Source organism: Gallinula chloropus (genome assembly GCF_964237585.1).
Source record: "Gallinula chloropus genome assembly, chromosome: 7".
Taxonomy (NCBI): domain Eukaryota; kingdom Metazoa; phylum Chordata; class Aves; order Gruiformes; family Rallidae; genus Gallinula; species Gallinula chloropus.
In genome coordinates, this window is record NC_140092.1 from 15795651 (window position 1) to 15867739 (window position 72089).

Here is a 72089-nt window from a genome sequence, read left to right on the forward strand (position 1 = left end):
TATCAATTGGAAACAACATATATGCCTTGGAGATTGCCCTCACAGACTAAATTTTGTATATTATTTTGTATATTATACTTAGCATTGACTGGAAGTGAAATGTCTGGAGTTTACACTATTCCAAGTCCTATAAATAGCACAAGGAAAAACTTGCCAAGCGCATTATATTTAGGGAGATGTTATGTACAGACTAAAAATACAATAAATGGCATCAATAAAAATTTTGCACTATTCACAGATGTTCTTGAATTTATAAAAGTTGTGATACTAAATGCATTTACACTTGGGTATCAATTCAGTGAGGTTTGTCTTTGAGTAAGAGTTCTCAGTTATACAGGTGAGATAACATTCATGCTTCAGTGGAACAGAAAGGCTGGGAAGAAATGTACAATATACACAGGATCAACAGCAAAAAAAGATTTACATGGTTAAATGAAATTGATTTCACTGCAATAAATTAGACTGCTTTCTGGTGGCTAGTATCAAAGGTAATAGTGACAATGACAAGATTAGGGACCTTAGTTACTGCTTTTTTTTTCCCTAGTAACATGTGGCACAGATACCTTGAGAATCACCAGTTGTTCATAAACACTGGAGTTTTTTTGGTATGGTTTTTTTTTGTGGATTTTTTTTTTAATTACTGAAGAAATAGGAAGCTTCTGAAACTTGCAGATAATGAGCAAGCTATGCTCTTTTTAGCGACCATCTCTGGATACATTTTGGGTGAGACTAAAAAGCGAAGTGCTTTTGAAATTTTAAGCATGTGTGCAGCTTTTCTGTTGTGATATGATAATTCATAAAATTAGACGTGCTTAAATCCTCTAGTGACTTGGGCCTGCATGTTGCGATCTTTTCTGGTGAACAGCTTAAGGCTACAGAAAATCATCAAAGAAATTACAAAATGAGCAGAATTTCTATTACTTTGATCAGGAAATAATAGAAGAAACCAAAACAAGAGCTATAATGTTTATTTGAAGTAGTGGGGAGACAACTGTAGATAGTGTGTATTACATATTTATCACTAATGTTTTTCTCAGCTATATCTATTTGCATCTTCATTTTACATGAATTTTTGCTGTTCACAGAAATTGCAGGAGAAAATATTTGTGTGACACAATGTCTTCATATTTAAATGTCTTATATTTAAAAAAGTTTAAATTTCAACTGTGTTTCTTAATTAAGCCTTTGTATGTAACTCCATATTATAGAAAACACATTTCCTATGAGTTTGAAACAAATTCCTTGTTTGTATTCATCACATTTGGTGACTTTTTAGTTTTAAATATTAATTAAATACTTAAGAAGGACATTTAAATATTGAGTAGAAAAAAAATGAGCCCAGATAGTTGGAAGGGAGGAGGAGTGGATGGGACCCTTCAGCAACATAAATTAGTCATTAAACTACTTCTTCCCTTCCTGCCAGCTCAAGCACAGCCTGTCATCTCCAGAAACCTAATCAGATCTTCTGTAGGGCTGATGTCAGTCAAGTGACACCTGTCTGCTCCAGTGACACCTAACCCCAGACCAAGGAAAGGGGCAGGAATACACAGTGGGACAGTGAATCTGATGGCAACTTGACCTTAGACCAGCTAAAGCCAATTTGGAAGCAGCAGCCTCAGTTATTACCATAGGTGTTGGAGTGGATCCAGCCAGCAGCCAAGATCCCACCCAGCCACTCACTCACTCCCCTGCTTTGAGTGGGACAGGAATGGGAGAAAATAGGAAAATCAGGAACAAAAAACCCTGATGTGGAACCCCACTCCTTCAACCCAGATTCCTCTCCTTCCCCCTTGCTGTCACTGCAGGGCACACTGAGTCTCTTCAGTGAGGCCACAAGTGATAGGGGAACGAATGGTGGTGGTGTGGGAGCTGCCATCAGGACACAGCAGTTTCTTTCTACTGCTTCTTCTTCCTCATGCTTTTCCTCTGCTCCAGCATGGGCTCTCCACCAGCTGCAGCAAGGACCTGCCATGAACCACCTGCCCCTCCTTCTCCCCCTCCCAGAGACGTCATCACCTTGGCTGAGGGGCTCAGCTGTGCCCTGTGGTAGGTCTGTTGGTGATGCCTGGCACCCACTGTATCTGGCACCAGGCAGCCCTGTCTTCTCACAAATGCTGTACTTGCAGCCCATATTCTGCTGCTGCTCCCTCGAAATAAGCCTCAGATGTTATTGGTGCAAGCAGAGTGTCAGGACCTCAGCAGCTTTTAATCTACAAAAAAGGCTGAAATGCTTCCCAGAAGTAAACTTGATTCATTTGCTGACTCAGAGTGTGTGGGATAAATCATGATATCCGCTTCTCAAAACAGATTTGGTGTTTGGTGTGTTGTAAATTATACACTGCATGTGGATAAGGTTTTCATGGTTTCTTAACAGTGACTCATACCAGAAGGATCCCCCCCCCTCCTTCTTCATGCAGCTTTATTGCAGTGTGTCTGACTGCTGGGGTTTCTCCATCAGTGCCACTTATCTCTGACTTTGGTTGTTGGGGAACAGTGAGGAATCTGGGCGGCACAGCTACAGGAGGTGTAGGAAAGGCTGATTTACAGTCACCACTGATACAGTCCTTTCAGGGAGCCTGTATATATCCCCAAATAACACAGATATTTAATTCATACAGCACCTATTCTGTCTGATTTTGAGCTGTTTGAACATTGACCCTGCAACCATTTTTCCTGGGCTGGGCTATCTGCTAATCCCACTGGAGTTGCAAAGGTTGATAAAGGAGTTTGGCAGATTTGACTCTGGGGATTAAGGAACACCTGCTTAGCAGTACTGTACAGAAAAGCTGACTTGTCTTCATAAGCATTGGAATGCGAGTAATAAACCAACAGATAGATTAATAGATATCACAGGCATGAGATGAGCAGCTAATTTCATGCCCTATGTATTAGCATAAATAGTTATGATTTATTACAGGAGTCAAACCCTAAGCTCCTTTGCTGTGCAATAAAATAGTGTTTGGTGTCTAAAGAGTTTGCCTTAGGTGCCAATGTTAAACACCCACAGTAGCAGGAGGTGCTCTCTGTTGGTTGTGTCATGTGGATTGGTTTGTAACCTCAGGCTTTGACCTCAGTGTTTAAGATAATGTAAAACTAAGTAGAAAGAACTGAAAGTGCTTCTGGTTTTTAAGAGCAGAGGAAAACCATAACTGCCATGGTCTTATTCTGAAATTGTTTAGGCTACAGAAATAGAAAGAAACCACTAGGAAAAAGAAAAGCAAGACACGAAAGTGACAAACATCAAAAGGGAAAGATTAGCTTGGACTTCCAAGGGGCACAGCTGGGAAAGTAAGTTTGGTTGGGGGTAACACGATAAGCCAATCTGTTTTCCATTTCAGAATTCTGGGTTTCAACCAGTAAGGCACTAAATGAGTACTTCTGGTCTGGAGTGAGCTCATCTTCTTTTTATGAACTGATGTGGAGCTTGTGATTTGCAGATGCACTGAAATATTGACTGTTTACTTCTGGAGAAGGTAACTAAGGTTGAATGTCTTCCCAGGTCTGTTGTCCATCTGTTAGTGATTTCTAATATTGAATTACCTTGCAATTACTTATCTTCCAGTATGAAAAAACTATGCATTTGTGTCACGTATAAATTGTTTATGCCTTATTTGTAACACATTATTAATTCTTTGTGTCATGCATTTACAATTTTACTTGAAGTACTTTTTGATCTGCTACAGTAAAGCCTGTTATCTCTGAAGCTCTTCTTGAAATCTTGGTTCTGAGCTCATGTCTGGGTATCAACAATGAACAGTCAGTTTTTGGCACTCCTAGATGATGCCTTGTCTGAACTACTCAACCACCACCTACACAGATGACCTAGTAGTCATGCTGACTAAATAGAGCACCAAGCTGTGGGTGTTGTCAGCGTGGATCAGAATAACTGTTGGTATCTGGGTATAGTTCAGGGAGCCTATTGTGTTTTAATCTTAAAATATTCATATGCTTGATCTGTCGCAAGACTCAAAAATGTCTGCAGCTCAGAAACAACAATCTTCCCAACACAGAGACTTGTGGCTTTTTTAATTTCTAGGTTTTTGGGCGACTGTTTATAAGAAATCTGAACTAGCCTGATCTAAGTTCTTCTTGTAGGGAAGCACATGTCTCTTTTCATAAAACTCAAAGGGTAAAAATTCCAAGAAATGTACTAAAAAAAATTGTCCCAAACTAAATGGCATTTTCAGAAGCAGCTGTTATTGAAAATTGAGGGTAAGGCAGTAAGTCTGTGGCCAGCTGTCTACTATAGAGAAATTTATACCAGAGGATATCTTGCCTGTTGGAATGAAATCAGCAAGGCTAAGAGGGAAGGCAAAGCACAGCGATATATGTGCAGTAGTATTTTTCAGTCGGAAGGATTTACCTGATTTGTTGTTCAAAAAGTCACTGTGTTTATGTGAGGAAGATTGTTTCCTGCTGCAGGGGTGCCCGATCTCCATGTCACAGAAAGCCTCTTCGATTGCCTCTAAGCCATATGCCGGCCTTCTTCGGATTTTTGATCAAATCCTCAGACACGCACGCTGCATGTGGGATGGCCACTGCTCTGAAAATCATAAAGCACTAGCTAGCAAGCCTACTGAAGGCAACACAGAGGCAGCCATTGCCCACCTTCCTGAACTCAACTGTACTCATTTGTGAAGTATCGCCAGGCTGTACATACACAGTTATTCTATAGCCCATTGTCTAACAGACATCACAATCTGCTTGTTCCCAAAGACTATATAAGAAGCCAGAACCTGCCAGACTGGATAGCAGCTGCTTCAAATCATGCTGGCTGCCTTCTCCTTCATTGCTGTAATGGTTGGAATGCCTAATTTACCTCTAAGAGACTTCCCATTTAAAGAGTTTTGCCAGCCTCTGTAAGCAATGGGAAGGTTTTAGTTAAAATACAGCTCAGTATAAAAGCATTTATTCCCTCAGCAGCGGCTTTCAGTGCAAACTTGTTGAATGTGCATAAGTTCTTGTAGCTGCTTACCAGCCTCCATACAGCCTTTGTGGTCAGCTCTTGATTTCGCTCTGAGCTTTCTGAGCACTGCTTTACTCACACCAGTCACTGAAATAACTGGGAGAATAATTCAATGTGTCATGCATTCAGTGAGAAGTCTTTTTTTTTTCCATTTTCCCGTTTGTCAGTTTTTCTAAGCTGGCAATTTTTCTAAGCTTTGTGAACCTATTTGCCCATAATTCCTACAAATGATGCCTGGTTCGATACATCTTTGTCAAGTTATTTATGCATTTTTTGTGGTCCACATTCATGCCGTTTTACTTGGTGGTATATTGTATGCTAAACCAGACGAACATAGCTTGTAGAATGAAGATTTGCATACAAATATCCTTCAGTTGAATTGATCTGGAAGCATTCCCAACAACAAGCTCATTTCCTAGAACAAGCATGGAAAATAAATATGATGACAAAAAGTAGTTAAAATAATTTTTTCATTTAAATATTAAGTCTTAGTAGAAAAGGCATTGGCAACCCTGCCCAGTGCAGTTCTTGTGTCCTCCTAAACCCTAAGCCTAAAACTAGGGCTTTTGCTTAGTCCTAAAATAAGAACCAGAACTTTTGCCCACATGACAAAACTGCCAGGGGAGTTTTTGCAGCTCAACCCCTCCCTTTGGCATCCTCTTTTCAGACTCATGTCAACTGCAGCTCTAACCTTTCTGTCTTCTGACACTATGTCTAATCTTAACCTTTTCCCTAACTTCAGTTCACTTTTTGCCCAACACCTCCAGTGACAGCCCACTTAAAATATTTCTCATGGTAGACATGTCCCAGCATTCACAAGGGCTTCTCCAGCTTGTCTGTTCACGTGCTGGTAGGTACAGCCGTGTCTGCTGGTCAATCATCTCTGAGACACTGGCCATCTACTAGAGAAACTGTACAGTGACATCAGGTAACTCATGCCCATTTGAAGCAGAGATGCAACTTCTAATTAATCTGATCAAAACTTTGGTAATTAGGGAAGGCTGCGAAAGACTAAGGGCTGGAAGAGCTGAAAAAGTTGAGCCTTCAGGATGTATAAAAAGAGCTAAAATATTACAATAAGCAGAAGTTGAGATAATACTATTTCTCACTCCAACCCTCTCTGTAAATGTTTCTTGTACTAATTGGACTTGAAATGTAGGGACATTACAAATATGCCAGCATTTCATAAAGCTCTGTGTTAGATTTTCCATTACTTTATTCAACTTTTGTTTTCTTCCCAAGGATAACTGAAGCAGAAAGAAGAGCTTGTTTATTAGACCCATGACAATACTCGAGGCAGAGCCACCGTGGCTCCTGAATGATCAGGGAAAGATTTCAGTTGCTGATGCTCTTTTTAGGCATACAAAGGATATCCCTTCTTACTGACAGAGCACTCCTCATTCAGACAACTCCCCTTTTTCTTTTTAAGCCCAGTTATATACAGTGCAAAGTTAATTTGGAAATTAACAATAGCTATTAATATTCAGGGGGAAAGATGAATTTTCTTTTGCTGGTGCCCACCTACTAGTCGATTAATATGTCTTACAAACATATGGAGTCCTGCAGCGACTGTCAAAAGTTCTTAGATATACCTGCTCACATGCAAGGCAGAGATAAAATAATTTCAATTTCCTGAACGTAAGTAATATTTCTCTAAGAATGATTCATGCATAAATTAACCCCTGTATTGCTGGAGTCCATAGCAGGTGGGGACTACTCTATGTTATCTCATTGCATCTTTTCATGCTGAAAGTTGAGAGCCTGCATGGAAGATTTTGATCCTCCTTTATGAAATGAATCAACTGGTATTTAGTAATGAAATATTTCTCATCAGCAGGCCTGTTTCTCAGACTTCCATATTTACTTTTGTTGCCAGAGTAGCTATGTATCTACTCACTTTAAACAAATTTTTAAACTATGGGAGAGGAGGTTAAATAGCTATTTATAATAAATTCATATTAAAATGAAATCAGCAGAACATAGGGGAAAAAACATTGAATGCTCCTAACCTGCAAGTTATTTTATCTGTATTAATTGTCTACAGTGTTTGTGTCAAAAATAAGTCCATTAATAATATTTTCATAGAAATGCTTTATTTTTAATTTCTCTTTTTTCAAAAAATGTTTTTTATGATTATGCCTTCACTGACCTATCAAATACTGTGGCTAGCTATGATAACAGATACACACCATACCTATTTTAGCCATAATTCTCAACTTATTTCTTATCTTAAGTCACAAAAGAATTTATTAGGTTGTGTTAATTTTAAAGTTCTGTAAATTAATACAAGCACTGAGAAAGAATCTATTGCATTTTAAGTTGGAGACAGCATCAGAGATCTGATGGAAATCTCCCTGAAAAAACAGTTGTAATGTCATTGAAAAAAGGTTCTTACCACTAAAATGTTTGCTTTGGTTAGACAGCTAAATTCCCTAAAGTTTTTTTCTTCTTTGCTCCTACAAAATTTTACTGATCTTCTTTTAAGATTTTGAGAGTAATCTCCAATATCAGCACGTGTGACTAAAGCCAGGTCATTAGTTAGCTGGTTGAATTTTAAGCTTGTGGTTTTACAACTGAGACGATCCTGCCTCCAGTTCCATTGTGCTCCATGAAAGGCACATAAGTGCCTCTATTATTCTCATCTACAGTAGAAGAACTGCCAAAATACAAGATTTAGAAACTAGAACAAATGTCTTTAAAAGTTACAAAGGCTGTGAGGAAGCCATTTTTCTTCCTGGATCTTACACCACCTGTGTATTAGTAACTGTCAGTATTATACAGCTATTACTGCATACTGGTGCCACTCAGTCTTGCTAACCTTGCAGTTCCTTGCATGAACTGTAAAGATACAATCTTCAGTTTATAGCCTGAAGGTTCCCCTGGTATCTGACAGCCTCGAAAAATGGCATTTGCTGGTGTCCATCAAAACCTGGTGCCATTCATTTCCTATTTACTGTCATTCTGAGCGTGATTCCTCACATCCTGTGTTCTAATTTTCATTGCCACAACCGATTTCTCATAGGGAATCAGGTTATATGTTTAAGAGACGAGTTATATGAATGACAAGCATGTATTTTTGTCAGACATAATATGGATGAATACCATGTAATATTAATATCCTTCCCAAACTTTGTTAGAGTAGACCAACCATAGTAGAACAGTATTTTCTCCACAAAGTACTGAATTTTGTAGAAAATAATCAATGGGGAAAAACAAAAGAGAATTTTGGCATATAAAGGAGTTATGCATCATAGTTGGAATCTTAGCCCATTTCCTTCAGTAGCACATTCTTTAATAAAAAGGATAAATTGTTTATTTTTAGTAAAAAAACGAGGCAGTTGTTAGCACATTCTGGTTGCTGCCTAGAAAGAACTTATGTTCTGCTAAAATGACCAAAACGCTATCCTGGTTCTGGCCAGGCCAGAGTCAACCTCTCCAGGCAGGCAGCCAGCCCAGGTGAGTTGTTAGCCCAGGTGAGCTGAGTTAGCCCAGGCTGTTTCTACACCACCTGACATCACTTTCCAATAAAAGGGGCTGGTCGGGGAGGGGTGCTTCTGTGCTGCTCAGGGATAGAGTCGCTGGAGCATTGGGCTGGTCCTCAGGCCGTGGGATACTCTGACTTTCAGCCGGTAAGGTACTCTGCGTTATCACCGGGTGCAAGTGAAACTTGCTGCGGGCTGTTGTTGTTCCCTTTTAACAGAACTTTTGTCAGTAGACTGTTCTTATCCCAGTCCATGGGGGCTCTGCTTGTTTCTCCTTCAGGAATGGGTGAGAGAGAGTGAGTAGTGTGTGGTGCTCAGCTGCTGCTTCAGTAAAAATAGCCACAGATGAAGAGGTCCTCTTGGACAACAGTTCCAAATTGATACCCTGATTACAGATTAAGCTTATGAACTATGAAAAATCCTCAAGGAGATGTGTGACACTGAATACAATACTAGAGAGTTTGGGAGAGTCAATATGCATATGTAATCAAATTACTATTGTTTTTGAGGCAAAAAAAAATAGTGCCTATGATTAGGGTTTTGCCTAAACACTGCATGTCAGGTTCTGAGTGGGAGGTGTGTGTTCTGGTGGCTTTGGGCTGACAGAAAGGCAGAGAACCACATATAATAAATAGATCTGAAGTGCAGATAGATATCAATGTTTTGGTTTATTTCTAAATACAGTCCTCTAAACCTAAAAAACAAGTGTTACCAGTAACTCGCATATGAATTCCTCTACTTTTACCTTGACAGTAGCTTAGTGCTAAGGATGATGCAGATTACCTAGTGAAGTAAATAAATCCTTCTTAGCATGGTGACTCTTGAAACGGGGTGACTGGGCCTTTCTTGTGATTCCTTAAACATCAGAGATTCAAAAATGCCAAGATATAGATGTATTGTTCATCTACTGTTTGTAGGGGAAAGGATGGTCGCATAGGATGCCAGTTGGGAAAAGGCATCTTCCGGTTCCTTCTGTCAGCCAGAATTGCAAATTCTGATTACTTGGGTATGCTTAGGAGCATACCTAAATCACAATGACTTACCTAACGTGTTTTCTGATTTTTTTTTTTTAAATTCAACCAGTGAATTAAAAAACCAATTGTGTTACAGTGAGAATAGACAGTTTTAATTAAGTGCAAAGACAATAATTTTGTTTTCACCTATAAAAATGCTTCTTTCCTTGGTACTTTAAAAATCCCTTAGATGTGACTGGAATTGGATAAAAGTCATCCTCATTGTAAATGCAAGTAACATCCATCCTTATGTTATTTTTTTTTTTAGTTCAGCTTGTAAATTCTCAAAAAGCACCCTCTTGAAAACTGCTATTGCTCCCTTCTGGGGATTCACAGCTATTTAAATTTTCTTTCTTTCTAGATTCCCACTAATATGCTAATAGTAAATCTGAACCATCTGCCATGTAAACAGAGAAGTGGGTAATATGAAAAACCTTGACAGCGTAGTCTCTCATTTAACCAATTTACATAAGTTATTATTCACATAAATAAAAGTGTCCTTGAGTGAGTTACAAATTTTGTGGTCATTATGTTTTTTCCCTAATCATCTACTAACTGAAATAAGGAGACAAAACTGCAGTAGAACAGAGTGTGTTTGTTATGAATAGCAAAGTGATATTTACAATTTCAGTGGAATGAGTAAATAGATTACTTGCATGAATGCTGGGGATATTAACTTCTTAGAATGGGGAATGTACATCTGTCCAGCCCATAACTTCTGTTTGTTTTTCTGGACTACTGTGTATTTTCTGTATGAATCACTGGACAGCTGATCGGCATCCATGAAACGATGACCCTTCTGAGGTCATACAAAATCTGTGCACCTCTAAGAGAAAGACCTCACTGTTATGTTTAAGTAACAAAATATGTGTAAAATGCAGCAAGACATAGTTAATGGCAAACAACATTTACTTTCAGCCTTGAAGTCAATTGTGCTAAAAATAAAAACATCATTTCTTTGTAGATTCACTGTATGCTCGTTATTCTTGGGTCATATTAAGCTTGTTTTCTCAGATTTGTTCTGTTGATCTAAGAACTGACCTTTGCAACATCATGACCTGTGATCTGCAATAGTGACATTAAGATTGGTCAAAATGTCTCTAAACTGAAGGAAAAATAATGAAGATTGGTTTTAATAGGAGAGAGAAGTCCCTGTGCAAATATAGGAGAAGCAATACCATGCAAATGATTATTTTAAGCCAACCAATAGTGTGTTGGTCTGCAGGGGCCTCTTGTCAGTTTTTATACTGACAGCTAAAATCACATTGCATTCTTAAAATATTGACTGTGTTTTATGTGCTGTTAGGATCTTTTCAGTCACGAGAGTGAAAAGGACTCGGCAAGAGTATTTTGAATAGAAGAATTATATAGTCCTTGCAAAGAAAAAAAATTGGAAGAATACTGAACTGCAGTATTGTACAACAATATTGAAGATGAGGAATAGAAGAAGTGCCATTATCAATGAGACAAATGACTTTGTAAAATATACTCTATTTGAAGCCAACTGAATTACAAAATACTATTTCTTAAAAGGAGAAAAGAAGTTATATCCTAGGGAGTCCAGAGAACAGCTTTTCCAGTCACACATTAGTTTTTTTGTTCATTTCTCATTGTATTGACAGTCATATCATCATCTTCAGTTTATATACTTATCTGTCTCTCAGGGTCTTCTTTTTGTACACCAGCTCCATTATGTAGTGGACTGTTAATTATATTTCTAGCTTTCCTTTGCTACTCCATAGTCTCACAAATGGATCCTTTACAGGCTCAGGTAAGCTGAGGCAAGTGCTGCAAAACTTAGGTATCACACAATTGATTGTTAATTGCACTTAACTGAACAAAGTATCTGGGTTATATTTCCTTGGAAAGGAAGTGTATGAGGACAGAATTTTCATGTGTTAGGTATTGAAACATGTTTTTGTTGTGAAGGCTGCAGGTGGAGGATGTTTAATGAGGATATAGCATTGGCACACCATGGTCCTGTGATCACAGGAGCAGCTTTGTGGTCAGCTGCTACCAATGTAAAAAAATAAATGGATGAAAATGCATTCTTTTCTCTAACAGCTAAAGGTTCACTTATTCACTCAAATGATCACAACGCTATCCTGAATAAGTTCTGTTTTGAAATCAGAAATGTCCACTGTGATGAAGTGTTTGGTTTGTATTTTTACTGTGATGGAGGAATGTGATTTGCAATCAGTAACTCTGTAGAGCTTAGAACAGAATGTTGTGGAGGAGCTTGATTTCTTCAAGTTCAGAAAATACTCTGAATGGGTTTTCAACTTGTTTCATTCTAAGGAACACACTTAGTGTGATCAGAAAATATTTTCAAATATCTTCAGAAGTGGATGAAGATGTTTTAAGTTTGATTCCCCACTTGTGCCGATTCAACATTAGTCACCTCTCTGTGTTTACAGTGGGGGAAGTAAAGGCTGCTTCATCCTGTTTCTCAACCTTTGGAACAACCTTTCAGACCTGCTGCTACCATTATTTTGCATGCATATGGCTTTTTTAAATAGTAAAACATAATTATTAAGACATAATAGATGAAAGGAAGTGGAACCTCTGTGAAAAAACTTAGTGAAAATGTTAACTGATTGCTGGAGGGTGCTTGTACTGAGATTTCCTCACTCCCCCTCCCCCCTTTAATTTTCTGTTCCTAATTGTTTTTTAAATTGTGCTTTAAACTGCCCAGACAAGTTGCAGTGTATGTCCTCCTCCTGGTGAGCACAGAAACAATAAACTGTTCCACAGCTAATCACATTTCCTTGCATATAAATCTATTTAATCAATCCATTGAAAATCACACAGGCTTTGTGGTCCTCCTCTGCCAGATATAAATACTTACACTTTGTACAGGGCTGGGATCCAGAAACATGTTGCTCAGCACAAATCACAAAGTGCTAACATCAGTGTTGGAGCTGAATCTCTAACAGATGCATTTGTTATGTTGCTATGTTTGATTTTTTCTTTTTTCTTTTTTTCTCTATGCAGTGTAAGAAGGAAACATCCCCCAGGGTCTGTATCTTGGATTTAAATAAGACTCTGACATAGTCAGGATGCCTTACCTAATATTGAATACTCCTAGCTGAAATCACTAGCTCCATAACTGGCTGCCACCCATTATTATTCTTCCTGACAAAGACAGAGAGCCGGCATGCTGGCCTGCCCCCGTTATGTGTGTTCCTACTATCCCATTCATGAAATTGTAAAAGAACAAGAAGATAGTGGGTGGAAAAAAAGTAAGAATTGTAGGAATACTCACAGCTGGGGTAGTCTAGTGGCTAGTTTTGTAAGCCTCTGAATCAAATGCTGAAAGAGGAACATCATTCCAAAAAAGTGTGAGTAGTCTTCCTGTTATCACTAGCAGTTGTGGAGCAGCTGCTACAGGTTACCCTGAGATTATGTTGCCACTGAAATTGTTACCAGACCATACCCCATATTTTTCTCTGTAATAACTCATGTACTATTTGAGTTAATGATTTGCATCGATTTCATACGCTTTTAAAAATGTGTGTATCTTCCTGTTTTTTGGTAGGTTTTTGGGTCCGAGCTAGAGCAGTAGCTCATGTGCTGGTTTTCTTCTGCCAATGCCATAGTGCAGCTTTGACTGGTCCCCAGCAATCCACCGTGAAGCACAGTCTCTCCTCATCCTGTGGAGCCTTTTCCTGTATCTTCATATTCACATCAACTGCCCAGTAAGTGCAAACATTGTAAAAATTATCTGATATTTTAAGACTTATTCTGGCAGCAGCACATTCCATTATGCTCATCTCTTGTCAGATCAGTTACCATTCAGGCGAAGTGATTTCGGTTCAATTCTGTGCTAGTTAGATTCAATTTCACAGAATCAGCAGCACCATCATAACCAGTCTGGGCAATGTGAGGAGGAGAAGGAGCGAGCTCCTCCACTTTAATCAGCAGGATTCTTAAAGGCAAGGTAATCTTAAAGAGAAGTGCTGTCAGTGCCACACTCACTTGTGAGTCAATAAAACGATATCCTGGGACCTTTAGAAGAGAAGGTCATTGATTAAGCACATGCTGAAGTATGCAGGTGTGCTTTTCATTTGATGTGCCATTAAATTAGGAGGAAGTTCAAGACAAACAAAAGGAGGTTGCTTTTAATATAGCATATAAATAAGTTGTGGAGCTTCTTGCTGTAGGATATATAAATTAAAAGTGACTTTACAAGTTCATAGAAGAAATTCTATTAAAAATGTATGCAATAGAGAGTCCCTGAGTCACTTGCTGGCAGAAAAAAGAATTTTCAGCCTGTCCTGCTCTTGTGCTATTCCCAAAGGACGTGCTACTTGACATGCTTTGGAGGCATATGTTCTATGACAGACCTTTGGTCTGACCTAATACAGATGGCTTTTTGGTCTTAAGATCTTTGAAGACCTGAAAGAATAGTTGCTGAAATCAAGAAAATACATTAATTCATCAATTTTTATATACATAATTAAATCATTGTCAGTAAGACTTTACAGTTACAGAGCTTCCTTTAAAAATATAAACAAAAGTTATAAAAAATATTGTGCAAAAATCTTAAGAACCGAATGTTTCATAGTTGCTCAGTATCCTGGAGCTTCATACCTGAAATAACTTGTGTGCTTTTGCTGTTGGTAGACTGTAGTGCTTCTGCTAAGGTGAAAAGATCAGTTTTGGGGGTCCTAAACTGAGCAGTCAGCTTGGGCAGTAGTCTGGAGTATGACAGCGTATCTTGAAAGTTATGTCCTCATTCTAAGGTGCAGAAAGGGAGCTTATGAAACCCTGGGTTCCCAGTGAATTTGCTAAAATGTCTGAGGATATGGAAGTAACTTCTATTCCTCACTAACTCTTTGGCTTTGATCACACCTTGGTTATTCAGGTCTGTGCATCCTGTATGGCCTTGCACAGGAATTGGGGGTTGGAGCTCTATGATCCTTGGGCTCCCTTCCAACCCAGATCATTCTATGATAATTCCGGCAGATATTGTCACCAGGGTAGTAATTGCTAATTGCTGACAGGGACTCTACCTTTAGCCATGTTCTGGAACCTTATCTTTCTTTATTCACATCAGTTATACATGTCTTTTTCAGGAGAACATTGTTTTGATGTTGCACCAAAATTGTGTGAAATTCAGGAAGGCTTTTTCGGTTAACACTTTAAAATAAGGTGCTGTTTGTAAGCTAAACCCCAATGTGAACTCCTTACCAGTCTGTACATCAAATTTTTGTTACACGTATGCAATCATAACTTGGGGTGAGTGTGAGTCTTAGTGACATGGTATATTAAGTCATATCTTTGTTATGGGTCTTACAGGTACTTGTAGACAAACTGAAATGAATGTGCTGGAACCGTTCTGTCACATCTGGATGCAGTGTTGCTTAGGGGTAGTCTGTTTTGCATAGGGCTAAGTGAAGCTTCTCTCTCTAGCTGAAGGTCGGTGTTTGTTTTTTTTTCTTGTGGCTCTTTCAGTGTCTTTCAGCAGCACAACCAATGCAGTTACCCATTAGGGTGTTGCCAGGTACAATAATTGATACTGTCCCTTTAAATTGTTTGTGAAGAGGTTTAGCTTTAGTATGACTATAGGCTAAGACTCACCTCATCTGTCTTTGTCTATGCAGCATATGACACCTGCAAAGGAGCTAATTGTCATTTTCTTACTCATTTATTCAAAATAGTTTCTAGCTTTCTAAATTCTTCAGGGGTTATTTTGACAGCAGGTTGTGTGAACCTTATGCAGTGGTTCCTTTTGTGTTGTGTTGCTTCCCTGCTGTCTAAACACTTACCTCAATTCTGTCTGCCAGTGCTATCAAATGCCTGTTGCAAATGAAACAATTGCCCAGGAGCCAGTGAATTTTTAAACCTGTGAAGGAACAGTAGGAGCTTGATATGGCATCCAATGGGAATGCAATAGGAAAGGAAAATTATTTCTTCAGAGAGCGCTCTGCAGCTCCCAGAATAGAACAAAAGCACCATTAGCTGCTACCCACTCAGACATCACAGCTTTACAAAGAGCAGACTCTCTGGGAGAGTTTTTCTGTAGGCTCAGCAGGCAACCCCTGAACCAAACAAAAACTTTATGGAGATGTCAGGAGGTACATATGCATGCCTAGAATCAATACATTCCTTCTTTTCTTCCCGCTAAATTTAAAGGACTGTATCTGCAACTGTGAATTAGTTTCTCTGATGTTTCTGAAATAACTGCAATCTGAGACACCACAAAATGTAAAAACCAGTAACTGTCTTCAAACACTATGACAAATATAGATGTATTCTATATTGGCATCCTTTCTGGAGGCAAAACAAAGTCCTAAACCATTTGATTTTTTCTCTATCTTTTCTCAAGCAGGAGTCACTGTAATTTAATCTTGCTTGGGGCACTGACTTAGCTGTGTCCATCCCCAGATGTGAGCTATCAATAAAAATACGTTCTCCCAAGCTACTGTGATACCTTTCTGCCATGGGGATGTATTTGCTATGTCTTTTTAAGCTCTGTTGATTTCTACTGATGTCTTGTTTTTGGCAGTGTTTTATGGCAGGATCATAAGGATTGGGCCTGAGGTTTCTGACAGACCTTGGTGTCATACTTTAGGAGGCCAAGGAGTGTTCTGAGGACATTGGGGTGGTGTACCAATGGGCTGGGAGCATACCTTGTGCCCTCCTGCCTTGGTGAAGAAACTGAAAAAACCCACAGACCTGGTAATAAACAACAGAAAAGCAGTCAACCAGCCTGAGAGCTATTCTACATCTCACACTATTGCTCACTGGTTAGGGGAAAATAATAGAACTGTGAAGAAAGGCTCTAGACTATATCCCACCTATTTAATGCTATCTCTGTGTGCCACAAGTTGTTAAATTCCTTTCTTTAAATAACACTAGCGAAAGGCACAGCATTAAGTGTACTTACCTTTACAGATATCTGCACTCATGGCAGAACTCCCCCTACCAATCAGAGGGAAAACCTGCAGTGGGAAAATATTTTTTTCCTGGACATAGGTCAGGGAAAACAAGACCATATTATTAAAACATCTTCATGCTCATTATTCTCAGAAAAGAGCATAAATACAGAGATTAATGCAGCTGCAGAGCAGGCCAGGAAGCACAGATTCAGGCCAGGTACTGCATACAGCAATTGCTGCATGGTATGTGCTTGTTTTGTCATATGAAGAGATTGCTGGAGAGGGTCTTGCAGTCACTCTCTCACGCACCCCCTCACCTGGACATCTTACAGTGTTGAGGCTGTACTGCCTGGGTGTTAGAGGTCCTGGTGGATTTGAAGAGAAGATAAACACTTCTCACTGCCTTTTTCTGTCAATACCTGAAGATTCCATCCCCTGAGAGTCATATAATCTATGTCTTCCTTGATCCTTTTTCTCTTCATTAATATTGTCAAATATTACAAGTTGTTTGGGCTGTCTAAGGCCCAAGAGATCACTGATTCTGCCAATTAAGTAAATATAGGACACATTAATGCTGATCTAAACCAGCATGTAGCCTATAGCTACAAAAGAAACCCAGAATTTACTTTGAAACTAATGCGTAATTTGCCCTGTTGTCTCTACTTCCAGATTGACACACTGTATCACACTGATAAGCTGTATGTCAACTTTGGCATAGTTACATTTATTCAAAACAGTAGTAAAATGATTCCAATTAAATATGGAATGTAACATTTCTATGTAATAAGTGGCTAAATAAATACTGGAGTACAATTATGCCATAAAGGTAGAAATTGAATGAAAAAGATTAAGTTGCAGTCCAGTCAACATAATTTTGTCCAGATGTAAACAAAAAGCCTTAATATTCAGATACACAGTCAATATTCCAGAAGAAACAAAAGAAGTGAAGGCTTGGTTTTGGGGTTTTTTTGTTTGTTTTTTTTTTCTTTGATGCTACTGAATGTAAATACATCTTCAAACATCAATTCTGCAGTCTGCACCAAGTCATGTATTACTTTAAGAATGTAAGAAGAGTAAGTCAGAATGGCAATGGAATGGAATAATGAAATAATACTGATAAGCCAAAAAGTTTTAGGTTCAACATCATTAAAAAGTCATGTAGGACTGGTAGAGTACTGTGTGTTTGTTTACTATGCTGTCAGAGAGACATCAATCTGGCAGAGTAGAGCTAAAATATTCCCCAAAGTGTCAAAACAATATATGATCAAAAGGGCATTAGGAGAGGTGAGGAAGGGGCCTTCTCATTGACAAAACTGGTCTCTACTGGGTAGTTGTTTGTGGTGGATGGATTGCAAACTCTCCTTCCCTGAAGGATAATGAATCTGTCACAGCATGTGAAACATCTTTTCTAGCAGGAAGAAAACAGATACATCTCTTCATACCTAAACTGTCTTAGAATGAGATAAAAATAAATAAATGTTTTTCTTTTGTAGGAATAGTTTTCTCAGAATGATTCTGTCCTAATTGTGAACACAAAAAAATATTTTCTGTTTCCTCTAATTTAATGTTTGCTATGTTTTCAAAGATCATTTTGTCTTGTACACTGTAGGAATCTTACATTTCCCATATTAATGTATGCTTTCAGTCTTGAGGAGTCTTGTGGATTCTGAGGAGCTACTTTTGTAAATATTTTGTTTAATCTGTGGCTTTCAGATATCTACTCAGTGAAGTAACTCGGTGACACATTTGAGTGCAAGCTATCCACCAGACACTGGGTGTTAATAATTATCAAAAGTGACAGAAGTGTTTAAATGATGTGGAACCTTAATGGAACTAAGCATCACATATCTGGGAGTCAGTTCACAAGTCCGTTGTGTAAAAGCATTGTTCATATTGCTATCAATACAGGTCGTGTCTGCGACTATCAAATTGTTTATGCTTCATTGTACTTGGCTGTTTTGTAGAGGAAACCTGTCCTTTCCTGGGGGCCTTGGAAATAGATGTCGATTAAACATAGAGAAGTTCAGTATGTTGAAAAAGAAGTGTAAGCTAAGAGTACAGAAATAGTAGCTTAAGCATGTTGCCACGTGGAAGCTTTCCACACATTGCAGCATGACAAAATTGCAGTTTGGAGGGGATGAAAAACATTGGGCCCTTAAAATGCTCTACATTACTTTCCTACGAAAAAACATGTGTTGAGTGTTTTTCCTTTGTATGCGTATTTGTGTATGTATAGTTTGTCTAGCTATACTTTTCCATTAAATAAGATGTTTGGCCTTCAGATACTTAGATTTAATTGCATATGTAATCTCTCACATCTCAGCAGAAATTAAAAAAAACCCCAAAACCCCAAAGGTTCAACACTGAAGTCAAGGTCAAGGATATATTGAAAACTTGCAAGTATGGAATTCAGTCAAGCAGAAAGTCCAGATGACTATGAACTGGGTCATCTCTGTGATGAAATAACTCTTAAAGAAAAGAGGCATGAGATTATTCTTGCAACTTTGTTTTTGAGGGCTTTTTAAAGCTTTCTTTTGAGATACAGTTATCTTGAAATGTCTCTTTGAGGAAAAAAAAAACCCAAAACATAGGAAAAGGCTCAAAGTGGCTCTTGCTTCAACTGTTGAGACTGAGGAAAAATATATTTAGTCCTTTTATAAACTGGCCCAACAGAATACCAAGTATTGGGTTGAAAATGAGGAGTAGATATAAAAGATAACCAACAGTGTTTTGGTTACTTAATGATTCTCTCAAGGAAATAATGACAAGAGAAACTTTTTTTGTATATGTTAGTTCACTTGAATGGCCCTTGTGCTGTTTCCAACTTGTCTCTTTCTTTTCAGAGTTGTGATATGTGATGTCCATATTTATTTTTAGTTTTCCCCAAGTGCTTTCTAGTGCTTAGAACATTGGCAAAACATCATAATTCTGACCACTTTGGCTGCACTCTGTAATCTCAGCTGAGACCAGATGGTGAGCCTCAGCTGCTGTGTAAAACAGGTAAAAGGAAGAAAAAAAACCAAACCCCACACCCCCCAAACCTATGAATGTTAAAATATTGTTGGCAATTTTATCAAAGATATTTTCCAGACAACAGGTTGTGGGTGGTTTGTTTGGGGTTTTTTTTTTGGGGGGGAGTGGAGTGGGGTTTTTAATATTTATGAAATTGCATATCATTTAGAGCTAGAGGAGTTTGATTCCTGAAGGATCGATGATGTTATCTTTTTAGTCTTGTATGGATTTTTCTTCTTGTTTCTGATACAGCCAGTGCAGCACTACTTCAGCAGGCATACTCTACTGTACATACTTTCTTGCAACTTGAATGGTTACAAGAGACATTGCAGGGAGGACTGGGGTTTGGTTTTATAAATAAATTAGCAGGTTAAATTTACCTGTCCTTATTGTGCTTCGTTACTCTGGTGCATGCAAGACTGGAAGCAGTGCAAGGCACAAGTAAGTTAGGGGAGGTACCCAAGACAGCAGGTAGAGGTTTAGGAGGTGTCTAGGTGGAAAGCGGGTATTGTGTGAGTGACATGTTTATGGTGCAATAGAAGTTCTTGGCTGTGTTGTTTAAAGGAAACTGGATTTTTTTTTTGAGTTTCTGCATTTTTTTCTTTCTCAGTGAAGTGGAAAAGAAATTAAAATCTTAATTGATCTGATACTGGTTGCATGGCTGAAGAAGGTACAAGTAATTATAAAGGAATAGAAAATTGTAGAGCTAGAAAAACTAAACTGTAAGCAGTCACCTTCAAGTAGGAAAATTTTCTCTTAGTTCATTTAATGGAGACCCCCCATGAAAATTTGCATTGTGTTTGGGACTGTGGAATGAGATAAATATGAATATGGATTCACAAAAAACGTGTTACAAAATAACTTATTAGAGTTTGAAAATAGTATAGTTCTGGTTTCCTGTCCAAACTCTTTGTAAAGTTCTTTGTTGATGGTCTTCAAAGCCAAATGAAAGGCAAAAAATTTTGTTAATAAAAATTTTTCACTAAATTTATGATTGTAGTAGAGTAACTGCACCTGCTTTTTGGACTGAAGTGACACTACATAGTCTGAAAGTACATAATGATGAGTTGAGAAAGATCTTGATCCTCTCATAAAAAGGCTACTAAGGTTACAGTTGGATCAATTGTTCCTTTGTGGGTAGGGAGAAATAAGGGTGTGGTGTTTGATTCCTTGCTGAAAGTAAATTCTAGATGAATCTATGTTCCTTCGATATCAAACACCTCTCACTAAAGCAGTGGGAATGCCGAAGCACTCCTAATGAGTGTTAAATTTCAACAAATAATCGTACTTTAGCAAGATGATACTGAAACCAACATGAGCAGCAAAGCAACGGACCAAAGGAAATTACCATTTTACAACTGGCAGCATGTGAGACTTACAGGCTGAGCTCAAAAGGCAGTGTCAGGCTGGTTAAAGCTCATAGAGCAAGTTCTGCTTTGACCAATGTAAGCACGTGCGAGCCAGGGGCATATCCTCTGGCTGGGCAACCGTGCACAACAAGAACCACCAACCTTATGCACTGCAAGTCAGACACAGAAGTACTTGCTGTTTGCACAGCTGTACTTAGTGACTTCTACATCACATAATGCTGCCATGAGCATACACACTGGTTCTTATTGAAGCCATCACCTGCTAGTATTTGTAAGAGGGGCAACACCAGCTTGCTCTGCTCTAATCACTGTTGGAGTTGTCGTGTAGGAATTTTGTAACAGAGATATGGAAAAAATGAAATAAATCAGCTCCTGCCATTTTATGTGAATATAATGAAACAGAGTGAACAGACCAAGTCTAGAAGGAACTAACAGGCACAGTGTATCTACTTCTGCAAGTGAATGTAGCCTTTAGGAACTGCATAAAATATTTATAGTATCTTGTTCTTTATTTATCAATGCCACAAGCAACGAAACACTGCTTCATTTGACAGGGTCTCCATTTATATAGTGCTGCATAATAGAAGCAAGTGAAAGTAAATGGGCAGAGAAATAACTCTGCCTTTTGAATTGGAATTTCAATTAACAAGCAAATACAGCCTTGAAAAAAATCCCAATCTTTGAGCTCTAAATATCTTTGCATTGCATATGTATAAGTATGCATATACCACATATATCATGTTCTCAGCTGTAAGACTCAAATCTGTGTATGGTACTCTTCATTTGATCCTTTCTGACTGCTTGTGTCAAATGACTGACTTTTGGATAAGTTATTTCTGTGTAAATGTTTTTTGTGTAAAAAAAGAAATCACTTAGGAGTTTCCATCATATCATGGTGGCCATCTGCAGTTGCGCATGTCTGACTCCTATGGTTGGCAATAATTAGCTAATTTAAAAGCATGAGGAGAAGTGGTTAATGCCTTTTTTTACCCTTTTGTGACAAACTCAGAAAATAGAGCTTTGTGCATGTGAGCAATTTTGTAGATAGCACTTGCATTTCAGTTTATTCATTTAAGTGAACAACACACATTAAGGAAAATTAGAACATTTTTTGCACACTGCTTTTGTCTTTGTCATTTTGGCATAAATCCTTGCCCAGGTTACAGCATTTTGCTCTTTCTCAAGAATCTGTTCACTTGTCTGCAGATTCGTGTTGACTGATTGTAACTGTGATTCACAATTTTCACTTGAAAAAGTGAAGTTCCTGTGATCAGTCTTTCCATCTCTGTTACTTTAATGCTTGCTTTAGCTATTTAAAAAGCAAAATAAACTTACAGCCACTAAATAACTGTTGTGGATGGTCTTAACTCTGCATCATTTATAAGATGGAGCATCAAAAAGAAATAATGTTCTGAATGTAGCTTCATAAAGCTGAAATGTGGGTCTGACATCAGCCTCTAACATCAGTGCTGTGTTTTACAAGTCTCTTGGTCAAGACAGAGCTTGTGAAGATGATTTGCATGGCACATTTTCCTGAGAGTTCCCTCAGGGGGTGAGTGTGGTGTTTGAAGGAGATGAGGAGCATACTGGCAAGAAGAGCCTCTCTGTTTTACTAGATGGCACATGAGATCAGTCATCAGACATTAACCCTAAGTGAAGTGGTCTTATAAATATAGTCCATGGTTGAAAAGTACAGCACCTGTGATGTCAAGGAGAGGAGTAGCAGTGGTCTCACAGTATGTTAATGTTGGCTTTTCTGTCTGGGTATTCTTTGAAATGGACACGAACTGACATTTCATATCAAACTGGACTTCATTAGATCATACAGAGTCACAACATTTCTTTAGCTATTTATTTTGCTTCTAAAGGATTTACAAAGGGAAAAGAAAGCAAAATATCCACTATATTGTCATTTATGCATGTTTTGAAATGCTTTAAATCTTTGTGCCTATTTGGTTTTGTCTGGCTATCCAACATTTTTTTTCCTGTTCTGGCGGAAAATTATTATCAGTTAGAGATAAAAGTCTAGTAATGCACCTAAACTTTCTGGAAACTCCTCCCATAATGAAGAATTGAAGGATTATGCTGCTGACTAGTGTTTTGTAGAATGGCTTATTTAAAATAGAGCAAAAAATCCTGACATAGCTAAAACTTTAGTCTGTTCCCTGAGCTGCCTTTATGCAGTCAGTGTCTTTTAAATACTGTTATATAACTCAGTGCTCATCCTGTTTTAATAGCTAAGGCTTTTGAAACAAGCTCTTCTGACAATGCAAGAAACATTAAAAACCCTACATCTTGGGGACTTTCTGCTGGCAGGATATGTGTGTTCAGTGGTCCTTTTTTAATTTATGACCCACTGTCTTCTACCAGTGTTATTAGTCCTGGAGAGGAAACCTAAGTTATTCATATTCTGCAGTGAATAACAATGATTTTATTCTTTTGTAAATTATATGTTCATCCAGCCTTTTCTAAGGCAGGAGAAAAAAGCTGCAGAAGAGAAATGAAAGGGATTTTCTCTCCATTTGTGAAGGAGAAAAAAGAAAAAAGAATCTCAAGAGAAAATGAAAAGGTGGCAAAGGCTTACATTATTCTGGATTTTTTAGCCTGGAAATAGCTTGTGTTCTTCCTTTCCTGTAATTGTAAGAAGACACGAGGGGAAAAGGTCCCTCATCTCTTTTGAGAACAGTAGTGATGCAGTTTAAACTTAGCAGCTCTCTAGGTAACACTGTCAATCCTGCTTTGACAATTAGTGATGAAGGAAAGTGTCCTGAAGCAAGTGATATTAATATTTTAGTAGGTGGCATCCTCTCTGTTGAGTCAGTATTGCTAGAGGGCATTTCAGTGATGGTGTTTCAAAATTTAAAGCTGACAACCTGGTCCCTTGTAGCTGCTGAGATACAACCTGGTGATATTTTTACAAAGATGTGTAATAACAGGGAAATCTACTTGTGATTTACTTCTTTTTTTTTTTTAATGTAAAATGAGCTGAATACGTGCTCCTAAAGCTCTATACTCTTTCAAATACATCTGAATGTGATCTATGTACTGACAGTGCATAGCTACACTTAATTAACATATTAATATTGGATTTATATCCTTAGGCTACTAGAGAACAATTCATATGAATCAGGGATTTTATCAAGATTTAAGTAAATGGAGGTCTAGACCACAAAGAAAACACTTTGGGTAGAAAACCAGTCTGGAGGAATGGATGTTACTTAGCTCTTTACAGGGTTTCTTCCTCAAAACCTTTAATCAGATCTCTCCTTTTGTAACTCCTGCACTCTGAACTTCTTTATCTGATGAGCAGCTCTACTCTGGAGCACTTTGTCAACCTGGATTGGAGAAATGGGCATCACCTTTACATTTTTCCTCTCTTGTGAAAATGGATTTATATGTTCTCTGTGTGTTGGGGTGGGGGTGGGGGAAAAGTCACCACTCAGATTGTCATTCTGCAAATGTGGCCTGAGTTTTTAAAAATCCCATCTATTCCTGTGTACAAAGCAGCAACTGACTGTACTGTAACCATGGAGACCTGCAGTAGATTCAGGAGCTGATTTTAACTCCCATGCTTCCAACCAGAAAATGTTAGATACTCTGCATCACAGAGGTGACAGAGCCAGCCCCAGGGAAAGGCCAGTGTGGCACATTGGAGATGCTCCAGAATCAGTAGGGTCTGGATCTGTTCTCAGAGAAGACTGTTTACTGGGTCAAACTTGTTGCATTTTGGGTGAAAACAAGGAACTCCCATGGAACTGGAAAGGTCAAAAATCTCTTACACTGCTAGCTGTTTTTCAAGAATACCTTTCCTGTCATCAGGAAATCCATGATATTTTAGCTTCCCTTACAGGAGACCTATTCCCCACCCCCAGCCTCCTGCAACTTTTCCAGTGAATAGAAAACCTGCAGTAAGAATATAGCCCTATGTCTTAAAGTTACATCGGCATAAAATCTTTTTTTATTACTAGCATATGTCATGGACTGGATTCATCATGAGGTCAGTAAACAACTGACTTCAATGTTGTTGCAATGTAGGTCCATTAGATCCCATGTAAATGTTTTTTTTACACTATGGCTCTATATTTTTTTCCTTGTTCCTCCACAATACTCTTCTATCTCAGCAATTTTTTATTGAGAAACTTCACTTAGGTCAGATCAGTAACAAACTGCAGCTTTAAGTAATGGCTCCATTAGGATCTCTAAACTGTGTTACACTGCAATGGAAATAGCTTCTGGATATTCCTTGCTGGGTATGATCAGAGATAGGGATCAAACAGCTTTAAACATTGATTTAGCAGGAGAAGCTATGCAAAAAATCAAGGCTGTTTAAACAGCAGGAAATCAGAGGAGCAAATTTGAGATTGAAAAAATAATAATGACTAACTGGGAGAATAAAATAAAACTATTTTGGTAAAGGAAATAGAGGGGATGGAACATTACAGGATCTTGTCTTTGCCAAAACTGACCCACAGTATATATCAATCTTATTTTTCTATTCAGACAGCAGAGCTTTCAGCATTTGGCTTGGCTTACTCAGTATCATCAGCTCTGATGTTCCAGTAAGTGATACATGGCTGTGTGCCTCAGAATAAGAGAGATATATTGATACTTGGGGCTAATATTTCTTCTGGATATAAAATAGCTGTATTATTGAGCAGGGCAAATGATTCTTTAGAACGTCAAGGCCTAATTGAGTACAGAACTGATGGCAGGAAGAAAAGGTTAGACTTGAAGAGTAAGGCCTTTTCTTTGTAGCCACATCTACAGTTTCAATCCCAAAACTCTAAAAATACATACTCAGAGGGGCTACAGTATCGTTTTTGCCCTTCCTCTTTCATCTTCAGATCATTCTTGTTCAGCAAACCAGCAAGCATTTACTTGGTCTCTATTCTTACCTATGCACAGGAAATTCTATCTTTTGTCTTCTGTGGGTGGACAAAAGCATCTGGAGAGTGAATTTTGCGCCCACCTTTCCTCCCTGGTTCTACTCATTGTAATACATTGTGCATGGAAAGAAGGGAGCATTACATTCTTGGTTTAACAGCAGGGAGTGATTTTGAGCATTAAATGCTTGCTTTAGTAATGGGCTGTGAGCATTTGCAAGTACCACTAATAAGCAGGAATCTGAATGGAGGCTGTTCTGGCCACTGAAATAACAGCTTCACTCTGCCTACTGCCAGCTCATGTCTTAAGCTGCATGTCCAGGATATTGGTGCTACAATTGTCCTCTGAAGATGAGGTGCTCTCAGACTTTGTTCCTGCCCTGTGACACATATAGGCTAGAGATTTTGTCCTGGCCGTGGATACTATACATAAAGCATCCTTTTCTGAGAAGTCATTTTCTTTCTAATAATCCTCTGTCATTATTGACTGTTGCATGGGGCTTTTACATCCCAGATGCAGAACTTTGTATTTGCCCTTGTTGAACTTCAGTAGATGTGTCAAAGAAAGAATGGAGATTCAGAGGAAAATCAGAAAAAAATATGGAAAAATCAGATTTGAAGAAAGAGACCGAAGAGATAAATATTTTGGAAGACAGATGTTGAGAATGAAGATGATAAAAATATGGATGAAGAGGAAATGAGAAAGCAAATATTTATTTTTATGCCTGTTGCACTTTATGTTGCATTTTCATTCCGGGAACATATCAGTTCTAGGCAACAGGGGAAGAAAACAGTGTCTGTGTTATATTTCAAATCCCAGATTTTTTCTTGCAGTGGTTGAATGAAACAATGTAGAAAGGTTTGTATGTTGCCACAGGAGTCTGAAGCTACTGTAAGTTCTCTGATGGAATCTGTCAAATATAAAAGCATTTTCATTAAGGTCATGCACTTTTCTGCTTCTAGCTTTGTGCAGCTGTGGCATTTTTCCATCTGTATTCCATGTTAAAGATCTGAATGACTCATCCTTGAATTTGCCTTTGAGGTAGAGAGTTTTCCTATGGCAATGAAATCCAGCTGGTACACAAAAAATGTATATGTCACTGTCGAGGAAGAACTGTTCTTAACAGAGTTCAACTAGTCTTAATTTTATAATTAATTTTTTAGATGGATTTTATTGCTTGGCTCTTTTTTTAACAGAAGAGCATTTTTAAGTTTAAATAACAGACCAAATATTAAAAATCTATGAATTATTACTTGAACTCTTCCTAGGGAATTTCAAAGAAGCATTAAAAAGAAGAATCTAAATCTTACTTAATTGCAATTTCTTCTCTGAAAACATTAGTATTTTCTAATTGCAACTAGTTCTACTCATATATGTGAAAAACTTCCCCTCTTACAAATCGTACAAAATTCAAACTGTCATCGTTTAACCCCAGGACACAAAGTTACAGAATGCTTTAAACATTATTATTCAGCAATTAAAGGAAAAATCAATTAAGCACCAGATTAGTTGACAAATTGCACTTCACAGCCTCCCACATACTATTTTCTATTAGGAAATGCTTTTATTTTAGCTAAGTTTTAAAAAGTCTGATGTTCATTCAAGCCTTCCTAAATGTCTGTGGGTTATTAAGCTCTTTTATCTTCGTTTTCTCAGGCTCACCAATTAACTGATTTCTTTGTAAGTGGAGAAGAGACAGAGACTTGAAAAATTCAACTGTTGCAAAACTGAAAACTTGTTAAAACACAGATGGTACTCATAAAGAGTAGCAAACCAGTAAAGATTTTTGCTATTTCTATCGCAACTTCAGCATTACAACCTCAAAGCACTTGAATGTCAGAGAATGCTTTGACAGCCTGGAGCTGGAGTATGGTGAAGACAGGGTTGAATGTCTCTGGGTAAAGATTAGAGGGGCATGAAATCAGGGAGATATAGTGATGGGAGTCTACTATAGACCACCTGACCAGGATGAGGAAGCTGATGAGTGTTTTTTTTAAACAACTGGGAGAAGTCTCACAATCACCAGCCCTCGTCCTTATTGGGGACTTCAATTTACCAGATGTCTCCTGGAGGTACAATACAGCAGGGAGGAAGCAGTCTAGCAGATTCCTGGAGTGTTTGGAAGACAACTTCCTGACCCAGCTGGTGAGTGAACCAACCAGGGAAGGTGCCCTGCTGGACTTGTTTGTAACCAGAGAAGGTCTAGTGGGGGATGTGAAGGTTGGAGGATGCCTGGGGCATAGTGATCATGAGCTGATAGAATTCTTAGTGCTAGGAGAAGTAAGGAAGAGAGACAACAAAACAGCTACTTTAGACTTCCTTAGGGCTGACTTTGGACTGTTCAGAAAGCTTCTTGGTAAGATTCCATGGAAGGCAGCCCTTGAGGACAAAGGGGCCCGAGAGGGTTGGATGCTCCTCAAGAAGGAAAACGTGGTGGCACAAGAACAGGTTGTCCCAGTCTTTTGGAAGAGGAGTCGGTGAGGAAGGAAGACGGTTTGGCTGAGTAGAGAGATCCAGGAAGATCTTCAGGAAAAGAGAGAAAAATACGAGCTTTGGAAGAAGGGACAAGTGTCTTGGGATGACTATAGGAACATAGTGAGATCATGTAGGGAGAAAGTCAGAAGGGCTAAAGCCAAACTGGAACTCAGACTGGCCAGTTCTGTAAAAGATGCTAAGAAGTCCTTTTATAGATATACTAACAGTAAAAGGAGGGTCAAGGAGAATCTCCAGCACTTATTGGATGCAGGGGGAACATTAGTGACAAGGGATGAGACAAGGCTGAGGTACTTAATCCCTTCTTTATCTCAGTCTTTAATAGTAAAATTGGTCATTCTCTGTGTACTCATCCACAGAAACTGGCTGACAGAGAGGGGAAGCAGAAAAAAACTCCCGTGATTCAGGAGGAAATGATTAGTGACCTATTTGGCCAGTTAGACACCTACAAATCAATAGGGCCAGATAGGATCCACCTGAGGGTACTGAGAGAGCTGACAGATGTGCTAGACAAACCCCTTTCCATCATCTATCAGAAATCCTGGCAGACTGGGGAAGTTCCACTAGACTGGAGGCTGGCAGATGTTACCCCCATATATAACAAGGGTTGGAAGGAGGATCTGGGGAACTACAGGCCTGTCAGTCTGACCTCAGTCCTGGGGAAGATCCTGGAGAGAGTCATCTTGGGAGCTATCATGCAGCACATGCGTGATGGCCAGGGGATCAGGCCTAGCCAACATGGGTTTACAAAAGGTAGATCCTGTCAAACTACCCTGATCACCTTCTATGACAAGGTGACCCGCTTAATGGACAAGGGGAAGGCTGTCGATGTGTCTACCTGGACTTCAGGAAAGCCTTTGACACGGTTTCTCACAGCATTCTGACTGAGAAACTGGCTGCCACTGGCCTGGACAAGTGGACCCTCAGCTGGGTTAAAAACTGGCTGGATGGACGGGCCCAAAGGGTGGTGGTGAATGGAACCAAATCCAGCTGGAGGCCAGTCACGGGTGGCATCCCCCAGGGCTCAGTCTTGGGTCCAGTTTTGTTCAACATCTTTCTCAATGACCTTGATGAAGGGATTGAATGCTCCCTCAGTAAGTTTGCAGATGACACTAAACTAGGAGGAAGTGTTGATCTACCTGAGGGTAGGGAGGCTCTTCAGAGGGATCTGAACAGACTGGACTGATGGTCTCAGACCAATGGGAAGAAGTTTAACAAGGCCAAGTATAGAGTGCTGCACATGGGACACAACAACCCTATGCAGCCCTACAGGCTTGGGGAAGACTGGCTGGAGAGCTGTCTGGCAGAGAAGGACCTGGGGGTGTTGGTTGACTGCAGGCTGAATATGGGTCAGCAGTGAGCCCAGGTGGCCAGGAAAGCCAATGGCAGCCTGGTTTGTATCAAAAATAGCATGGCCGGTAGGTCTAGGGAGGTGATTGTGCCCCTGTACTCGGCATTGGTGAGACTGCACCTCAAGTACTGTGTCCAGTTCTGGGCTCCTCACCATAAGAAGGACATTGAAGTCCTTGAGCAAATCCAGAGAAGGGAAACCAGACTGGTGAAGGGACTGGAGGGCAAATCCTATGAGAAATGGCTGAGGGAGCTGGGGATCTTTAGCCTGGAGTAGAAGAGGCTGAGGGGAGACCTTATCACCACCTACAACTACTTGACAGGAGGTTGTAGAGAGGTGGGTGATGGTCTCTTCAGCCAGGTGACAGGTGATAGGACAAGGGGAGATGGCATGAAGCTGTGCCAGGGCAGGTTTAGATTGGACATTAGAAAAAAATTTTTACTGAAAGAGTTGTCAGGGTGTGGAAAAGGCTGCCCAGGGATGTGGTTGAGTCACCTTCCCTGGATGTGTTTAAAAAAAGGGTAGGTGAGGTACTTAGAGATATGGTTTAGCTTAGGATGGGAATGGTTGGACTTGATGATGTTCAAAGGTCTTTTCCAACCTTGTGATTCTGTGAAATGAATTTATTAATTGACTTATGAAATTATAGCATGCTAAGGAAATATATAGTCATTATAACAAAGCTTCTAAGGAAAATGCAAGTTTTCTCTGATTTTAATTTTGTGTGTGTGTGTGTGAAAAAATATAAAGTGAGTCACTTCTGGGAGCCTTTTTGAAAATACATGAACTCAAGAATGACATTTAGTTCATGAGTCTTCTTTAATTGATTCACATTTGCCAAAGAAATGGACTGTCTTACGGTAAGTTGAATGTCCTAACTACAGAGTTCACATCTCTACAGTTAGAAAGTGATTGAGTGATACAATAAACCCAAATGTATTTTGTTTTCTTTTCTCACAATCTCTATCTGGACAGATGAGGCATAAAACCAGTCTCATTGAGTCCTTGGCTTGTTTATAATGTTGGCTTCCTCTGAAAATCAGTCCTGAAATGTCTAAAAAAAAAAATAAATAGGCGACTATGAAAGTATAGACCTTACTCACTGAATTGTCTATCTGTGCAATTCCAGACCCGATCTGTAGTATAATGATTATCTATGGAATCTGCCAGTGAACCAGGACCCACCTATGAGATACCTTTTACATCTGGCTGTGGTCATTTTGTAGCTTTCTGTAGGGTCTGAATTGATATTTTCTGGGGAGGAATTTCAAGGTAAGATCTTGGGTTGACTCTGCAATTGTTACTGATAGTCTGATGAAAAAATAGTACAATCATGTCTAAAATGTACCATGAACCTGTTCAAACAGACCTTATTGTCAGGCTGGTATTTCATGACTATTGTTTAAATAGTTTCATTTGCCCACAAGTGTTATAATATTGGCCTCAAAATGTGAATGTGTATCACTAGACATCACATGGTGGTTTGTGAAATACCTTGGACATTTCTGAACATAACTGCAGAGGAACCCTGAGCTACTCCATCTGATGCTAGAGTGATGTTTTCAACAGCAACACCACCTTATGTGTAACTAGCCTGTATTCAGATTAGAAGCAGATGATATAAAAGCACCAGCTGAACTGATTCACAGGTGAGTTGACAGAATATATAACATGATACAACTGATCTGTAAATTCAGGAAGACTTAATCACAATGGGGATGATAATGTATGTTTCACTGCATTTAAACAGTCAGAGAAATTAACTCTATTTTGCAACAGGAAAATCTGTAGTCTATCTATATTCTCGCCACAGAGCATATACTGAATAGTACTTAAGATAAAATAGCTAAAGAGAAGGGAAGAAACCTTAGTCATGTCATTAAAGTTTTACAAAGACAGTATAGAAATTTGCATCTCAAGGCAATCACAAGGCAATGAGCACCACACTTCTGCACTCAGAAATGTCATTTATCCAAAGCTGTTGTGGAGGTGTTCAGACAGAATGAATGCAAAACCAGTGCTTAGAAAAAGTTAGGGCAAACTCCTTTTACTCAAAACAAGATAATACTACATTTGTCAGAAACACGGCATTTCTAAAGAAAGATTCCTACTGATAGAAAGTACAATTGTCACAAATTCCCAGTAGAAAGCAATTGCAAGATGATCAAACTGAACACATGGGAAAGCATACTGACCAGTATGATACATATGCAAGCCATGTGATCAAAATGTATAGATGTATTTGAACATCAAGAAGAAAGTCTACAAATCAGTAACTGGCATTTTAGCATAATATAGGTATCAGTGATTCAGGGGACAAACTATCAACTTAATTTGCTATGGTATTTCTGCCAGTCAGTATAAAAAGTCTTGGACATTCACTTGAAGTGAGTTTAACAAAAAATAATTAAAAAAATGAATTTATTATTAGAATGAATACTTAAACACCTGGGACTCTAATAAAAAAACCAACCAAACAACATAGTAGAATTATCCCACATGACAGGCTTGGCACTTGAGTTGCTTTAACCCATGATATGAATTTCTGCAGCTGTGGTCACCTAGTAGTCAGCCCTGATCCTTCTGAACAATGAAAATTTCTAAGGGAATGCTGAAAGTAATGCTGCAAACAATAATCACACAGATAAGACGAAGTCCATACTATAATCACCTGTTCAGCAATCTTACCCATTGCGTTAAGATGAGGCAATAGCAAAATACGCTGGGTCACTGGAATAATTTAGAAGAATTTCACACGGTGTTTTTACACAAAAGAGAGATTTCCCTACATAGCAAAGAATTTTGTGGCAATTATCCCTAAAAGCCTTTTGTTACGTCTTTCAAATAACAAACAAAAGAATGTCTAAGTTAAGTGAAGTATGTAGTTGGCTGTGCTAGGAAGAAATGAAAATTGGGCTCAAATTAAGATGTGCATATTTACAAAGTGTATGTTTAAGTGTAGGTGTATATTAGAGCAATATTTTAAAGCGTACACCTGCAGCAGATGGTATGTGCTGTTGTTATTTTCTTACAAGCGTGTTAAGTCCCAGATGTCTGACTATAAGCATTGACTGTGAATGTTAAAACACACGTGCCATTGCCAATAGCATACACATGCTTCCCATGGTACAGTCTTGGGGCAAGAAGGATGACTGAGCTTCACACTTTGCCCTCTTTCATTTAAAAAATGTCCTCTCTAGTCACAAAACATGATATACATTTCAGAACATCTGTTATTAACAGAGTCACCGGCGTGCCTAGAATTTTTCATGGATTTGGCGGATTTTTGCACAAGCTACAGGCAGGAACAATAAAAAACAACCTAATTTTCATTCAACTTTTTTTGTTCATTTTCTGTTTGTTTGTTTACCTTTAACCTTGTTTTATAATATATTTTGAGGTTATGAGCTATGAAGTAAAATGCACTTTGCACACACAGTAAGCCACCAACATGTACCTGTACCAGGGACTGTACCAGGCCAGGGACTCTGGAGGTTACGGCAACTCTGTTGCTGGATATGATCTTGCCTCAACAGCTTTTACAAAAATTTATGAAGAAAAGTGTGGCAGTTGCAGATCTTCTGCTGAACCAAAGCAGGTTTCTACTGAATGCAGAACTATCCTGAAGATGGCACCTGCTTTGTGGCAATCTCTGTTATCTCTTGTGCCAGCATCTTCCAAACTCAGGGAGATGTGACCTACATGTCATTTTGCTGATGAGACAAGAGTAACTGAACACCTCATCACACTCTCTGACTCTCTGGGATCTTCAGTAAGACAGAGATATAGGGAAAAATGACAGTTGTACTCTATGCAAATGTAAATAGTCTCTTGCACTAACTTGATTGTTTTGGCAAGTGACCCTCGTTTGAAAACATTATATATAATGAGCCTAAAATTACTCTTCTTTGTGTGACTATATAATCTGTACTGAATTTGCATTAATTCACCTTGTCAGTAAAGCCAGCTGAGTTTGCACATCAAGGCATCAAAGAAGTTCTGAGATAAGGCAGGCTACTTTTCACCTGCTTTATGTAAGGGGTGAATAATGTAGAATTATAGTAATTTATAGTAATGAAGTATTATTAGTAATTAAGATTGGTTCTAAATTATGGTGTCTTATTGTAATTCAAGTTTGCCATGTTTAGAGCAACAGATAACCTTTATGTTTTAATAGAACATGTGTTTGAAACATTCACTTTGCTCATAAATAAAAAACAAACCAAATGTGGTAAACCCTGTTAAACTACCATATAGTTCCTCAGAGTTCACCACCTTTATGAAGAGTTGGGTGAAAACTAGGAAAATACTATGCAGGTACATGTATTCGCCAAGTAATCTTATAGCAATATTAGTAGTAGTAACAATAATTAATAACAATAATAATGTTGACTCACGTATTATACAACTGCACAAAATGTCACATATGTGCAGAAATTTAGTTTATCCTCACAGCACTAATACAAGAGAACAGTATTGCTCTCCTTACCATAAACTGTTGGCTACATAAGTTAGTGTAACAAGTCTCAGTATTTAACACTTCTCTTATAGAGAAAAATTAATTAGATGTGATCTTTTCTCATATTTTGCCAAGAATGTGTCCTCTATGCTTACTTAAGACTCATCAGAGGATGTTTAGAGGACAGGAGAATTAAAGTGAGATTGAATTGCAAAGCTGAGATTCTAATTTTAAGTTATATGTAATCGAGGCTTAGTTTTACCCTAATAAAATCTAGAAGTCTTAAGTGGAATGGACTAGACACTTCAAACTTTGTAACCTAAAATTTAATTTCTTTTTAAATGTGTTAAAACCTTGGAGAGTTTTGTGTTCAGGGTGATTTGAGGTGGTGGGGAAATGAAAGCTACAGTTCTGCAATGCCTTTATTAGAAGATTAATGTAAAACTTATTGGAAAAACCTATGTTACTTGGATGAGGACAGCTGGGGAAGCATACTGTCACAGTCTGCCATAGAACTGTGGGAAGAAACACTCTAGCCAGCTCAAGAAAATATGACTTTTCTGAATTTTTTTAGAAGTGAGTTTGATGGAGTTGATACCTTCAACACTCAGAAAATTACACTAACCTGGAGGATTTCCTTCTTTGGTTTCATATTATAATACAAGGAATATTTATTTGTCAATGCACATGGCCAATAATGAGCACCTTGATCTAAGAGGCCATAATTACAGCCAATTCCATGGGGAATTGCCTGATTTGTCATCTGTCTGTGCACCAAAAAAGAGGAATTAAATATTCTTTTCCCTGCCCCTCCTTAATTTCAGATAAGAAAGAGTTCTAATTAAGGTTTTTTGAGTCACCTACAACTTCATATATTGATTACTAAAACAGTCTTAGAGGACTAGCTTTCTGGTGTCTGACACTTGTGTGGCTGCCAGCTTTGACATACTTTTGACACTAAGCAGATTCACTTGGGCCAGAGGTGAGTTTTGATTTGGGGCATCCACCACTTCTCTGGGCAGCCTGTTCCAGCACCTCACCACTCTGTAAAAAACTTCCCTGTAGTATCTAATGTAAACCTTCCCTCCTTGAGCTTTAGCCCATTCCGCCTTGTCCTGCCTTTCTGTACCCTTTTAAAAAGTTGATTCCCCTCCTGTTTACAAGCTCCCTTCAGGTATTAAATGGCTGCAATGAGGTCCCCCCACAGCCTTCTCTTCTCTAGGCCAAATAAGCCCAGTTCCCTCAGAATATTTTTTTTGGCTACTAAAGAGAATATTTGCAAACCAGAATTATCATTGGATTGCCTCTTTAGAACATTTGTCAGAAGCATGAAGGACCAGCGTCCATAACAAAATATGAACAACAAACAAAGTCTAAAAGCACATAGACCATGAAGCACAAAAGTATGAACAGCTTCAAAACAAGTATCATGTAACTTAAAACTGTTGGTCTGGCTGCTGGCACATTCACAGTCTCAGTTTTTAATTCATAACTAGTTTTTAGCCCATCATGAAATCCTCTTCAAAAGACAGCAATACTGTGATCTGCATGACACTAATTGCTTAACTAATATCTGAGAAGTAGGATCTCTCTCATTTTAGAAACAGGATAGTCCTGCAGTTTTTTTGAGTAGAATGAGACATATAAAGCTTTAAAAATGTGAATTGGGGTCTTGGGAGCTGTGATCAGGTCAAGAACAGACACAGTATGCATTTGTGATGAAAATCAGTAGTTACAAATAGTAACGATGACAAATGAAAGTGCATTATAGTCACAGCAGTTCATCACGCTGGGTGGGCATCCACTGAGAGAGAACAGGCAATCTTTTCTTTAGTTTCTAGAGAGGATGAAAGATAAAATATTTTAGTGTTTTGCCTGAGCTTTTTCTCAGTGAGGATCCATAAATGTATGATGGAATTCTGAGATACAACAGTGTTGGAATCAGTAGACATTCAGCCCAGCTCATGGAGCACTGACATTTCATAGACGATCAGCAAGCCCAGTTGGAATGGGATGATTGAGAAGAGTTGATAATATCTCAGTTCTTGCTGTTTGTCATTGCGTGTTGTACCAATGTTTCCTGTGACAATGGAAGATATGGTAATAGAAAGTGGGTTTTTTTGGTGACTGAACTGGACACAGAGAAAATCTGAGCTGCAGCTGTGGATTTTTACAAAGTTAGGCAGTTAAACTGGCTACCAAATAAAGAGTATGTCTTTGTTGAGTAAGTTGCCCGCAAAGTCTTTGCTGAATTCTACAATGGCAGACCAACGTGACTTTCAGACAAGATGCCTACTGAGAAAAGGTACAGTCATTTCTCTGCAGTTCCTTCCTTGCCAGTGCCACAATGTATAGTACTCATATGGTAAGATCTGTTAGGAGACTGTGACGCTTACCACTGCAATGAGTCAGGTGTCTGCCTAAGGGAGTGACAAAGCTGCAGGCAACTCAGGGAGCAGCAGAGCTCTCGCCAAACAAGACTTTTGACCCAGGAAGGACATTCAGATGAAAATGTATGAAGTCTGTATGTTGTCAGGATGCCAAACTGATTTCAGTAACTCTGATGCAAGTGCTGAGTACCCAAGACCCTTCCTTGCAATGTTGTAAATCTGTCATTTATTTAAATGAGAATTGCATTTTCTCTGTTTCTATCTCATAGACAAATACTGCAAACTGTAGATGCCACACAATATTGCAAGTCACATTTAATTTTAAAAATAATTACATCTAACTTTCCTCTTTAGCATCAGAACATGGTCAGATCTGCTTTCCTTTGAATTTTTAACTTTGGAAGAGTTCTGCTTTTGAAATAGCAGGCTCTGCTAAGGACATCTCAGTTGAACGCATCCTCATGGTGTCGGCAAATACCTTTTAAATGTTTGTCTCGGACATTGCACATCAATGCAAAAAGATCTTTTGACAACAGGTATGTAAAATAAATGGTAATACTTGTAACTTCACTGAAGGGAAAAAAAGATGATGGACTTGTTGACAGTTGGAGTCAGGGTTGCCTAGAGACCCACTTTGAATGCATTTTTCTCTGTGCCGTTTCATTTCCTCTGTTCCCTATCTGCCTTTAAACTACTGTGTTGTTAGATATAACTTTTCAACACAGGTATTTTATAAAGAAAGTTAGAAGGTAAATATTACTTTACTTACATTTATATAAGGAAACAAAAGATGAATTACAAAAAAAAGAACTGGGCACCCAACAGTATAGTAGGCAAATATTTAAAGCTATCCTGGCTCTTCAGGATCTTATCCTGGGCCTGATCCATCATGACACACTGAGTTTGAAAATGTAGAAATACAGATACTTGTTATTCTCTGGTAGTACGTGATCCTTTCACTCAACTAATATATGTAAATATATAACTACAAATAACAAATTTTGAGAAGTATAGATTCAAATTCCCTTAGGAGATGCTTTTGTGAATATATGAAGGACTTGCACTGTTAGTAACAAGCATCTCTGTTAGAGCTGACTGAGATGCTTGTTTCTGATCCATAGTTACATACTATGTTTTGTCTACTGAATCTAGTGTGTTTGTTTTAATCGGGGGTGGGAATGCTTTAATTAATGGTTTTAAAATACATTTATAGAATATTAGCAATTATTTTTAAAAATGCACAAAGCCAGAAACTGCAGTTTTAATTTCCTGAGATTTTCCTAACATGATTGGCTTTTCTTCTGAGATGTTCATGTAGTTGTATAAATTCTTGTCAGGATATATTCATGTCATTGACATTATTTTCATTTTCACAAATTTCGTATCTAGCTAGCTGCCACTTTCCCTAGAGGAAAGTCTTACATTTTGATGGTCACATTGCCAACCATGACTTCAAGAACAAGTACAGCATTCCCAAAGATTTCTTGAAATCTCAGAATTTTATTGTACATTGTATAAATCTAGTAGTGCTGCCAATTAAAATAATACTGGTCATCCATTTTGGATATAATTATTATGAAGTGATCATCACATGTGTTGTAGCCAGTTATCAAAGAGATGCTTTTTGCAAGCAATCAAGTTACTTGGTGTTACTTTTAAGCTTAGCGGGGATGCGATGTGTACTGCAATTAATCGGACTGTGCAGTGTGCATTTGGCTGCCCCTGTATGTATATGACACTCTTAAAAGTAACTGAAAAAAATTTCTAAAGACCCATGCCCTGACTACTTGCAAAGAAATGGAGCATGGTCATCCCCACAGGACTGTGCAAATACCTTGATGGCATAGGATGCCCAGGGTCTGTCTCCTGTGTCACACTCTTGAACTGAGAGATTGCAGAGAACATCTTAGTTTGAATGTAATTACTCATCCTTAGGTACTGCTCAAACACTCCAAAGTGTTTTAGGGGAATCTCCAGTCTTTAGCTGCCTTCCCATAAAATGTATGAGCAGAGTTACTCACATGATGAAGGGGCTATCAAAAAGATTGAACAGGACCCTTGTGTTGATGATTCCCAAACTAGGGTTTGCTGCTAGCAGTTTTGGAAATAAATAAAAAAAAAAAAGCCTGACCGTCCAAGGGCAGTGTCCCACTAATAGAGAAAAGAATCAAAGAATCTTTTAGCTTGTGGTCATGTGGAAAGAAGCTTCTGACAGAGTTGGTTGTTTAATTTCTGTACGTGACTAAAACAAATAAAAAAAAAAAAAAAAGAAAGCTTCTATACTCCTAGAATATACTTCATCTCACTAATTGGAGCATTGGCCTGAATTCAAATACCCATTATGCTGAATTCAGTTCAGGAATTGCAACCTACATCCTCCAGGAATACCCCATCATTAAACGATTGAGTGTAGTAGCTTGAGCACCTGTTTTCTTTCCTGTTGGATCTCTTCCACTTTATATAAATAATTAATCAGGCGTTGAAAGACTGATGTGGACCTGCAGCTCTTATATCCCAGTTGAACCTCTAAGCAGGGGCCTGTCAGCTGCAGCCAACTCCTGCCCACTTCCATTAGGTATTCCCTCTATGGAGAAAAAATGTGCTTACAAAACATTTTTCACCCGAGCGAAGCAGGGCAGTGAAGAGGTCTATTTTAAGAATCTGATCACCTAGATTATCCGGTGCTTCAAATAGGATCAAAACCCTTTGCAAGATACGTGACAGGCTGAGGCCTTCACAGAAAGTAGTTGAATCTGAGTTTGTTAAGGAACTATAACACCAGCACTGCTGGACAGTACCAAAGCTTCGTTGACTGAGGAATGTAGTGTCCATCTCAATCTAAGGAAGAAATCTTGTCCTCACTAAATAGATTTGTCTGGACATTAATGATCTAATTCAGATGATTTTATGAAAAGAGTAACTGGCTTGTTAGTAGGCAGGGACTTTTGTCGAGGGAAGCTGTTGGGTAGAAACCAGATTAATATTCCAAATTTAATTTATGTCATTGACTGATGGAAAAGCAAGTCCAGAAGTTAGAATAATGTTGATAATTTTAAACACCTATGTGGCTAATGAGTCATTATAGCATGTGAGTACATTCGAGAGTCTCAAATGAGTAGTCTGGATGACCTAGACTCTAAATTCAACTTTGTAAAGAGGTTTTTATAATTCATTTTTTTAAACATCCTGAGAAGCTTTTCTGCTGCAAAGCTCTGTCTTTCCTGTTACGATTTGTTACATGTCTTACAGCATTGTCAGACATCAGTCTGAAAACCATTGAGTAAATCAAAACAGAAAGATTTTAGTTGCTCATTTTAGCTGTCAGTGATTTGTTGGTACTGTCTTCAACATACAGCTTTTAGAGATTTCTTATTTCCCTTTTACTTTTGTGACACTTCCATGGTAATTTGGAATTCATGTTTGACATTTTTTTTTTGTAGTCTATGGATACAAGTCACATTATTTTGAAGGACTGCATTTCAAAGAAATGCTGGTAAGGAAAAGAACCAATACAATTTTAAACATTTTGTCTTGTTAGGCACCTTAGTTATAAATAAATGCTGTGGAAACACACACACACACAGTTTTCTTGGCTACAACTTCACACAGGTTAAAGATGCTTCATTTAGATTGCTAACCTCTGTGGTTTCCTTTTTTATTTCAAAGTAAGTCTGTGTATCTCTTTTAAATAGAAGTCTAAAGGTAGTATTTGACTGAGGAAACTTCAGAAACCTTCATGTTAGAAACTTAATAGTCTATAGATACCTCCATCAGAGCACTCCATAATAAAGCAGTAAATGCAGTTGAAATTTGCATTTTCTGGTGATGATTTACAAGACCATTGATTTCAGTGTGACTCTATGCAGGAAGAGATGAACCACCGGTGATCACTGAAGATCCCTGAAACGAAAATTCTTTTTCATCTGCCTGGTGTAGGTTGTACCCATGTTCTCTCTGCTCTTCTGTCTAGCTTAATCTACTTCTTTGTGCATGTGATGGAAGTCTGCCAAAACAGAGGGGCTTTAAACAGTCAGGAATGAAGAAACATCTTCCTTTTAAACAGCTAAGTGCTAAAATACTGTTACAGCAATATTTGAGTAGTCTAATGGGTTTAAAAGCTGAAACATACAGAGCATGAGGAGGCCTGAGAAGAAAAGATCTTCAGTGGGAAGGAGTAGATAGAAATAAAGGGAAAATAAAAAGCTACAAGTTATGGAAGATCCAGGCCTGAGGTTGGTGGGCCTGCCTGTGGCAGGGGGGTTGGAGCTCTATGATCCTTGGGGTCCCTTCCAACCCATCCCATTCCATGATTCTGCGAAAATTATAAAAAATGGCAATAGAGAGTAGCTCTAAACAGAAATCAGATAGAGGATGTCACTATGTCAAGAAACACTTAACATGCAAAAAAATCATCAACTCCTTCATGCTACCATTTTTAAAGGGCATCAGTTGAGAAAAAATGACACTGAAGCAGAGGTTCACTAGAGAATGTTACTTAGCAGTTGCTCTTAAGTGCAGTTCCTGAACAGATGCCTAGGAAGCAACAAAATCCACGTTTTAGATTTTATGTATGTAACTAAGTATTACCTTCTCCAGCAAGGACCAGCTGGGACTGATTCTCATCTCAGACCAGTAGAAGTCCTAGCTGGAAACTGTGTGGTAGCACTGCTGCAAGGAGAAGTCTGGGCTCTTTTGTTTGCTTTATTGGAACAGTTTATTTTTTCCCCTTTTTCACTAAATATGATAGTTCCTCTTAATTTGCATTAGCTATAGTGAAGTATATTCAAGTTGAAGTAGGCAGGCCTCTCATACAAATCGGCGCATATTCATTATTCTGAGTATCTCACCGAGCACAAATCTGTGTTTGCTTGAAATGCACAGTGATTTTTCCTCTGTTTTGTTGGCATATCAAAAATTTTAAGCATTTCTTGCTTTATGTAGAACTAATATTGAACTCTTTCCTTCTGCAACAAGATTTAAAGAAAGAACAAATTTAAATATCGATAATTATAGAACTTAGAACTGTTAAGCAGGTAAAGCAAATGTACTGTTGATGCATATTTACTCTCTGTGGGAATATTGACTTTATCATTTAATGGTTTAGTCCTGCAGTTATTAAAGCATTAACTGTTTTCCCAATAGCCATTTTAACAACTGCTTTTGCATTTGAATACTAAATAGATCTATTTTGGTTCAACCTGAAGTGACAGCTTTATACTGAAACTCTGTTGTAGCTCTCTCCTCTCCTGACTGCACCTTCTTTTCTGTTTTAGTTTATGCCATTGTTACTGCTCCTTGATCTTTTTTTTCCTCCACCATTTCTTAGAAGCAGCCCACACAAATTGTGGGAAACAAAAGCTGGAAGAGACCTTGAGAAGCCCCTTTATATATCTTCCTTTTTCTGTTCTCATCATGTGGTTCTACAGAAAGGACACAGGTATAGGGAAATTAAATTACAAGCTTGGATCACTTGAATATTCTGTGATGAAGAAAGAAAGCTCTGCTTTCCTCCTTTTTGCTGCAGGAGTTTCACTGTGGATACATGCTCTAAGGCAAAATTCCTCTTTTTCTTCCAAGGAAGAAAACCACACAGCCAAATAAAGACAACTCTGCAGTCTTCATCATGAGGCAGATAAAAAATTTGTTGGATGAACTAATTTCTAATAATCAGTTTACACCTGTTGACATATATAATGTGCTTTAAGGTCGATTTGCCAGTGTGGTTTATGTTATTTATCAATTACCTGTAGACATGAAAAAACATAATTTTTCCCCTCTGGAATCTACAAACACCTGATTTTGAGCCCAGCCAGATCGTCTCATCCTTGTCCAGTCATCTGGATTTCTCAGCACACTTTTTTCTCCTTTGATGATCATGACATTTTTAATGTTTTTATGTTTTTATAGAATGCAATGGAGAATGATTCCCTTAAAAGCTTTAAATCAGGTATTGGAAGTTCTGCAAGCCCGGTACACCTTGTAAAGCCGAAATACTAATCTACCAGTATGAATAGAGTTAAGAGTTATAAGATTTATTCTTTGACGGATTTTTGATCAGTATTTAATTTTCTAAAATGTTTCATAGTAACAATAGTCTATAAACAACAATGTTTCTGTGGACTAAGACCTGAAATCCTGTTTCCTATTGGGTAGCCATCCTCCTGATGGCTTTGGGACTGCTCATAAAATTATGATGCATCTGGTGGTAGAACAGAACTATATGAAAGTCCAGAGGAAAAAAAGATGTAATACTGCATGGTTAATGCAGGAGAGTGGAAAATTATACCAGACTTTCAATGAGCCTTGACCTAGCAACAACAATCAAGTACTGTAGTTTGTCATGACATCCGTCAGTTATGGCCTTCTCTCTATGAAGGAATATTTTCAAATCAGTCAAATACAATTATGTTTTATGAGTATATAAGTGCAGAAAAATGTCATAATTCAAAACCAGTATATTTCTCATTAACACTGTTATTCTGACTAATATCAGATGTGACTGCTGTGATTTGGCCATTTCTGGTCAATAATTTTAACTTTTCCAAATTTACATCTGAATATAATCTCACTACTTCCTAATCATTTATGTTCTCACTGTGATTAATTTGCCAAGACTTTTCAAATATGAAGTAATCATCATTTGCTAGAGTAGCTTTACATTTCTTAAATTTATTTGAAGATTTAAACTTACTAGTATCTGTTTAAATAAATTATTACAGTTTTAATTTATACTCAAGGAACTACGCATTTGTGTTCATCTGACACTTCTGTAACTGCACTGAGCTGAGGCTGAGAAATGCTTCTTTTAGGGATATGTCTTGCATTGTGTGGAGTCCCAGTAAGCAAAGCTACACTGTTCCTAGGAGGTACAGGCTCTTGCAACACTCTGTGACCCCCCTGCAATGGCTGTGGTACAGACAAGTTGGACATGGGCTGTTCTTTAGATATCTGGAAGCTACATGGACTTTTTTTAATTGCTTGCTGCCACAGTGACTTCACATAGCCGCCTAATACCTCCTGCCTTCACAGATAAACATTAATGAATAATATTTATACCTTGTGATAATAGTTTAGCTTAGGATGGCACACCATAAACAATAATAGTGTTGCAGAATGATGAAACATCACAGAATGAAAAAGATAACTGTCCTGCACAGGTGTTGGGGGTGGTGAGAGGATTCTTTCTGGCTCACTATGAAAAAGGCCGAGCAAACCCTGGCACAATAAACCAGTTATTTAATAAAACAGTATAGAAAGAGAAATACAGATTGAAAGTAGATGTTCCATACCTTGAGATTCTGTGAGCCACGCTTTCGTGCAGCATTGGACAGGTCCTGGGTAGATGTTGCCATGACACAATGCATAGGTACCAACCATGGAGGGGTTCCTCCTTCCTCTGATCCTGTGATACCTTTTATGGTGTGTGAACACCAGAACCATATATTTTCTGTTGATAGACTGGATGTTACCTCTGATGTGACACTCCCTGGTGTGCAGCAGAGCCTGGCACGGGGCACTCCAGCAGGTTCCCTTACAGTGGCTACTCATGTTAATGTATGGGCTTCTAAAACCCTGAGTAAGAGGCCTAAAAAGAGCAGTCATGGCTTGTCCAAGATCACTAACTCCTAAAACATGATGTCTTTCTCAAGGCTCCCAATAGAACCAATTGCAATAGGACGAATAGGCATCCAGAGTTCAGTCTTTCCAGTGGAATTCTGTATGTTTTTTTAAAGATTTTTAATTATTTCCTCTTATGTCACTTTCTGCAACACTCAGCAGATCAGTTATTCCAAACAGTGCAAGTATAGGTTACACATATTGTATGGGTTTGTTGGTATTAAATTGACTTTTACTAATTTACTGTGAGACACTGAAGAGTAATTTGAATGTAATCCAAACTGCTTTCACTATAACTTGCTGCAAAACATTTAATGCTTCTCTGATGATCGCATTGCATTTGGTAGGAAATTAATTGCCACAGAGATTAGGAAGTGAAGCTTTCTATCTTCAGCTAATGGTACAACAGAAAGGCAAAGTACTTGCTGCTCCATTTTCACTTAAAAACATCAGTACAACCACATCATCATGGTGTTCAGATATTTCAGTCATAGTTTGGTTCACACAAATAACTTGAATACAATATTAATATTATAAATGCTAGATATTTTTGAAAATTAAGAAGATTCGGAGTCTTAATCTCAGTAGAGCAGAGTTTAAAGAAAAAAAATAATAAATATTTTGCTTCCAAATCAACATCCTGATTCCCAGCTAACTGGTGACTTCATCCAGAAACTGAGAAGACTTCCCTACTACCAGTTGTTGACCTCCCACTTCTAGGGTCCCATATGTTTAAAAAGTAACTGTCTCTGCATCTTGAATGTATGCAGGTTGGGGGTTGTTTATAAGTTCCAAATATTTGTAATAAGTAATTTTCCTGAAAACCAGACTTATGGATTTACTGTCTTCTTATGTACTGCATCTCATCATCAATAAATGACTTTTGTAGGATAACAAGGTAATATGTAAGAAGGAGGGAAGATATAAGGACAACAAGCCTGACTTCTTCACTTTTAAATATCAAATTTGACCATCTCAGCAGCTGGTGATTGGACAATTACAGTTTAACTGGCTTTTTTATCTGTTTATTTTTAGATCTTTATAGAAATGTATTTAACACAGAAAAGTCTATATTCTATGATTACATCTCCCGATGCTGTCCAGCGAATGTACTTTTCAGCAGATAGCCTCTGATCACTGCTGTTTTAGAAAGTGCTCTGTTATTTCTATAGAGATTTTCCTTTTATTTCTCAGGGGCTGAAGAAGACATCGTGTAACCAGAAGACAGCAAAATAGATGACATTTAACTCTATTGAAATAAGGGTATTTTTTGTCCTATGCCCAGTTAAGGGCAGAAAGCCCATTCTTTTCCTCTGTTGTTTAGTCCCATGTTTTATTTGACCTTTCTTCATTTTCATTCTTTCTCCTATTGCTTCTTTTCCCCCCTCTCAGAAATCCATGAAGGACTCTGTTCTCTGTTAGTTATACTAGAATCTCATTGGCCAGGTTGAAAAGATTATTTCTTATATAACATGATATATTGTAGGTTTTCAAATATATTTCTCAGAACCACTTTTCAATGAACCCTCCATAAATCCAGCTGAGGGCAGGCAAGATCCATGTAGCTCCGAGAAAAAGGGTAAATGTAATTTACTAAAGATTCATGAGTTGTTTCCTCACACCCTGCCAGCTATTATACCCAAGTATAGTATATCTGATGGAATTACGTTGAACATGAAATAGTGTTCCTGTGGCAACTGAATTTGAGAAAGATCACCACTAGCCCCAAAAGAAATAGAAACTCTTTCTCTTAATTTGCCATAAAATATAAATTCATTTTAGTGTATTAGTTTAAAATTAACTGTAATGACAGTTTAATCTCTTCAAAGACAACATTGTGCTCCTGCCTTGCAAGATCTGTGTGAGTTTACATGCAGCATAAGCATTCCCTGCATGCTGAGGGTACAGGGTGTATGCAAAGCAGATAAGGTCTGAATAAAATTGACACAACCGATACAGTTCCACTGAATCTGGCATCACTGATTTTAGTCATTGAAATTTGCAACTGTTTGCATTTGTGTCTCCAAGACTTGCATGTTTTGTTTTGTTGTTGGCTGTTTTGGGTTTGATTTTCTCCCCCCATGAAATGCCTCGGCTTCCAGCCCCAGCAGAACAGCCACAGAGGAGCAGGAGGAGCCATATTCACAGGCCTAAGGCATCCAGCACTTGTTTTCTTCCCTTCAGGGCCAAGCATGTCCTTTGCTGTACTCTTGCCAGTGGTAACCAGGTGCTTGAGAAAGAGGCATGTCTCTGCCCTTTCTTCCTTGCTTGGACCTATCCTGCCTGACAGACACTGCATTAAGAACTGTATATAACAGACCATCCAGCAAGGGAAAACCTCAGCCTACCTAACAGTCAGGTAGGCAGGGTAATTTTCTTCTTTACCTATATTATAGGGAGCAGTGATGGAGGCAGGAGACACTTTGCCAAAGTGTGGTTTTTCCATGTTCTGCCATTTAGCCTGCCAAGTTGCTCCAGTAGAAAGAAATTTTCTACACTTAGTCAATTGAAAATTAATGGTAAACTGTATTTAAAAGTGATAGACGAAATTTCTTGGGTTGTAGTGTGTTTGATAGTTATACTACTGGAAATAATTTAAAACCTATTCATATGTAATTCACTGGGCTGCTGCCTCACATATTATCTTAAACACATGTTCTAAAAACTAAGTATGTGAATGCAGTTTATGCCTAAGGCCACTTTTCCTTGTTTACTCCTTGCCTCCCTACAAAAGCTCAAATATACCATGTTTTCTGAAATGGACAAGGTATTTAACTATCCAAAACCTATTTTCCCATCTTTAGTTGGGTTGGCAGGGCTGCTCAGAGAGAGAAAAAGCAGATGTATCTCTCTATAGCTCCTCACTGTGCCATGACTATGTCAAAGCAAGGGAATATCCCACTCCTAAGTAATTTTATCAGTAGAAATACCTTGCGGATAATACATACACTGGACACCATATTAGAAAATTGTTCTCAAAAGTATTTAAAAAGGGAAAATAAATAATTCCTCTTCTTACTTCTGACTCTACCAAGTATGTGAGTTTTCCCACTGTTTCTTACTTACCATTGCCTTTCACTTGGAATGTGCATTTCAAAGGAAGCAGATTAAAAAAAAAGTTGTTGAGGAATAATACTAAAACACATCGATCTGGAAGAAAGGTGGAGAAGCACTGATGAGAATATACTTATGGATTTAAAACTGTATTATTTATGTGTGGGTTTGGGCCAGGAACAGTATTGTCTGAAATTGTAGTCTAAGCATAACATAAAGCAAACAGACCTTTCCAAGTGGATTGATAGTGTTCAGTGGTCTGGGCAGAGAGCTATAATGAATATTGACTACCAAACTGAAGAGAGGGATTCAGTGAGCTACATCAGAGGGGTTCATTCCTGTCTATATTTATTTTATGTATCCCCAGCAATGAAAACAATGAAATGTGGCTTTATAAATGGGCGTTTTTGGGAAACAAGAATATTAGCCTTGCTAAGCAGCTGCCGAGCAGCTCTGCTATCATGTTATGTCCTAGAATGGGAAAAGATTTCTTTACTTCTGTCCCCTGAGGAACCCTTTACCCTGCTTTCTTATTCCAGTGCACAGCCCCGTGACTCAGGCTGTGCTGCAAGATAACTCCTTGACCCCACACGGCTAGATAATATTCCTTGTATAAGCTGTAGTGTTTCAGTCCTCCTAACATGGAATGATAGCTCCTAAGGGGATAAAGGGTGTTGTTATCAAGTTAAGTTTCTTTAACAAGCCAATGGTCCAATCCAATATAAAAATCAATTTTTCAGAGCTTCACAATGAAGAAGCATAATGTATTTTTATTGGATCTAGCCCTGAGCTATCTTGTCAAAAGTTAGCAAAATATTGTTCAAAACCTCTTATTGAATCAGGGGCTTCTGATCTTTGCATGATGTTTCACGAACACAGAGGAACCTAAAGAATTGTAAATCTATGAAAGAATGAAAACAGTGAGTTGTGCTAGATGACAGAAATTGGCTATGCATTATCTAAGTTGGCAGCTTTCTGGAAGGGATATCTTAATAAGTTTTGGGTTGGCTTGTTTTTTTAAAGCTCTATTGAAAATCCAGGTTCACTGACAGAGATGGACAGAAATTAAACAAATAGCATCAAGTAAATGACCTTATGCTTTCCACAAATCAGGACAGTTCGCCCAGTCATCAGAGTTCTAGGTCACTAATTAATACAAAGCAGCACCGTTTACTTTCTTTCTCTTCAGAAAACTGTACAAGAGAAACTTCTGAATTTTAATCAAGATTTATGCTGGAGATAAGTAGGGACAGATTTTTGAATGCTTTAGCTTGGATATAGTTTAGTCACATCTATTGTAATACTTTATATTTTTCACCCACTGTATGATCTTAGCATCATCCTAATCAGGAGGAGAAAAAAAGCTAAAATCACACTATCAAACCTCCTCTCATTTTCATGATTTTGTAAAGATCAAAGAAGAAAGGTAATTGCTATCCAAAGTGCAGGCCTTTTTTCAGTGTGCTTACTTTTTTTCCCCAAGAGTATGCTTTACATGAACAGATGATGACCAGCAGATGATGACCAGCGCTGGATCTCTAGGACTCCTCAATCTGATGAGTTTCAGTAATGGTACAGTCTTATTTCCAGTTTGACATTTCTTTTTAATCTGCTGATTGGTCATTGAAATGATGACGTAATTTAAAATTTGTTAAAGGGAGTTTAATAGGACAACATGAAGTGATTTTCCTGGGAGAACACAGTGTAATTCTTGGAATTAGATATGCACAAAGACAGTCAGAGCACTGGCCAAAGCTCATGGAAATTAATTTCAATCCATTGTTTTTTCTCGAGTCGGAGATGAGCTTAAATCCTTACTCTGATCTTTAATTGAACTAAAAGAGAAAGAGCTGAAATGACTTCAGTGATGTCTAAACCTAAACAGTGACTGGGATAAGAGGTTTACTAATTTTAATGCTTCAGATATCCAGAAGAGACACTAAGGGGAAATCACACAAAGACCTGTCTTCCCCAGTAGTATTTAAAAAATTATTTCAGCTTTGTTCTGATTGGTTTTTTACATGCAGAGATTTTCTCTTCACCAGCTGGGAAAAAAAAAAAAGTTATTTACTGGATATTTTATAAAAAGTCTGAATTAATAATTCAAGACTGGATTCTCATTGGATATTTTTTTCTCCATTCCTTATTCTTTAGGACACATTATGCTAAGATTTTTCTGTCAACTAATTATTCTTCACAGTTTGGGCATAGCTGTACCAGTGAAGCACTCCACTGTCACTTTAACCATATAAGAAAACCTGACATGCCATCCAGTAAACATACTGGGTAATCAGAGTTGCGGAAGCAAATCTGCATCATTTTAGTTGCAAATCTATTATGAATTTTACAATGGTGCTGATTTTGGCTGAATAATGTATTTTAAAGTTTTATATAAATACATCTTGTCTATTTTTCTGTTTTAAAGCAGCATCTGAAATCCCTAATTTATTTATTTATTTTCCCCAAATGTATCTCAGGTTTCAGAAATTATGCCTTTTTGCATATTTTTTGGAAAAAACCCCACCTATTCAGTTTTAGGGTCCAGTCCTTTTGTTCAAACATAAAATGTAATTACTTTCAGTGAAATTCCTTATGCGAGCTCAAAATCTGGGGTAAGATGTGCTTAAATGTTTGAGGAACACTTACCCTAACAGATGTCTGTTTGTGGAGGTATAAAAACTACAAATCTTTAACTGAAGGTTTCTCAGTGCTTCCTTCCAATGTTAAAAATCTTTGAGTCTAAACTCTTAATAAACTCTAAACTCTTCCTTCTTCCTGATAAAAGAAATCAACAATATATTGATATTTTTTCAGCATTCAGACCCAATGGGCTATAGAATTGAATCCCAAAAGCAAATATGTCCAATATCACATTTCACAAATGATTTTGAAATGTATTAAAATGCTTGAATTTGAGAACTTCAGTACTTCTGCTCAATTACTATCTAGTTACCAGTAAAATAAACACTTTCCAAAACTTAAGAAGCAAAGGCTATCACTTATTATGATACCTTACGAATACTAACTACTTGACTATGTGACATTTAAAATGCTCAAATGTCGACTGAATTCACTAAAGATATTTAAAATACAGACATATTTGTGGTTGTGTCTTGGCTTCCACCTGCACGTTGAATTTAATACTAAATTCCTATCTTCAACTTTCAGAATCTTTTTTTCCCATTATGTGATGTCTTCTCTCAAAACATACTACTAATTCCTTGATTGACCAACAATGAAAGCTTTTTTTTTGAGGTCATTAGTTCCACCTAAAACCTTCAAGACCACATCAGGTACTTGAAATTATATTTCTTGGAAATATTTCTGCACTTGCAGAAATGTCAACAATCTGGAATCTTCATATGGACTGTCTGAGTTTCAGGTCTCCATGCTTTTCTACTGTAAAAAAAAGAAACAAACAACAAGCAAAACCCCCAACTTGTTCATTTTTTGAGGACTGTTAGCTTTCCATGGTTATATACTCTCTCATTTATATGCAATACCAAAATGCAGTGTTTTTCCCAAACTCTGCAGATTACTGATGAACGAACTTCTGCAGTGTCATAGCAAGCTTATTAAAATAACGAGGAGTTGTTGTAAGCAAAGCCAGCGGTAAAATGCAAGTCACATTCTTGCATGAATAGCATTAGAAAATATATTTTGCAGTTTGGGGAGCCAGGTATGTATGTCCAGATACCTTTATAATTATTAACTGGTCAAAATCAGAAAAAAATGGTTTCAGGAACAAAGGACAATATCAATTAGAAACCCTGCCTGGATTACAGATACTTCTTACAACAATGTGCTGAGAATTGAAAATATGTAATAATTTGCCTCAGTCTGGCCTGGGTCCTTTTCTCAAATGCTTGTTTTCAGCAGGTGAAGGAGCATGATAAAAGCTAAGGTTTCTAATTTTCTCATCTTGAGTACATGTATGAAGGCTTTAGGATAAAGACCACTCTTTGCTTAATTAACAAAAAGAGAAATGATATTACATGTAGTGATCAATATCAAAGTAGTGATTTCCCAGTTTCTCTTGAGTAAGATAATCTACCATTTCTGATAATTTTTCTTTCTTTAAAAAAAACATCATCTAGGAAAGCAGAACTTATTCTCATATACATTATTTTTCATGGCCATAAGAAAATCTGTAGCATTATCTATTAGCACTGCCACGAAACAGAATATGTGAACTTCTATTCAACCATAAAACCCTTTCTCTTTCTGGTCTTATTATTCCAAACTAATTTTATTTTTCCCCCTAGAACTTCTAGTTTGATTCACTTTTGGTGTTGTTTTGATGCAATGAAGCTCAGACGGAGCAGAGGCATACACTGTGCTCTTTTCCTAGACTAGGATATACTGTGTGGTGATTTCCCTAAGGAGACAGCAATCTGTAGCCCTAAAACTATGCTGTGATCTTCAAAGGCCAACTGGTGCCTTTCGATGCAATCTCTCTCCATCAGGTGGTTTCTGTGTGGGGACAGCAATTTTCTTCTGATCTTAGTGAAGAGCTGTTGATTGCGAAGATATGGAAGAGATCTTGGCAAAGAGGGTGATGGAGAGGAAAAAACCTGGAGAGAAAGTACTTGGAGAAAAAAAAAAGTATAATAATTTTATTTTTACTCTCCTTTAGAGCTATTTGGTCACTGTTTAGCAGCAGAATCCATTAATTAAGAAACAGAATTTCTTTGGGCTCTGTGAATCTAGATTTTTAAACTGTGTGAAGTATAATGCCAAACTTTTCAATAACCTACCACTGAGTAATTCGAAGAACAGTTTTGATTAACTCTAGAAAGCATAATATTATCTTGTCTATTTTCGTGTTCTGTAAAAGGCTCCAAAAATGGCAGGATCAATTAGTTTTGATTTCCATACCAATCAGTCCAGATGGTTCCCATTATTTCCTGAAGATAGCTGCAAATTGAATTTTTTGAACCCGTAATTCACATTATGTAAAAGGTGATACCAAACCATCTTTTTGCAGAATAATCAGAGCTGAAGCTGGCCTAAGCTCAATTCTCCAGACTTGGAAGCAAGTTTGAAAAGTACAATGTACCATTTCAGGAAAAGGGAAAAAATAGGCAAAGTTGTATTCTTTTCAGGGGAGATGGAAAAATGTTTGCTTCGATAATTAAGTGATTTACATACTATCTTATTCCAAGATAGTAGAAGAGATGATGGACTTTACAAATTGTCGTAACCTATTGTAATGATTCTGGGCACAAGCTATTACTAGCACTTGAAGTATGTCTATAGCTGAACATAATCTACAGTCTGATTACTGTTATTTTATATCACAGCAAAACACTCAAAAAAAGGTGTTTATAGACAATGTTTATTTAGCAATCAGTGCAAGCAAAGGGCCCCCCACCATCCACCATACTCATATAATTTATCCAAACAGCCTTTAATAATACTCCTTCACACTTATAAATGAGAATTTAAGCAGTTCTGGTTCCTCAATGCTTAGAGAATATGAGTCCTAAATCCCTTCCTTATATCATGTAATTTATCTTGGATCCATAAATAAAACAGATTTCAGTCCACATATGATGCATAAGCCTGTATACAGCAGTTTGATCAAGGACTGCCATTGCAATGTTGATTGCGCATTCTACCACTCCCCTTGGGTAATAAGAACTGCAAAAAAAATCTATGTATATATACATACACACAAACTAAATATAGACACATATTATATCTTTACATATATTATCTTTATATATATGTATATGCAAAATCTTTAAAGGTATCGTTATATTCTTCACTTAAAAAGCCACTTGCACTTTCTATCTTTAGATATTTATGAGCCGCCTGAAACTTTTGATTTAAAATATCTGGGGGAATTGTGCAGTTTTTGATGATCAAATACTCAAAGCAATCAACGATCCAAGAACATGACCTGTTACAGCCAAATAACTGTTAAATAGCAAGATAATACCTACATGGGGAAAGGTATAAGTCATTATTAGCTGTATCTTTTTTATCTGTTTTAGAAGCTATTGGAGCATTAATCATATCATTTGCATAACTCAAGAGTTAGTTTGAAGCATCTTCAGCTGTCTAGCAGGAGACCAAAGGAATGGGAATTTCAAAGGCTAGGAATGCAGTTAGCACTGGGCTTTGTAGTATGTGGCTTCTGATAACAAATTTATCTTTGCACGCCAATTAACTATCAAGCATTTATTCCACTTTTACAAACACATGCTCTCCCAGTTCCATGATTTTTCTTTAATGTCTCTAACCAAACTGCCAATGAAAAAATGTGTTGTGTTGCAAAAAATATTACATGGTCGGCCTCTTTTTCTTCCCCTTTTGTAACATTTGAATTCACGGACAAGTTGCAAATTTGTTAGGTGGACAGAGGTTTAAAAAATAAATACATTAGATTCTTACAAGCTGTGGAAAAGTATAGCAGCCAAGAAGAGGAGGGAGAGCCTGAGTGCCTGGATGAAGGGGAAGGCAACTATGAGTGTGTAGCTAATTAAACACCAGCAAACCCACAGCAGTGAGAGATATAAATGCCTCTGTGGCTGGAAAAGCTTCAGCAGGAGGTTGTACCTTCTCATACACCAAAATAATTGTGACTCTGCAAGTAGGAAATTAGGTTCTTGTTTTCTTAGTACTTGGAAAAGGAAGCTGAACTATCTAGCTATTATCATTAGAAATATTTGGGAACCAGATGCTGTTCTCATAGTTGATTTTTACAAGTTTTTCTTAAAAATCAACACCTACTACTTATTATGCCCTGAGAAGTTTTACATTTGGATGCTCCTGCTTAGAGAAGCTGTGAAGTAAATGAGATTGAATAGGGCAACTAATTGAACCCTTCAGAGACAGTCAGACCTGAAGCCTAATAAGCACCTTGCAATGTCAGTAGAGGTAATTGGCCTGCAAGCTGCTGAAGATGCAGGCTGAGTTTTAGGGGGAAAGAATAAAAAAGAAGAAAAAGAAAAAAAGAGAAAAAAAAGGTCAGAACATCTTGAGCATGAATTATTTGGTCCAGGTCATGCTATCAGTTACCTGTGCTGAGAGAATAATTGATGACAGAGAACTTACAGCAAATTAAAAATGAAGGCTTATATGGAAGCAATATATAATATGAGAAATATGTAGGTGTGTACAGGGCACATAGAAATGACCTTGTTTTGCAAAACTTCATTTGTCTCTAATTGTATACGATAATCATAGTAGCAATGAGCTACGTACTGGTTTCATTCTGATACTGTAGAATTAGGGTCATCCTTATAATAGCAACTCATTTGAAGCAAAATATGCTGGAAAAATACCAGACAACTGTGAAACAAAGAGCATTAAAGATTCCTGTCTCTCATGATAATTCTGCAGTAGCTGACACCTGCAGAGTTTCATGGCTCAGAGGTCACCAGGAGTAGAGCAACCTGCAACCACCAGTGGCCATCAATTTATGCAGCACAGTGTGAAGAATCACTCCAGACCCCATCTGAACCAGGCAGAGTCACCCTTAAAGGACTTTCATTCTCCTAGGCAACCTCTTTCTCACATTTTTGGAGGATACCTCTTTGATTAATACCATTTAAAGCAAAAAGGAACAGTGTCCTGTAACTTCTACAGATCCCATTTTTTTTATATTTAGTTTCTGAGGGTTGCTTCCCCTCTTTTGCATTAGAAAACCACACTTTATTTGAAACCTAATGGATATTCAGGGTAATGAATGTTCTCCATATTTTACCCATGTAAACCACAGCCAGGAGAATGCTTACAATAAATCAACTGCTTTTGTAGCAGACGTGAACAGGGCTTGCGTGCCAGTACATTTCTGGTTTAAAATCAGTCAAGCTGTACCCTAGAGCTGCATTGGTTTCTTGGGCAGAGCTGTGTGAACTGCAGCATTGCTTACATCAGAGCTGATGCTCCTGAGTGTGGGCACGCTCTTACAGCAGCTGAAGCATCATCACAGCTTGTGGACCTGTTATATAAGCAGGGTCTTTGGAGAACCACTGCAATCATGGTCAATGTACTTGAGTGCCTGCCTTTAGATGATGCATCAGGGGGCTTTGAGTTGGTTTAAAGAGAGGTGAATCAGTGTGTTTAGATGCACATTTATGGCACAGTGAGTTACAGAACACCTTCTATCTCCAGTAGATTTATTTTCTGCTACCCTGGGCTAGGCTTCCAGGTCACGGGCTGGTGCAGATGACACACTATCCCCAGCTTTTTATCATAATATACCATTACAACTTCATAGCCAGCTGTGGGATAGAGGTCTGGGCTGAGGATTTCTGAAGAAGTTCCTCCTATGTAGTGCTGGGGATGACCATTGTTTCCCACCATCCCCAGCCCCCTTTCTCCATGCATGCCCAGCCTCTTCCACTCTCTCTGGGGCAGGGAGGAGGGGTACACATTCTTTCTAAGACTCTCTCTGTTGACACTCTTTCACTCGATATCTACCCATGGTTTCTTCAAAGCCTCTGTGAGGACTGAGCCTTGCATTGGTAAGGCAAATGTTAATTACAGCACAATATAGTCTGAGCATCTTACCAGACAACTGTTTGGTTAAGCTGTTCAGAGGTTGTCACAGCTAATCACATAAAGCTGCAAATATCCAAAGGATCCCTACCTGTACATGTGTGTATGTGACAGAGAGGAAGAGGGTGATGGGTCTGGAGGAGAAGATACAAGAGGCCAAAATCGTTAGCTGTTCTTTTGTGTTGTATGTGTCCATAAAAAAACAAACCCACAAAAAAAATCCAAACAAACAAAAGCCAGGAAATTATAGAAAAAATCAGTGACATCATTAGTCTGTCTTTATTGCTAATGTGCCTCATTGTCTCTTCAATGTCATTTTGAGGCAAAGTTATCTCTCACAGAGCAATGTGAGGACTGCTGTGTGGGAAGGAGTCCTGTGCCTCATGCACTGAGGCATTCTGACCCTGGGGGTATGTTTCTTTGTGCTCTTCTTTCTATATGCTCTTTCCACATCAACGATACCTGCATTTCATATTTCTTTATTCAAAAGAGCTAATGGCTGGATGTTTGTATGTAAGTACCTATACACATACACACATATAAGCATAAATAAATATAGCTTAGCTTGCATTTTGTCAATTTAATTGATTTGGCAGGCCTGTTTTTTAGTAAAGGTGGATCTTCAGCACAGAGACTAAACCTGCTCCAACAGCTGAGACAATTATATTTTCTCTACCTAGAGCTCATGTCTTAAAACATAGAGAGAAAATTTGAGAAAATAATTTAAGTCTTAGAAGTCCAATAAAAATGGATGCTAAAAATATAACTTTATTGTAAATACTTTACAGCAGAGTCATATGAGTTCACAGTACTCCCATTACAGCTTTTAATTTATTCCTTTTCGGTATGAGGCACTTCTATACACAGTCTATCTGTATTGTGAATTCACAGTTGAATGGATTTCATTTTATCTTTACATATTGCAGTTTTAACATCAATATTCGTTCCCGTTTGTACAAGTTGTCCTTGAATAATGTTGAGAAAGAGAAGATTTGAAAGTGTAAGTTTCACCTTTACTTTATCAGGCTATTATAAGTGAATATAAACATGCATATTAGCATGTATATGTAGCAAGTTCATTTTCATAGCACACAATGTTAGAAATAAGTTTAGGTGAGTGAAATCTGTAAAGTGACAATCCATTCCTCAGTTTTATTATTTGTTAAATTTCCTTTAACTAGGTTATAAAAGCTCTCCATGGTGTTTTTGACCTGATCACTTTCAAAGAAACACAAAAGCACAAATATTTAGCTCTGTGTAGATAATTATATGCATCTGATTCATTAAAACAGGACATTGGGAAATATAAAAGCACTTCTGTGTTCAAAATGGAAGAATTCAAAATAATGTGCACATGTACAGTAAACGAAAGGTACGATAACGCTGCTAAATTGTGTTATGTATTTTATAGTCTTTTACAAGCTATTCTATGGCATTTGGAATGAATAGGTATTAAACGAATGTTTAACTGCCTCACCAAAGAGGCAATAAAATTATGCTACATTGCAAGCACAATCCTGAAAAGAGGAATCAATCAGCCCAGCAAACTGAATATGTCAACTGGTCTAGCAGCCACGCATCCCAGTGGCCAAAGCAGTACATGCAATATGGAATGGAAGTCTAATAGACAAATATAATCAGTTTATGAGTCTACAGATTTTATTATTTTTTTCCCCATAAAAACACATGAGGGAAAGTGATTTTTATTTTGATTCTGGTTTTGTAATTCCATTTTCAAAAAAAAAAGTTATCACAATGTATGCAGTGATACTACAACTGGTAGGCACCTGGCAGACTTACTCATGTATTTTTCGTACAAAATTGATGAGTGTGTGTTATTCTGTAAATGGGATACGGTCAAGTACAATAAATACTCTCTGCTTAAAACAGGAGGTGACACCTGCACCTCTCTCTACAGGTTGCAAATAAAACTGAGATCAGCTGTCACACTTGAACAGCTCACAGATTCAAAGGTCAGGAAATTGGGAGCATTCTCTGCAAACTTTGGAATTTGTGTTCTCCACAGTCAGACCGAGTCTGACCTTTAAAGGACTGCAAAAGCCCTGTCTCTTGAAAATAGTAAGACTCCTGATGCCCAAGCACTTCCAAACCGTAGCAGAGTTAATGGAGCAAATATTTGCTCATGGATATAATCTACCACTGATTTAGGATTGCTTCTGATATATACCCTCAGATGAAAGTTAATCATATTATTGCAGACACGTACGGGTAGAATGAGAGTGAGTAGGTTTTAAAGGGTGTATAGGAGTGTCAGAAAGTCAGAGAAGGAGGAATAGAATCTTGTCACAGAGATGCCTGATATGCCCCCTCACTGAAATTGCCCTGTAAGTGGTATTTGCCCCATAACAAGTGATATTGGTATTTTTGCCCAGAACTGTTTCAACAGCTATACTTGGCTTGTAATATGTGTATTCACATTACAAAAGGCAAACTCTTCAGCCATTTAGGTAAATGCTACAGAGAACTTAACCGTCCATTATATGCAACTGAGTAAAATGCTTTGGGCCACCCAAAGCTTTGTAGGAATTGACTCGTGTGGAGGTGACCACACTGTCACTCTGACTCTCTCTGCCATCAAAACATATTTTTCAATCCTGGCAGAGGTAAAACCAGTCAGAAACACCTCTTTCCCTTTGGGATTTTCAGCTGCACACAATCTCTTCACATTTCTTTTTGAACAGGAACACTGCCTCACTCTGTGCAGGCTGTGAAAGAGTGGCTTGTTGCCTGCTGTGACTCCCATCACAATTTTGTCTGAAGTTCATTATATATGTATAGGAAAAAACACAAGCTCCATTATTGCTGTTTATCCTCCTAGTAGAGCTCCTATGTAGTAATTCTGTAAGAAGGACAAACTCTACATACAGATAAAGCACAAGTACTTGTGTACATAATAAGGTGTACCAAAGAATTTAATTTGATCAATACAAACACCAGTAGAGAAAATCATCAGCTCTGACTTCACTCGTCAGTGAGAAAGGGTAAGATAACACTAAGAAAACATTATCACTGGCTGGCCTCATTTAAAAAAATCACCTTGCTTGGAATTCTCATCAAACAAAGGCCAGGTTATTTGGTCAGGAATGTTGTTTTAGAAGTAAGGACCAGTATCACATAATGTGCATTCAAACAGCTGAGTGATTTGCTTTGTAATAACTTACTTTTTAAAAAATTTTTATTATACAGATAACCACAACACTTCATTAATGAACTACAGTGGCTTAAGGAATTATGCCTGCCACAGTATTGTGTACAGTAAGCAGTTAGGGATGGTTGATTTTTCAGGAATTAATTTAGGTCCTTGATTTTTATATGTGTCTTGAAACTAAAATATAACTTTATTCAGCATAGAATTTCATTTTTGTTTGCAATCTCTGATCCTCTGAGCAGCAGCAATATTTATTTTTTCTAGACAAAAATCATGACTACCGTATCCAATTTAATTTTTCCCTATTTGTGTGAAAGATTTGGAATTTGTAAAATGCTTTTTTCTCACTGAAAACAATTACTTTGCAAAAATGGTTTCAAATGAGGACTCAGGTAGCTGATAAAACAAAATGGAATAGTAAATCAAAGGAAAATATGACTTGAAGTGAAGAGGATAGCAATTTTCTTCCTGTTTATCTCAGGAGGCACTGGAAAGGGACAACGGCACCTCTGTGCAACATTTCCAATATGAGAGTAGTGCTGTAATGATATCTTTAAAGTAAAACTGAAATAATTATGTTTTAAGTGTTGGAGACCTGAACTGAAGTATGCAAGCCTTCCTCTGGGGAAGGGCAAAGGAGCTGCAAAGAGAAAACCAAATTATATTGTTACGTATTGTCACCGCAACCATTCAGACTAGAAAGTAATACAGCCTAAAAAATTGGGTCTGAGGCAGGGAATGAGAAAACCTGGTTTCTATTCTTGGCACTGCTGATGACTAATGGAGTGACCCTAGTGAGTCATTTCAAGTCACTGTTTCTCTCTTTTCAGGACTGGATTGGAAACACTTCTGGGAGGGATTGCCTTTTTTTTTTTGTAGGAACTGTATAGTGCCAAAGCAAATCTGGGTCTTCCAAAATGGTGATAATATGAATATTCTTAGAGAAATCCTTTGCTGAAACTTGAATTGACCCTGTACCAGATATTTTTGGAACATCAAAACCAGTATGAAGAAATCTCTTTCCTTGTTTCATTGTGTGTTCTTAAGTTATTCCTGCCTCTCTATATATAGGAGCAGAAATCCAGTCTAAAATATCACAGTAAAGGCTGTCTTCCAGTATTTCTCTGCAATTTTGCACCCCAGAGTATTTCAATCATCCAGACTTTTGGGTCTTTAATTACACATTGCCACTGAAGTGAACTCTTGAACCTTTTTATTTCAACCTAGGAGAGAAATTTTTCAAAAAATTGAAGTAACTTTTATGTACAATGTTCCTGTGCTGAATTCACAGCATTTTAATGATTTTTTTTTAAGATTATTAAACACTGACTTCAAAAAACCTATTTCTTCAAAGACTTGTCTGTCTTCAGAAATGATGAGAGGAATTTCTCATTTTAGAAACTTTCCCTATCCACATGTAAGATATTACACCATAAGCACACACAAATTTTAACTTTAAACAGTGTAAGGACTTTCCTGCCTTGTTTCCAAGAGCTATAACTATGTCAGGAAAAAAATGATGCTTATCTCATTTGATAACATTACTACTGCTCTGCAAGTAGCTGGCACAATCTCTTAAATTCCTGACCAGAGGAGGTACTAATTTAACAGTTTTTATTCAAGTATTTAATCTTTACCACATGCACTGCAGATTGGCTCTATGAGTGCTGTAAATGAAAACTTATTCCAGCCTGTTATATTTTGCTTCAGAATAAAAATAAATCTTTTTCATCTATAGCAAACATCTCTATATTTAGGTTGGCATGATCTCAGTATCACTTTTTAATTGCAGTCAAATCAAGTACAAAAGTCCTAATACAAGTCATGTTTTACTTTGCTTCTTGTAACAATAAAGCACAAATACATCCATTCTTTTTTTTCCCTCTGTCTCACACACTCACACATATACTCACTGTAAAAGTCTGACTAGCTATTCTGACTTGGTGTTCCGTAGCTTATTTCTATCCCTACTGAACAGTCCCCCCCCCTTTTGGAGGAGAACAGCTGTAGAGAGTAAGCAAATTTAGCAGTTCAGTCCATCAAACAAAATAAAACAGATTTCTTCATGCAGAGGTACAAAATATATGACATTGCATGTTTTCCCATCTGGTGACTTGTAAAGAAACATCTTTCTGCTTTATAATCAAGAACTGATTAACACATTTATCTTGGTTTTTAAATGCATCCGGGTTACAGAGATCTGAAACAAAAAATGAATGTTAAGTAATTGGCAACTGATTATTTCTAAAATATTCCTGAATTTCTCAGTTAGTTGCAATGTTTGCCCAGGTTTTTATCCTCTGGCTTTGTGACTGCATTTCCGTCACATGAATCTCCAGATGTAATTTTAACAGACATACCAGTACAATACGGATATGTGATGTCCAATTTTTCAAAATAGGTTCTTCAAATTGAATCATCTTTTTTCCCTTGAAAAATCTGTCCTGAGTAAATAAATGTCATGTTATTAGAAAGGAAAAGATGTGTTTTGTTTTACAGTTTTGGGTTTGGTTTAGTGTTTCACATACAATGCCCGAGGCATTTGTTTTGCTTAACTACGTTATACTTGCGTTTTCACAGGGAAGTTTTTGACAGCATCATTTAAAATAATAGGAGAAGAACTAAATAAATAGAATAACTCTACAGGTCTGTGAACAACACTCATTTCTCTCTAGTATGTCCACCATTTTAGAGAGATTGAAATGGGAAAAAGTTATTTCCAAGACAAATGTATCCATCTTATGTCAGATTTTCACTGAGAGCTCTATTTAGGGCTACATGGCACATAGAAATGTATAATTTTTTTTTCCAAATCTAATTTAATACCTCTAGCTATGTGCTTCAGCAACTCTGCTGATAAGTAGATTCATGAAGAACCAATGGAGCTAAAGAGTATGTAGAATCAGCTGACAGGAGTGTGGGTATCCTCATAGAGTGCAGATCTCAAAGTAGCAAAGCAATCCATGGAGAGGCTGAGAGAAACAGCAATTATGTGTTTTCAAGGTGATGATTTAGTGTACCTAATTCCTAATACAGCTCTGGGTCTTCATGCTTTTCTAAGTGTATGGCTACCTGCTGTGGGCACTCTGACTCTGCAGAGGTGGTTTCTGTGTTTTCTGACGAGACTTCTCCCACCTCCACTGCAGATTTTTTTTTACTCTGACTTTTGGCCATACTATCCTATAAGCCACTTTTTAAAAACTGTTCCTTCACAGGTCTTTGCTGGAGATTTCTGCTTCTTTTTGTCTTGCTATAAATTGGTTTCATTTTTTAAACAGAAATATTTGCTAGAAACTCGACAGGAAAGAGTTACTATAACTCTGAATCCCTCCTTTGCTAATTTTTATTTGTTTTCCTTGTTGCCTCATGTATTCTGCTAAATTTGGATAAGATTACGTTGCTTTTTCCAAGTTTCCTGTCAGTCATGGCCACTTTCTTCATACCATTCCTTCAAAAGCTTCATACAATTCAATCAGAAGAACCATGGATGAGTTCTTTGCATTAGCATGACATATACGGCTTCCAGTCACTGAAATGATACTGAGAGGGGGCTGGCCAGAAACACAGATAACTTACATGCAGTCATTGTCAAGCTCCTAGAAATGTCTCCAAAAATTCCTGGAGTCCATGTTCACAATCATGTTCCTCTTTTATTTGTATATAAAAGCACAGAAATGAACAAACAGGAAAAAATCCCCCTGAAAGCTTCATACTGCTGTCACTGATCTGGAAGGGAGAATTTATTTCTAAATGAAGAATGCTTCCCACCGCATAAGCTTTCCCCAGTCTCTTATGGATCAACAAACTCGTTATTTTCCCTCACTTATCCTCTGTCTGATGAATTAAAGTAATTAAGCTTGTCTAAAAGACTGTGCTTTCTGCATTTGGGGAACAATTTATTTATACCTTGAAGCTATTTTACACCTGATATTCACCATTGAGAACTTCTTGTTCGGAATGCTTTTAGTTGATTATTCAGCCCTGCTACAAGTATGGTCCATTACTCTACCACAATTATTTTTTATTTATTGATTTCAAAATACTTTTATAGGTTGGAATTTATTTTTCCTCCTTTTCTATCTTGCCTCCAAGAGATTGTTGTGCTGTTCCAGAAGAAGGAACAGGTTCAGTGGAGACAGTTAAACTTGGTCATTGCTTTTTCTGGGCATTAACTGGGAATATAATGCCTATGATAGGTTATCACTCCTTCGTGAGCTGTGTTTGCCTTGGGAAATCTCCCTGCCTAGTCACAGCGGGTCTGCAGCCCTGCTCTTCCATCTGGGGCTAAGGGAAAATGAGAGGGCCTCCTTGCTGTGCTAGGTACTAAATTAACTCTGCCCTGAAGTACTTTGCAGAAGTTTTGAGGTTTACTAACTGCAGACTCATTTATAGGATTATTTATGTTACTTCAAGTCGACCCAACTGCATCTGGTTTGTTTGACTTTGTGTTTATATGCCAGGGAGTTCAGCAGCAGCTGTGAGGTCCTCTGACACTGCTGGTGGGGTGGGAAGAAGTGTGGGAGGAGTGGATGTGTCCTACTGCCCTGCTTAACTCTGCCCCAAAAGGACTGTGGGGAGCAGAGGAAGCTGGGAAGAGGAAAGCTCCCCCCCCATCTCACCCAGACTTGCCATCAAGGTGGTCATGGGGCATCTAGAGCTTTGATGTGAGAAGGAATGATCTAGTGATTAACTATAAATAGAAGCCATTAACAAAAAAATATCTGATAAAATTTTTGGTACAGCAAATTTGTCATAATGTCACTTTTTGGAAATCTATTACAAAAGTGCTTTTATTTATGAACAATACATATTTGTGTGTTTTAACTTGATATGTGAAACCACACACCGGTTTACTCCTTGATAAATTAATAATATGGCTTTTTTTAAATTAACAATTACAGAGTGTTCTTATCCAAGAGATTGTTCCTCAGATAAAGCTAGAAGCTGGTGCTAAAATGAGTAAGATAGCATTCTGTGCGCTCAATAAAACATTATATTCCATCCAAATAGAACATTTATCAAAGTGCTAATTCTATTTTTCTTGTTTGCAGCTAAAAAATTTAGCTAACAGCCTGGCAAGTGCATAACATTAGCTTCTCATTCAGCAATTAAAAAAATTAATCAGATCTATCTTCTATTCCTTACCCTAATCCCAAAGATGGAGCAAGACTCAATTCCAATTTTTCTATGGCTATGAAAAGACATTACAACTTTTCTGGTCATTTCTTTTTCACCCAGTTCATTCAATGATTTATTTTAATTTACAGTAGCTGACCATTTCAGGCGGGTAGATGTGCTAATCCTGGTCTTTGTCAATCTTTCTCTGTACTTTTTTACCTCCATCTTGTATGGCTAGATTGAACTAAGCGTAAGTGCCTTGGTTTTTATGCTTATGCTTATTACAGAACACAGAATCAAATTTTGTGTTGAGCAACATGGTTTATTCCTGGGTATTTAAAAAAAAATCTGAACAGGGGAAGGACTTAAACACCGAAGTAAAAAGGTTTAATTGAACCTACTTAAGTACTTGATGTTTCAAAAAAACCCCTTACACACACTAATACAGAATTAAATATGGAGGCAATTATGATGTGGCAGTCAGTTTATATTTGAAAAAAGAAAACCATACCTTCATAATAATGTCTCCTCCTCTGGAGACATGCAAAACCCACCTGGATATGTTCTTGTATGATCTAATCTAGGTGATCCTGCTGTGGCGGGGGGGTTGGACTAGATGATCTTTCAAGGTCCCTTACAACCCCTAACATTCTGTGATAATATACACAACGTATAACTTGATTTTAGGCATGTATTGCAAAATGTGATCCTATTTCCCTGATCTAGAGAAAAAAACCTTGTTCAAATACAGCTGTTTCAGGCTTGGAGATGTGATCATTTCTCTTCTGTAGAAGCCAAAGCATGTGCGTGACATATACGTAGCAAGATGTAGTCAGACATGTGCAGGGCTCAGAAGCACACACAGAAAAGCCTGGAGAACTTATTTTGTCTTCCAAATTGACAAGTCTACCTCATCTTCAACACTGTAAGCCAATTGGGCACCTTTGGATTGATTTCAAACCCCTGTGAGCATGCTACCAATATTACCTGAGTTAATCTGGAACAACAGAAACAGTAACTGAAATGGCAGCTTTAGAAGAATGCATTTACATGCAGTTTAATAAGCAGAGCATGTAGTAATGGGACTAGCAGGACATGTATTTATATCACAATTTAAATAATGTTCATGTCTGTAACTGAAAAGACAAGTTGGCACAACAGTTAAATTAACAAATATGCAGGAAAATCTCAAGACTTCAAGACTTCAATGTCCTTACTCCACTGGAAAACATTAGTACCAGTGACTGGCAGCCCAAAATATTACATAGGAAGTCCTCTATCTGCCTAACCTGGTGGGTATATGTAATACTTATGCTGCCTTTGTATTCATAGGCTAATGTCATGTCTGTGCAGTAGAAAAACTAGCTTTGGCTGACATTCTGTAATGACAGGGCTTGGATAGCACATTTTTCAGTGCAAATTTTCAGCAGTATACCCTGAAATTCCTCCGGGTTTTTTGTTTCTAAAACATCCTCCTTAGCCCACTTTGGAATTTAGAAAAATTACTTTCATGCCCTTTAAAAATGAGTCTCCTTTTGTTCCCTGCTGAGTTTGTGGTGTGACTTAGTTCACTGTGGTTTTTCCTTCTCTTATGTTAAATCTTGAAAAGGTAACACCGACAGGTGACTTGCCATGACATATAGTGTTATATATGGGATATACGCATATGAATTCATTTTGGAGTTTCATTTAGGCACTGGGATTTGCAGAGCTGTTTTAATTTTGTAACATTGCTTGTATATTACCTTTATGGACTTACAATGCTTCCCTTGACATTAAGGTCTCTCATTACACCGAGATCACTATTATTTTAGGCCAATACAAGCCAATGGCAAACCTTATTCTTTCCCTGCACCCTGTTCTTCTCCTCGATTCCTTCAAACATCTGTCTTCATGCTGCGTAACTCACAGTTCTGCACCCCAGAGCTTCTAGTAAAGCAGTACACACACCTGCCTTACTGTTTTATTTGTTCTGGTTGCTTTCTATATTCCACTAGCTCAGGTAAATACTGATTGTTTTCCCTCCACCATTTCCTTCTTCCCTCCATATTTCCCTCCCTTTCCTCTCCTCTCCCCTCCCTCTTTCCCTTCATTTACCCAGCTTTACAAGTGTTTTAAAATAACTCATAATCTTAGAATGTGACTTTTCACTTTCCTCTTACACACAGAGCAATGTGTGTAGGTAGAGGAAAAAGTAATGTATATAATTTCTCAAGAGTGCTTGTATAATGCTATTACTCCCTAGTTCAGAATAACTGCATTAGGAGATCTACATTTCTCTGTTGTATATAAGTGGATTCATCAAGAGTTCAAGGCAGATCTGCTTGCAGTTTGACACCTAGAGACCAAGGGTTACCTGAAGCTTGTAAGTGTCTGCTCACAGTAGCATTTGTAAGAAATTGTTTGGTTTCTGTTGTGACAAACAATTTTCTGGCCTGCAGCATGTATCTGGGCCAGCAATAAGTCTAGCAGAGCACAAGCAGAAAGATCTTTTAAAAATTATTTTGTAGGTAATGGACTGTTCTGTAGCTGCAGTTAGGATAGAATTTGGATAGGGTGGTGGGCATTTTGCAATCTTTTGGAAGAATAAAGGAAAAAGAAACCCAAAGGTGATTCTCCCAAACACCCTTTTCTGAATTTTCTCTAGTGCTCTTAGCTTATTGTGCAGCACGGACAGATAAAGACAGACTATCCCCCAACGTCACTCCCTCTTCACAACTTTGCTATGACTTGTGTTGACTTTTTCCCCGTAACATCACTACTTCGACTTGATGGGGAGGATGAGGAAACATTTAATTGAGAGGCTTTAGAAGAGAAAACACATCAGGCATATTTTGTTCCTAATGTTTTCATTCCTCATTTCTGCTTTCCAAAACTTGTTTACATGCACAAATTGCACGTATATATGCTACTTCTTCTGGTATAAAGAGCAAACAAAAATGCACGCTTCATTTAATAGCTACCAAGCTATAAATTAATTTGCATCCATCAGTTGTATTTACAGTTGCTGTAGTTGTGTACTCCTCAATCCTGCAGCATAGCCTCCTCACTACCCATGCAGCATCTAGCAGTATTCTGAGGCCAGACAGGGCTCTACAGCAAGAAACCATGGATGTGACTCCCTGCACCTTCCCTGGACATGCCTTAGGGAAGTATCAGAAATATCTGAGGGAACCAGATCCTGCTCAGTTATGGAAGCACGTGCACCACAGGCACCATGTGGTAGAACGGTATGAGCCCAAAGAATGTACCACAGATGTGCTTAATTTTCTGATTTCTGCTCATTTCTATTTTTAAGACACTCTGTGCTATTATTTTCGACCACAAAAATCAATGATCGATAACACTGTTGAATTCTTTCCCTGTTCACTAAAATTTTTCTTCTTTGTATGCAAAAAGCCAGTACATGCTAAAAGCCAGATAAGGAAGTATCGCTACTGTTACAAAAGAAACCAAAACCCCTCACTTCTTTTCCTTAGGGATGTCTGCAAGCGAAACGCTGATCAGCAGACGTATGATTAGAGTTCAGATTGTGGGGGTGGTTTACTGTAAGCCTGTTCCCTTTGTTTATAGTAATGCCCACTTACCCATAGTTTTGCTGTTAAGAGACTGGTATTTTTTTGTGTTTTCTGTTTTCTAGCCTTTGGTGCATGATTAGAAATATTTGTCCTTCTCCAATTGCAATTACATTTTTCTTCAAACTGGGTGAAGAGGAAGAAAACTAAGTGACAGCCAATATCTTCAGAATATGATCTGGTAAAACATGAAATATTCTTCAATGTTTGCCTTTTACAGCTGTTACCAGCTGTATTACTGACTAGTGTAGCCTGTCATGTCAGTAGTGACTTACTGCCCTTTGCATTTATGAAGTATCTTTTCTTAAATGGGCCAGACCATCTCCTGTTCAAAGCAGCCTCTGTGACTGACAACTTGGCTGGCCATCTGAAAGACAGCTGCCAGCCAGCATCATCATCCCAGAGGAGCATCTTCTCCACTGCAGGGAGCAACAGTGGCGCTGACAGGACTGAGAGCAGAATCTGTTCCTGTCTCTGTATTTTTTAGTATCTTTCATGATTTAAAATTGATTGGCACCCATGATGGTGGGTATTCTAGTGGAGTTCTTACTAATTTTGCTCAGCAATGAAAGAGAATGAGCAGAGTTAATATCTTTGCATTATTCTATGTTATGCTGATGGAGACTGAGTCATTTCCAGTTACACTGGTTTAGTGGTGTCTTCATTAATGAGTGACAGTATAGTGGAGTAAATAACATGTTTTACACATAAGCTCACTCCCTGGTTGTTTACATGTAAGCTGGAGAATCCCTGAAATTCTGTCACAGGTACAGTAAACTGAAATAGCTGTCAGTCTAAGTATAACTCCTCAGTGACTTAGTTTTATTATAAATATTGAATATATTTGCATGAGTAGCTTTATGAAGAATTTCTAGTAGGGTTGTCAGTGGCAAAATTATTGTGCCTCCAATTTTAATTGGTCTATGACAGAGATATTGTACTCTCTGAGATCTTCTAGGAAGGCTAGAGACACAAGGATTCATCTGAGGAATTTCTGATAACTGTGCCTTCAGGACATGTCTATGTCACAATATGTGGTTCAACTCAGTTGCCATACAATCTGGACAGAGGTAAAGTTAATTGTTGAAAATAATGTCCCTCTAAATGACTTTCTGCATGCAAAATATATGTGAGCGAAACAAAATATTGAATTGTCCAGGGTTGAGGTGTTTTTCACCACTGACTTTAATACAACTCAAATTAGTAGTAAAGCTGAAGTACACAATTGTATTGTGTTGTTATAAGAAATATCATAGCCCTCAGCTCAACTTCTGGTGCACAAATGCCTTTTTAGGATTAAAAAAGAAAGGGAAACAAGAAAGAGGAAGATAAAAAAGGGAAAAGGAAAGGGAAAGGGGGAAAAGGAAAGGGGAAGAAATTAAAAAAGACAGGAAAAAAGACATAAAAGATAAAAAAAAGGAAAAAATAATTAAAAAGTGAATTGGAAAATCAGTTAATGGCAACAAATTGAGGGGACAGTTCACAGCAAATATATATATTTTTAAATACCTGGAAGAATTTTACAGACATTATTGTCTGTGGAGCTAAGCATACATTAAAATTTGAAATAGGCAATTACTTTTTTTATTAAACAGATTTCCACAAGGAAAATTTCAGTCTGATGGTATTGCTGCTACCCTGAAAGGACTGTAACTCTGCAGCAATTGAAGCCAAGCCTTTTGCTATCCCTAAGAACTAATGTCCTGCTGGCCACCTTATTTCCAGCTGTTTTCTGAGAAACAGCTCAGAGCAAAAACAAAACCACAGTGAAACTCTGAAGGAAAAAAAAAAATCGAACAACTAATTCAACCAAAGGCACTGCTAGTATTTCTACTGGTTTTAAAGTTTTCTTTAAACCAGCAAGTTTATGGAAATTTAACCTTCTATATGCTGAATGTGAACCACATTCCCTGGAGGAATGAGGGCCAACCGCCTCTTGGGCTGCTTAAGCAGCCTGGCTTGAGGAGGTCATAGGCTGGAAAAGTGGTCATTAGGCCACAGCCAGATACCATGTCCAAGTGCTGAGTCCCACAATGCAAGAAAGAAACTGGAGCAAACTCAGTAGGGGGCCTACCAAGCTGGTCTAGACAGGAAGTCAAAGAACAAAACGCTTGCTCAGCTTGGAGTGAGATAGCTTTGGGGACACTGCTCAGCATTCTCCCATAACTATGGTGATCAATATGACAGAGCCAGGCTCCTTGCAGTGGTGCATGGTGGGAGAATGAGACAAGGGCCTTAAACCGAAGGGAAAATGGTTCAAAAGCTTTTACCCATGAGGAGAGTCCAGCAAAGGAGCAGGATCACCAGGGAGGTTTAGCAGTGTCCATCTTTGGAGATCAGTAAGATCTAACTAGATCAAGAGCTGAGCAACCTGGCCTGATGTCTAAGCTGTCCCTGCTTTGAGCAGGAGGCTGTACGAGATACCCCATGTAGGGTGTCTCAACCTGAATTATCCTATCCTATAAACCTACATGTCATTATTAGAAACAAAGAACTGGATTTATTTTTTTTTAGCTCACCTGTCAATTCTGTTTAAATGGAAGTCTAAGGATCTCTGAGATCTTGGAAGCTGGATAGACAAATAGACCCCCTGTTCATCATCAGTGATGTTTGCTTGAAGCTCTTTGAGTGCTCCCGTGTAAAGTGATAGCATGAGACAGAATAACAGCGTGACAGATGCATGTCATTTTCTACTTTTGATCACTGAAGGCACACAAAGCTGAAAATACAGTTTGTACCCCTGAACAGATATGAAGGTGCCTTGGAGCTAAATATATCATACACAGCAGTTCAGTACAGAGGTTTGGTCTGCTAGTTGTGCTTGAAGGAATATGAATTTCTGAACTGGATACTGTTAGTATTTGTACCATTTTGTATTAGGATATGTTTTACGGCCAATGGATGATCTGAATGGTCTCCCAGCTCTTTAATCCAACGGCATGAAGCTGATCTGAAAGCATGAAAACAGCTTCTTTCTTAAGATATATTGAATGTCTAAGAGGAAAAAATGAAGAGGGTTTTCAATTTTTTTTTACATGCATCTGTCCCAAACACAGAGCCACACTTTAAACAACGGGTTTTTGGCAACTGTAAAAAAACCCAAAAAACATGGGTCACAAATTGGGTACTTAATAACTCTGGAACTTTTTCTTACACAGATGAAAAGTTATTTCTTATTTACTCTGCAGTGATTATTTTTTTTCTAGCTGTCCATACAAAAACTAATAAATCCTTGATTTAGAAATCATCACCACAAATGTGTTTCTAGGTTAATTCAATTGGCTGAAACTGTCATTATTTCCCACATGCTGTCTCCACAATGTTCAGCCTAAACAATAAACAAAGCAATTACCAGATAAAGTGTTATACAGCAAGGAAACTAATTTTGTTTATAAATGTAAGGTATAGGGGAACTGGGGGTAAACTTGCCGTATGACCCTAGGCATGCTGTTTAATCTGTTTGTGTTTCAATTATCGGTCTGTAATCTGCTTTCCTGTATATTCAGTCTTTGCTCTGCTGACAAGTTTATCAGCTAAATAAAGTAGACAAAGAGCCCTTTAACATATGCATGTACAAGATGTGTGACAAAACGCCATTGCTGGACTGCTAGATGTTACTGTGATCATCAATGCAAATAATCAAATAACTTCTGAGTTGAACACTACTGTCTAATTCTGCAGCTGGGCTTATTTCTCATAATTGTTTAATATCACATAGACACGCACCCCATTGGGAGTATGTTTGGCGGTTCAGTCTTTAAAACTGCTGCAGTCATGAGAAATTCCACATCAAGCAATCTTCTCAGTTGGTAGCTGAATGAAACTTCGTTTGCATAGTTGCAGTAATGAAAAAGAAAAAAAGATATTTCTGTTGCAGAGTTGAACAAGGTGATTCCATAACTGATCCATGCAAATTCATGCAGATTTTAAATTTCAGCTACCTATGCCCATGTGTAGAGCATATTAACTTGGGAGATGAACCTTATATCCTCCTATTGTGGTATAAATATGTAAGTTCTTAACTGGTTTACTGTAGTTACTTAGAGAAAGGATTTTGAATACTCAGTAGTTTTTTAGATGAGTTATTTGCCACTAGCAACTGGTCATTCCAGGGATTAGACGTGCAGATCGAATTTTGAATTAAAATTAGTCTGTCTTTCAAAAACATCCTTGTCTGCAGTCAAAAGCTACGGGTACGAAGGTTTCTCAACAGTCTGTGATTTTCAATATCAAATCCATCTTTTGCTACACCTGAAATAAACAGCATTATAGTAACGGCTATAAGAAGGCAATGAAATTTTGAATCCTTTAATTTGATTCTGAGCTCAGGATGAAAAAGTGGTATTAATGGAAGTGATTTCCTTTACACCTATCAATTCATGTTCTGAAGATAAATGCCTAATTTTTAAAGGGAATTTCCTGCTCTCACAAACCTTTTGATCAGCAGTTTTGGAGGCTGAAGTCCCTTGCACAGCCACTGAGTTATATGTAAAATGAGCACCAGGCTTGCAGTACTGCCCGCCCAATGTGGCACACGTCTGGCCAAAGGGAAAAGCATTTCTAAAGTCCATTTGATGAACACCATGAATAGAAGGCATTTGCTGTAAGACAAAAGTATCCAAAAGAGAGATCTGGTTCTATGTTCAATCTGGGGCATGAGCCACCATTTACAACAGCCTCTGATGCTGTGAATGTTTTCAAGGAAAAAGGAGAGAAGCAAATGCCACTGTAGTATACCTGT